This window comes from Pan paniscus, chromosome 23 (assembly GCF_029289425.2).
Source record: "Pan paniscus chromosome 23, NHGRI_mPanPan1-v2.0_pri, whole genome shotgun sequence".
NCBI classification, from domain to species: domain Eukaryota; kingdom Metazoa; phylum Chordata; class Mammalia; order Primates; family Hominidae; genus Pan; species Pan paniscus.
In genome coordinates this window covers 55,891,921-55,949,449 of record NC_085927.1, presented here as the reverse complement: position 1 = coordinate 55,949,449, position 57,529 = coordinate 55,891,921, and the positions used below count along the sequence as shown (strand labels likewise).

The 57,529-nt window shown below is 57.9% G+C and overlaps 1 protein-coding gene and 2 non-coding genes across 12 annotated transcripts; all 3 read right to left on the bottom strand.

Moving 5' to 3' along the window:
• Positions 1–4,741: 4,741 nt before the first annotated feature.
• Positions 4,742–45,552, bottom strand: LOC117978716 (uncharacterized). Of its 10 annotated transcripts, XR_010111768.1 has the most exons (7): positions 31,906–32,076; positions 20,726–20,810; positions 20,177–20,241; positions 15,460–15,517; positions 9,295–9,381; positions 8,736–8,880; positions 4,742–5,963 (listed from the first exon to the last, which is right to left on the bottom strand). XR_010111768.1 is itself a non-coding variant. In XM_063603202.1 (5 exons), the coding sequence occupies exons 1-5, from the start codon at positions 38,011–38,013 to the stop codon at positions 8,634–8,636; spliced, it is 1,098 nt and encodes a 365-aa protein (XP_063459272.1). In that variant the 3' UTR covers positions 4,742–8,633. The 10 variants fall into 10 exon arrangements, 1 of the variants encoding a protein (XP_063459272.1); XR_010111769.1 differs by lacking the exon at positions 31,906–32,076 and adding an exon at positions 45,415–45,552 and having other exon boundaries at positions 4,742–8,977; XR_010111764.1 differs by lacking the exon at positions 31,906–32,076 and adding an exon at positions 45,415–45,552 and having other exon boundaries at positions 4,742–8,880.
• On the bottom strand, positions 4,892–4,967 carry MIRLET7B (microRNA let-7b). Its single transcript, NR_163101.1, has one exon. It is a non-coding gene; the product is annotated as a microRNA let-7b (primary transcript).
• Positions 5,836–5,905, bottom strand: MIRLET7A-1 (microRNA let-7a-1). Its single transcript, NR_163128.1, has one exon. It is a non-coding gene; the product is annotated as a microRNA let-7a-1 (primary transcript).
• Positions 45,553–57,529: the final 11,977 nt, after the last annotated feature.

Genomic DNA, 57,529 nt, shown 5'->3' with positions numbered 1-57,529 from the left:
ACGCGGTGAGGCCTTCTTGAGGAAGGGCTGCTCTTCTCTGTTTTATTTCCGGGGACTGCAGGAGGGCCAGTATGTCTTGCTTGCCTGTCCAGGCAGTGCTGCCTGCCTGGGGCTTGGCTGGAGACAAAGCCTAGATGCCCAGGATTTGAGAGGGGTGAAAGTTGGCATCCGGGCCCACCAAGGACAGGCCCGCCATGTTTGAACCCAGGTCAAGTGCTGAGGGGGATTCCTTCTGGGGAGGCCGGACAGCGGTGTGCAGGTGGCTGCTTTTCTCCTGCATGAGGACCTTCAGGGACAAGGCTGGAAGCGAGGTACCTGGCAGGGCCCTGGGCCTGGCCCAGTTCCTTGGCCCCAGGGAAGGGACCCCAGAACACAACCTGTTGTCCCCTATGCCACCATTACTCTCCCAACCCCAGGCAGCCTGGAAGGCAAGACAGCCACAGATCATGGGGTGGACAGAGCTGGCCGCCCATTCCAGCTGTACCCGGCCTGCTGTGTGGCCTTGGGAAAGTCACTCCACCTCTCTGAGCCTCTGTCTCCACATTCATGAAATGGGCTGAGGATGGTGGCCCTCTGGGGACTGTCAGGAAGCAGATCAGGCCTTGGATGTCACCAATGCAGCACCAGAGGGGCCGACACACCAGCATTTACAGCAACTGTCTGGGTCCTGCTCCCATCCCTGGGGAAGCTGCTCCCAATCAGAGAAACCAAGCTACCCATATAGACTCACAGCAGCTCTCACACTGGGCAGCCCTGAAGGCTGTGGGAGCCTTGGAAGGGTGAGGGTGGTATAGGGCACTGGCTGGCATAAGTGTGGATGCTGAACTTGGGCCACCAGGCAGGACGCATGCAGGGAGGCCAACACAAGGCACCTGGCAGCACCAACTGCCCTCAGGCTCAGCAACAGCTGGGGCCGGGGTAGGAGCTGAGTCCCTTGAGCAAGCCAGACCTGAAAGCCTTCCCCTTCCTGGTCTACCTCAGCTCCCCAGTTGTCCAAGATCTGAGATGTGTGACCTGGCTGGTGCCACCTCCCTTCTTGTTCTAGAAAGAGGCTGAACTCAGAATGGGACAGTGACCAGCCATGTTCACCCAGCTGGCACAGGGATGCCCCCAGGCCTCATCAGACCTGACCCCTCAGACCCTGCCTGTTTCAGGAGGCAATGTCAGAGGAGCCCATTTCACTAAATGCCACTGTGTGGGTATGAGTCTGTGCCAGGGGCTTAGCCCTAGGGCCTGACCTCCCTCCTTGGCATCTGAGGCCCTTCATTGGGGCTCCAGCCTCCTCCCAGGCTCTGGGGAGGCTCAGCTCAGGGCTCAAACATGGCAGGCCTGTCCTTGGTGGGCCCAGATGCCAACTTTCAGGCTCAGCCACTCCGCCCACCTCCCATGTGTGGACCTTCACTGTGCCACCTCTTCTGCCTGGGGCCACCTGAACTCCCGGCCTTCAGATAACCCAGCTCCGGAGTCTTCCCAGGCTCAGGCTGGCCTCCCTTCCTGCTGGTGGCGGTGCCTGGAGACAGATGTGGCTCTCAACTCAGCGCTGTTGGGGACGGGGGTGCTCCCTCTGGCTCACCCCCAACAGTTTTGCCAGATGCCGTTGGGGGCAGTGATGCTGACAGCTCCTTGGTGGTGAGCGGGGCGTAGGTGGGCGGGAGTCCCGCGGCGGTGGCCGGCGGTCGCGGCATGTGGCTGTGATGGGCACAGAGGCCCCCACACCTCCCCTGCAAACACACACACGCCAGGAGAGCGGGAGGCGCCCTGGGGTCCCTCCCCAGGATTGTCCTCAAACCCGAGGCTTCCACAGCCCAGAAGGGGTCACCCTATTCACAGCTTTGGCCTCAGAGGTGGGGGGGGTGCAGGCGGGGCTGGCCTCGGAGGTGGGGGGGTGCAGGCAGGGCTGGCCTCGGAGGTGGGGGGGTGCAGGCGGGGCTGGCCTCGGAGGTTGGGGGGGTGCAGGCGGGGCTGGCCTCGGAGGTGGGGGGGGTGCAGGCGGGGCTGGCCTCGGAGGTGGGGGGGGTGCAGGCGGGGCTGGCCTCGGAGGTGGGGGCTGTTGCCACACGGTGTCGCTGTCGGGAAATGCACAGTCCGAAGGCGGGGGTGGCTGGCGGGCAGTGGTCCGGGCTGCCCAGGCGGGGCGGATGGTAGGGGAAGCAGGGCGGGGCGAGGGATCACAGGCATTGAAGGAGGCACTGACCTCCCGGGGCAGGGCTCTCTATGGCTTCCCTGGCAGGGCACGTGGCCCTCCTGGGCCCTCCCTCCACAATTCACAACAAAATCACAAACCACACCCATGACTGGGGTGGTAAGACACCCAGAACCCAGGCTGGGTTCGCGCTATATTCACCCCATCATCTACACCAGTCTATAATATACTCATTATACATTATATGTTCAGTATTGGAGGGGTCATTTTCCCTTCCCGTTTTAAAAGAAATGGAAACGAGACTCTTTCTGGGCTCTCAGCTCTGTGCCCCGTGCTGATGTGTGACCCAAGAAAGGCCCCCCGGCCGAGATGCTCCGTGTCTGCCACCTTGCTGGCCTTGTCCTAGCCCTGGCCCTGGATGGCGGCCCTGTCCCTCGGTGCTCAGGCTGCCGGGTTCAAGTGGTGGGCTGGCTTTGCATCCCTCCTAGGAAGGCCAAGGTCAGCGGTGGCCTACTTGAACCTTAGGGCCCAGGGGTCTCTCAAAGGGCCCACTCTGGACAGCCCAGGAGCCCCCTCGAGTCTCTCTGAGCCCTCATCTCTTCAGAGGACAGGGCCACGCCGACCTTTCTTCTGTAGGGTAAGGCTGTGCTCTGGCGGTACTGCCTGAGCTGGGAGGGGTCCGTGGCACGTGGCTCCCGCACAGCCCGGGAAGCTGGGGCCATCCTGAAGGTCCTTGGTCCCCGGCTTTCCTCCCTGGACTTTGTTCTCAAGGCAACTCATCCACATCCCTGGGCACTCTGATCTGGTATCAGCTCAAATCCTCATGGGTGCCCTGGGAGGTGGAAGCTACGGTGACCCCACTGCGAGATGGGAAACAGGTTTGGTGAGCAGAGTGACCAATCTAGGCCTGTCACCCCCAGAGCTTCCACAGGCTGCCCTCATCCTATATTTTGGGCGAGTTTTGGCAACCCCATCTCTAGGGACGGCCAGTCAGCAGGGAAGGTTTTGGTCAGCTGGAGGGTAGGGAGGGAAGTGGGGTGAGCCAGGCATCACCTCCTCCAGGAAGCCGCCCCTGACTGCAGGGCTGGGTCCAGGGATCCTTAGGGTTCCCCAGCCCTTGGGCTGCTCCACTGTGATGTTGACCCCAACACATGGCCACTGTGTGTCCCTGGCAGCTCCCCGACCAGGCCTTGAGCTCTGCAGGGCCAAACCCTGCTCCAACTACACAATATGGGGGCTGGGAGGAAAGGCTGGCTCCTCGGGATGTTCACAGTCTGTTCAGACACAGACAGGGGCTGCGGTGGCCAGAGATGGGTCTGAGCCGTGGACTGAGGGGTGGGGGAGTCGTGGTGAGCAGGAGAGTCCTGGTGGAGGTGAGCACAGGCATGAGGGAGGGGTGCTGGGAGGCAGTGCAGGCAAGGGTGTCAGCAGAGATCTGCTCCGGAGACAGAGGGGGCTGCTCTGAGACTCTGAGGCCTGGCAGTGGGAGTGGGGAGGGATGGAAATGGTGTTTAGAGGACAGAAGTGGCCAGATGTGGCTGCTGACTAATTATGGGGTGAAGAAGGGGATTTGGACAATGCCCATGTGTCACCCACTCTGGCCCCAGAGGATGATGGGAGAAGGGACCATGGGGCACGTCACTCATCTCCAGCTGCAAACTCCTATGCAGCTGTCAAGACCCAGCTCAGATGGTCCCTGCTTTAGGAAGCCCTCCTGCCCTTGGGCCCCTCCTCCACGCTCCCTTTGCCCTTGGCCCACAGTGTGGCAGCAGCTCCGGGAGGGTAGGCAGGCCTGGGCTCTGAGGTGTTTGCCGTGCAGGACTGGCACAGATGGGTGTCAGGGTAGGGGTGCCGGTCTGCCCAGACATGGCCATGCAGGGCTGGGGTTGCCTGCAGAACCAAGGCAGGCCAGGAGGGCACAGGGGGGAATCTGGGCCAAGATTGTGGCCTGGGTCAACAGGAGAGGCGAGGATGGGCACTTGGGTGGGGGAGGTGTGGGCCCAGCTGTGTCAGCCCCTCCCCACCAGAGGCTCTCGGTGCTGGGCCAGGCATGAACAAGCCCACCCCACATGCCCAGGGCGGGATCACTGGGCCCAGCCTACGGCAGCTGCTAGACGAGGGCCTGAGGCCTCCCAGGAGAATGGGTGCACTTTTGGGATGGCAGTCAGTCAGAGGAATTACGGGTGCCCTGGAAACTGTCCTGAGGGAGGACGGAAGGCCAGGCACGTCCAGACTTTGGTCAAGGCACTTAAGGCACGGAGGTGGCCTCAGGAGCCAGGACTTGGCAGTGCTCTGAGCTGCTGACCTGGGGCCTTGGTGGCTGCCCCGTGGGGACCTCTCCACCGGGCCTGGGTCCCGGTGTTCAGCCCGCCTGGCTCAAAGGCAGCACGAGAGGGCAGAGAACGGGCTGGGCCTGGGATCCTGAGCCCAGGGTACAGCACGGAGCCAACTGAGGACTCTGGAGGCACCAGGAGGCGTGAGCAGACAAGTCTCATGACCTGGAACAGCTTGTGGCCAGGGGCCTCCACACTGTCCCGCAGCAGACGCGCCCCAGAACCCAGTCCCTGGGCTTCCAGAATGAAAGGGGCCAGTTCCAAGTTCATGGTCAGAACAGCTTTATTGACTCTAGCTCCCAGCTTCGGCTCAGGCCCCCTGCAGGTCACTGAGGTCGGGGGCAGCCCTCCCGTGGGGTCGTGTCACTGAGGTAGGGGGCAGCCCTCCCATGGGGTCGTGTCACTGGGCTCCTCAGGGAAGGCAGTAGGTTGTATAGTTATCTTCTGAGGGGCAACATCACTGCCCTGAAACCACACAACCTACTACCTCACCCCGCCAGGCCCGGCCTTGCACTGCGGGAGGGCCCGCCGCCCCCCGCCCAGCACCAGCCCCTGCCTGGCAGTCCTCAGTCACCAGAGCAGGAGGGCTGGGCAGGCGCAGGGCAGGAGGGACAGGGGAGATGGCACCCCAGGAAGGGGCAGCTGCTGCTGGCTGGTCTCGGGAAGCCCCTGGCTCTCTGGGCCTCAGTTTCCCCAGGTACAGAGGAGCCACTGTCTGCCTTCAGATTGTGCCATGTGGGACCCAGTGTATGCAGAGCTGTTCCTCTCACTTCCTGCTCAGGAAAGGTGCCTTGGCTCCCTTCCTCCACAGGCAGAGGCCCTGCCACTGAGCTGGCCAGGCTGGGGCACGTGCTGGGAACCTGGGGTGATGGGCAACGCCAATACTCGCAGCCCTGTGACCTCCAAACGTCTCGGCCACCCCTGGCCCCATGGTGCCTTCTCCTGGTGCTCAGTGGAGGGTACGGCTCAGGGCCACCCATGAGCCTGGGCCTGATGGCGGGGGGAGTGTTGGGGAGTGTTGGGAGACAGAGGTCAGACAAACAGCTGCATGGATCGCCTCTCTCAGTGCGGCTGGGGCAGAGGGTGGGGTCGGCTCAGCTCTCCTCTGCCCTCGATGCTCCACACCGCATCTCCTTCCATCCTCATTTGCCTCCATTTTACAGAAGAGGAAACTGAGACCCAGAGAGATCAGGGGCCTGTCCAAGGTCACACAGCAACTGGCACCTAGGCCTGTCAGACTTCTTAGTGTAGGCGGCCCCTGCCCCCGACTGCTGCCAAGGCTGCCCCCAAACCTGCCCCTGCCCGCTCCCAGCCAGGGTTCCAGACGCTCTGTCCACCGCAGATATTACAGCCACTTCAGGAAAGACAGTAGATTGTATAGTTATCCCATAGCAGGGCAGAGCCCCAAACTATACAACCTACTACCTCACCCCAAAGGGCAGTCGGTCTTGGTGCCGATGGGACTCCATGGCTTCCAGAGGCACCTCCTGGGGCGAGGGAGGAAAGAGGGCTGAGGAGAACAGGGGCTTGAGGCTCGGCAGGCCACAGGCACCAAGGGCACAGGGATTCTGGCGGGCAGGCGCGGTGGGTGCAGGGGGCTGGGACGCTGAAACCCTGGGAGTGGGGACATTGTGGCCAGCACCAGCAGGGACGGGAGCCTGCAGGAAACCACCAACCAGAGAGGGACGAGGAAGAGAGAAAGGAGGAGGGAGGGAAAGCCCTAGCGGCATTTTGCGACGCTGTCACAGGCAGCCGGCTCCCTCTCATCTGGACAGGAGTGGCCATAATGTCCCCAAGGAACTCTGCACTGGAGACCCTAGGAGGAGGGCTGTCATCTGTCGAAGGCCAGCAAGACACAGGCATGCGAGTGCCCACCCTGCTCGGCCCCCTCCCTCCCTGCACAGCGCCACCAGAAGCAGCACTCGTGGCCCCCAGGCTGGCTGAGTAGCAGCTTCATGGGCGTGCTGTCTCCTCCCACTGGGCAGGCAGGCATCCCTCCCCAGGGGCCCCGGTTCTGGCCCTGCTGTGCAGGCTGGCCTGAGCTGAGTGTACTGCAGGAGGTGGCGGGAAGGTTCTTTCCTTCCTTGAGGGAAGTGGCCTCTAGGGGAGAGCAGCTGGGGGGGAGTCACAGACCCTCAGGTCCACCCAGGGTCCAGTGCCTGTCCCTGCGGGTGCTGGCACACTCAGTGCCCTAGCTTGGGACTCACAGGGCTGGGACAGAGTGTAGCATGAGGATGACACTGAGAGGGCCTCGGGGCTCCCCTAGCAGGGGAACGTGGCAAGAGACGGGCCTCCCTGAGCCCCGCCTATCCTGGGCCTGGTGCAGGGTCAGCCTCAACAAATGCTAATTGTGGCTACCACCTTCCTGGGGAAAAGCTGAGGGGGCAGGTACGACTGTCAACCCCTCTTAAACAGGTGAGGAGACCGAGGCCCAGAGAGGCAACGTGACCTGGATGTCACACAGCCAAGGGGGGCAGCAGAGTGAGGTCCAAATGTTCTGCTCCCTGCCAAGCTTTTTTTTTTTTTTGAGATGGAGTCTCACTCTGTTGCCCAGGCTGGAGTGCAGTGGCGCGATCTCGGCTCACTGCAAGCTCCGCCTCCTGGGTTCACGCCATTCTCCTGCCTCAGCCTCCTGAGTAGCTGGGACTACAGGCGCCCACCACTACGCCCGGCTGATTTTTTGTATTTTTAGTAGACAGGGGGTTTCACCGTGTTAGCCAGGATGGTCTTGATCTCCTGACCTCGTGATCCGCCCGCCTCAGCCTCCCAAAGTGCTGGGATTACAGGCATGAGCCACTGTGCCCGGCCTGCTTCCTGCCAAGTTAAACGGCATGCTAGCTCTCAGCTCCCCATGCCCAAGTGGACTTGAAATGTCTACCCCAGCCCTCCTTCCACAGCCCATCCTGAGCAGGCTGCCTACTCCAGGCAGGCCCCAGGCTGGGCTGGACCTTTTAATCCTCACAGCCCTGGTAAGGCTGAGATCACGGATCCCACTTCATAGTGGAGAAACTGAGGCTCAGGGGGTGCTGAATCTCTAGCTCTAGGTGTCTTTGCTCTCAGAAGTTGGTCAGGGAGGGGGTCTGCTTGCTCTCTGGGCACGTGTCCTACTCCCTCCCGAGGGGCACTGGAGCAAATCCCAGGTCCTTAGCCAGCAAGGAGACCACTGAGGCTCACACCTGGTGCCGCCCACCCAGAACTGGAGACTGAGATGCTGACTCACCCAGGAGTGGGGACCAGGAGGGCCCCAATGCAGCCCGACCCTCCTCTGTCCCAGCATCATCTCGCTTGGGGTCGCGAAGACCCCGTGTTCCCTCAAGGCCTCAGAACAAAAGCGGTATGAGTGGGTCTGGGGGTCCTGTTCCCCTGCTCCAATTCTGGGTCCCCTGGCTGGTGGGCAGGACCAAGATATCCCTAAGGACTGTCCGGGCAGAGCCAGCCAGGGTGGGGTGGGGGCTGAAGGGACAGTGGCTGAGGGTCTCCTTGGACCCTCCCAGCTGTGGTGAGTGGCCAGAGGGGGAAGATCAAGGCCATCCCAGCTCCTCTGAGCTCAGGCTGACTCAGGCTGTCACACACCTCATAATCAGCTCCCAGTCAGGTGGTCCACCCTGAGTGTCCCTGCGTCTGCCCCCATCTGCACCCCCGGGAGGTGCCTTGGGGGAGGCTGTGGGGTGGGTTGCACCCTAAGCACGCACTCTGGGCTCCTGACTTAATCTCTGAGACCCCCACCCCCTCGGGCTGGACTGGCCACCTGGGCTGGCTGGGTCCCCTCACACCTACTGGGTTCTGACTCATGGTCCCGGCAGGCTAAAAAGGGGGTGGGGCAGGACAGCCCAGTGGGCGGAGCTGTGAGAATCCAGGCCGGCCTCTGGGCTATGCTCTGGGCAGGTCTCATGCCCTCGTAAGCCGTGGTCTCCCCACTGAGGCAAAGGGTCAGCTGCCAGGGCCCCCGTCATCAGCCATCGGAGCTGGAGTGCAGGTGGGGACCACCATACTGATTCCAATGGCCCCAGCCTGGCCCCCACAGGTCCCCCAGGCCAGGACTTCAGCCTCCTAGAGCCTGCAGTGCGCTCACCATGGGGGGCCCCAGCCCACAGGTCGGGCTCTATAACGTGTGGCAGAGACAGAATGGGAGACAGGCCCCTAGTCCACCCTGGTCGTCACCACAAGTGCCCTCCCCCTGGGCCCCCAGCCCCACCTGGGAGAAGCAGATGTGACTCAGTTTCCCTCATTCGGCCTTTCTCGTTCTGGGCTAGACTTACCCAGGTGGCATCTTGAGTCATCCTGGGCGATGGCAGGTGGCCTCGGGGCATGAGGGCTGCACTCCAGAATGCCCGGTGGCTAGGTGACAGGAGAGGCCAGTGCAGGAGCTTCTGTCCCCAGGGAGTGCTCGAGGCAGGCTGGGCCCTGCAGACAGGCGGTGCACACAACAGAGCCCAGGGCCAGAGAGTGAGTCTTCAGGGTGTGGAGGTGAGGCTGAGCGTGCCTCTTCCACTCAGACGCCCTGCAATGAACCATGGCTCCTGCAGGCCCTGTCCAGCCTGAGGGGTGCACCACCAGGGTCAAAGATCACCATGCCCCAAGAGCACAGTGGGCAGATGAGGTGGGCCAATGGGGGGAGCTTGCTGGAAGAGTGGCGGGAAGACAAGAAGAGACATGGCTTCAGGGGAGGCCACAGCCTGGGCGAAGGTTTGGCTGTGAGACCATCAAGTCCCCATCTAAGGACCTCTGTGCCTGAGGGTGGGGCCTGGAGAGGACCGGGAGTGGCCTGGCTCTGAGACAGCCCTCCCTCCCTATCAGCCCTCCCACGGCTCCTCCTACCTCCAGAGCCAGGATGGCAGGAGGCCCAGCTCACTGTGAGGAAGGCCAGCCCCAGGCAGGGGCTCCAGGTCAGCGCCACTTCTTGACCTGTTGGGTTTTAAAAACAAAAGTGACAAGTGTCAGCTCTGGAAGAGACGTGGCCTTACCCAGCTCTGAACCCCTTTGTGACCTTGGGCCTTGCCCAGCCGTCCCGCACCAGAACCGACACTCCAGCCTGGCCCGTCTCTCGCCTAGTGGCTCACCCACCCCTGTAAGGGCCTGGATGGAATGGCCTCCGTGGCCAGCCCTGTGTTGGACAATGCCAGGTCAGAGGCGACCAAGACCCAAGCCTGTCCTTGAGTGGTCAGTGGTCATGTCCCCCAGCTGGGAAGCCTGTGCCCTGCCAGGCTGGTGCCTGGATGCTCTAGGGCTCAGAGGAGGGCGGGAGGATGCACAGGGGGGACAGCCTGGTGCTGCTTTCCCGGGTGCCTGGCCTGTCAGCAGGTGGCTGGACTATGGAGGGAGGGGTTAAGCCCCCATTGCACCGAGGAGGATGCTGAGGGTCCAGGGGGGCTGTGGCTTCCCCTGGGACCCAGGACAAGGAAGGCTTGGGGTTCTCCCACGAGTGGAAACCCCCGGGAGGGGCCCACAGGATCCAGTCTGGGGCTGCAGGGCTTCGGCAAGGGCTTGTCCAGTGAATCAAAATTTCACCTCACTCCAGCCCATTCTGGCAGGAGTGCCCTTGCAGGATGGGCACGGGGTGCAAAGGCCAGGGAGGTGCATCCAGGCAGGAAGGGATGTGGGTCCCCGGGGCTAAGCCCAAGACGCTGGATGGGAGCAGACATACCGTGGTTCCCTGCAGCCCTGTACCGTGTGACCTCGAGCAAGGGCAGCCCTGCTGGGGACCAGGAGAGTCACCCACCAGGCTATTGAGGGGCCTGTGGGGACACTGGGTGGCAGGTGCCCTTCCCTCCTCCTCCCTGAGCACCAGCCCTGCCCACGCTCCCAGCCAGCTAGGCCGTCTACCACTGCTGACACCCTCTCTACTGTCTCTGCCCCTCCCCAGCGTGCCCGCAGCCCGGGCTCCCCCTCCAGCCTCCCAGAGCAGCAAGTGTCCCGGGCAGGCCTCTGCTCCCAGCATTGCCCTGGCCTGTCCCTCTGCCAGGCACAACCACCCTGCTTTTTCCTGCTCCTTTCCCCTGAGGGCCCTGTGTTCCCTGGTGAGTCCCAGCTCTGCCCGCAAGGCTCTAGGACTCGCATCTGGACCACCCAGGCCTGCAGTGGTCAGGGAGCCTGAATGTGGCAGTGCCCGCTCCGGGGGACTCTGAGGAGGGTGTATGGACACATTTCCTGCACACCCAACCCTGCTGTGCTCCACAGGACCAGGACACAGAAGCTGTGACCTCAGCGGGCTCCACCCCCACCGCAGGAGGATCTGCACGCAATCAGGAGAACTCCAGCCCACAACCAGGGCTTTCTTGGGTGTGGGGTGGGGAAAGACTGATGTTTCGGCTTCGTGACCCACTCATGGAGCCATTTCTGAGCTGGTGGGGAGAAGGCCAGTTGCACGTGTTGTGGGGTGTGTGCGGGGGTGATCTCCAGGCCCACCTGCCTGGCAGCCCTGGAGGTGAGCATGGGGCTCAGGCCTGGGGAGACAGCAGGAATCTCCCCTTTCTCAGGAGGCTTCCTGAGACAGACCAGAGAAACCCTTCGCAGCCAGCCTGGATGAGGGCTGGGAGGGCCATGCAGCGTGAACGGTGCTCCTTGAGCAGAGCTGACGGGGAGTGAGCAGTCGGCAGGCGCTCTGCCATCTGCCAGCTGCCACCTCCCGGGCGCTGCCCCGGCCCCACGGTGTCTGCCCGTGGGCAGGGTGCCCGGCAGGCCCAGGCGGGGGAGGGGCCAGGCCAGCCAGGACAGGTGTGCGGAGGCCTCGGTGGGCAGGTGGCCATTTCAGGGCCGGGCGGATGTCTGGAGCAAGTGAGGCAGACAGACGGTGTCACCCCGAAGTCACCTCGGGCTTGGCTCAGGGCCACTGGGAGCCGGACCCCCCCAAGGAGCACACCCCCGCCACCCTGATTGGGTTTCTCCCCATAAAGCGGCCAGTGTCTCTGCTCAGCAAGCCGTGCCAACAATGGGTCTGGGAAAAAGACAGGGAGGGGTGGCGTCCGGGGGCTAGGACGGGAAGCGGGCCTCCTGCAAACACGGTCCAGAAAGCTAACGAGACACACACGGGGCAGCCTGCGGCTCTGGCTCGGCCGCAGCAGGGCAGGGACCAGGGCGAGGCGTGGGAGGCATGTTAAAAGGACCAAAAACCCAGCCATCAGCAGAAATATCTGATTGCAAAATTAAAAAAGAAAATCAATGCAGAAACGTCCATGATCTAAAAATATCAAACTTAAATCAAGATGGGACGGGTAAGGGTTACTGACCTCTCCTCTGGCCTCAGGCTGCAATACAGCTAGGCCGCCCACAGTCTCACGGTCCCCAACAGCATGCCATGGGGACGCCGCAGCAAAGCCACAACCGGAACTGCACTCCTCAGATCCAGGCTCCTCCCCCGGCCCTGCACACTGCATGCAGGTGGGAAGGGGGTGCCCCCAGGATGGAGCGTGGCCCGGACCCCAGGGCTGCCTTCCTTCCAGGGCTGCCTTCCTTCCAGGGCTGTCTGGGGTCCCAAGGTCCCCTCACTGGCCCTCCTGTTAGCACCCTCCCTGTCTGGCTTCCCCAAAACTGACACCCACGTGCTCCGGGTCAGGGTCTCCACCGTCGGGGGTCTGTGCCCTGTCTAGCTTCCTGCTTTCCTGTTCTCTCATAGCCACTAAATTCTCAGTGGGGGTGGGGGGCAGGCTCAGGGAATGTCCACTCCCTGGGGCAGGGGCCAGGCCTGCTGTGGCCACATGTCCTGCACCTAGAACAGGGCCAGAGGTCCAGCAGACACCAATGTTGTGGCCACAGGTGTGAGCGTGGAAGCTCACAAGAGTAACGCAGCACCCGAGACACCTGAGGGCTGGCACTGGCAGGGGAGGACCCTGCTCTGCAGACACACCTGCGTCCATGGGGCACAGGCCTGGGGGCTGCCAGGCCTGGTTCTGACCTGCTCTGTCTCCCTCAGTGATGGGCCTGGGATGGGGTAGGTTAACCCCTCTGGGCCTCAGCTGCCTCCTCCGTATGACGGGTCAGGACGCCAGCCCCCAGGGCTGTGGGGAGAATCCGGGGAAGCTGCTCTTTAATGCTCCTGGGTTACACAAACAGGCTTGCTTGGAGTCCAAAGGGGAAAAGCAGGAATGCGGAGCCCGCTCTTCTCCTGTGGGGATCTCTGTCTGGTGTTTAATCATTAGGCATACTTTTAACCTCAAAGGCGTGTACTTATCTGAAAACATTCTTAATTCAAGCCACAGTCTGGGTCACAAGGTGGGGAGGGCAGGAAAGAATCGGGGGTGGCGGGGGGCGGTGACCAGATGCAACCACATCATTAAAAATACCCCAGCCTGAACCCCGCCCTGTGGTCACCCCACCCAGCAGCAACTCCCCACCAGAGACCAGCCCTTCTGCGGTGGGGGGCTTTTCCTGCCGGGAAGCCTGGGGCTCCCGTGTGCCCCAGGAGGATGCGGGCCTGGCCTGGCATGTGGGGCGACTCTGGTCTGGGCGGGCAGGCGGGCAGCATTCCTCCTTCCCATGCCCGGCTGGGTTTTCCCAGGGTGAAGGCAGGGCCTGGGCAAACTTTGTTTCGTGGTGACGGAATGTTCTGTCCAGGAACCACAGGGAGAGGAGTCTGGGCGGGGTGTAGGGTGGCATCCAGAGACCTTCCCAGGCCTCAAGGGCTTGGCTGGGTGCCCGGCAGGTGTCTGGGGAAGGGTCTCCTCCAGCGAGGAACCGACCCACGGCCACGTGGAGAACACAGGCCACCGTGGGGTCCACCCGGCACCACCCCATGCTGCCCAGAGGACCTGCGTCGACCCCTAGAAAAAGCACACACTCATCAAACGCCATTCTCTGCTTCACGTGGTGATTTCTCCTGCCTTCTTCTAGGAGACACACTGCCCTCCAGGGGATCTTGTTGCAAGGATAGCAGGAACCGATGTGTGGCCAACCCCACAGGGCTCCCACAGGGTCCACCTGCCCCCTCCCCGCCTGGCCAGGCCAGGGACACAATTGTCCTCCACGGCCAACACCCAGCATCTCCCTGATGCTGCTCTGCAGCCACCCTGGCCCCTGGGGGTTCCTGGAGACCGTCCCTTCGGAAATGTGCCGCTTGGGATCCTCTGGGTGCTGGAAGGGCAGGTGCATGGGCCTGTGACGGGGCAGGAAGCAAGCTCAGAGGCTCAGGAGAGGCCGAGGGGCTCTGGTGAGGAGGGAGATGCTGTCTGGAATGGCTGAGGTTGCGGGGATGGGGCCTGCAGGAGAGTGGGGGCTGTGGAGAGGCCCAGGAGGGAACAGGTCCTCCACTCCTGTGTGTCAGAGACTTTGGCTGGCCCCAACACAGGGAAATCCTGGCCAGAGTGCGGCCCTGCCCTCTTCCTGAGGATGGCGGTGCCCCTCTCTAAGCCAGAAGTTGGGCTGGCCACTGAGAGACCCACTCCCGGCCGGGCCAGGCCAGGAGCGCGATAGGTGCAGCGGTCAAGGCCTGAAGGCGTCACCCCTGCAGAGGTGCCGGGACCCCAGGTGGGCCCCACACCTGCCTGAGCTGCCCTCGGCCCAGGGCTCCCCCGCCAGCGAGGCTGTACTAGCCCGGCCCTGGCTCAAGGCTTCTCTGTCTGCTCAGCAGGGCTGCCTCAGGGTGGCGAGGGGCCGGCAGGGCTGGGTGAGGGGCCAGGACTCTCGGGCTGCCTTGCCAAGGGCTGGCTGGTGCCAAGCCTGGGGCAGCCACGGCCAAGGCCAGACTGGGCGGGGGCCGGCGCTGGGCTCTGTCCAGGCCGCCAAGGGCAGGCAGGCAGGCCATGGCCGCCCTCCCTCCCAGGCCTCTCCAAGGCCACGGCCACCTCAGCTACAAAATGGCGGCAGGCCGGGCGGCCATTTTGCAGAGCGCTTGGAAGACAAAGGCCGCCGCGGGTGGGAGTGGTGATGGGGCCGGGAGGAGGAGGAGCCACCGGAAAAGCAGCACAGTGCCCGCCCCGCGCATGGCCCCAGAGACAGGCAGGTGGGCCCTTCTTCTGCCTAGGCTCCCAGCAGCCGGGGCTTCTAGAGGCCTTGTCGTCCCGTCTAAGGGTCTTGCAGTGGCCCTGGGGGACTGGGGGCTGCCTGGGGCACTGATGCCCTCCCATGTTGCAGCCCAGGTGGCCTAGCCTGAGGCATGACCTCTGGGGGAGGTGGCAAGGGCCTACTGAGCCTGGGCTTCCGGATTCAAAACCTTCCTTTGCCCCCAGACCCGGGGAGGGCCGCCCCTCATTTGCCTGAGGTTGGAGTGGTCCCCAGACAGGCGGCTCGAGGGCCTGGCCTGAACTCCGGGGACCACTGTGCCATGAAGTGGCTGCCACGGGAACGCTGGGGAACCTGCTCCAGGGATCGGAGGCTGCTCCCTGCCCCACCTTCCACAGCACCCACCCCACAGCGGGGACGCCGGGGACCTGCTCCAGGGATGGGAAGCTGCTCCCCCCTCCACCTTGCACAGCACCCACCCCACCGCGTGGAACTTTCGGGGCCCTGCCGACAAGGGTCGGGGGTGGGGCCCACTCGGCCCCTCCTGGAGCCCTGCCCCAGCCAAGCTCAGCACCAGCCACTTCCCAAACAAGCCCCGAGCCCCGTCCTGCTTATCTGCCTGGTGACCGTCTGTCCACTCCCCTCTTGTGTCCCCTTCTCCGGCCTCCTCTGGACAAAAGGCACGGGCCCCATTGCCCCCAACAAACACTCGCTGGATGCAGAGTAGAGCCTGGCAGTCAGCACTCCCAGATCCAACAGATGGGCGGCCCCAGGGTGCCACAGGGACGCCTTCCTGCCCCCGCCCAGCAGTGGTCTCCATGTGTCTTCACCAGATCTTATTGGGAACCCAAAGGTCCAGCAGCGAGGCTGCTCTTGGGCTAGGGGTGCAGCCACATGGCACTCCCTCCCGACCTGCACAGAGCAGAAGCCTGTGATCGTCACCAACCCCACTGCACAGACTGGGAGGCCAAGGCCCAGGGCGGCCGAGCTGTGGCTGGCAGAGGGGTGTTCGTGGGGACACCGGGTCAGGGGAAGATGGTACTCACACACCTGAGGACTCAGCCCGGGCCTCTGATGGGGACCGCCGATCCGGAGCCACGGGCAGGGCCTGCATCAAAAAACAAGAATGAAATTAGGGAAGCCTGCACACTGTTCACAGGGTGGGGGCTGCCTGGGTGACACGGCAGCATCAAGGGCAGGTGCCACTGTCCCCATCACCGTGTCACCAGTTGCCCTGACGACTCTCTGGGTGTGAACGGCACAGCCACCTTGCCTGTTCCCGGGGCCTCTCCCACGTGGCTGCTCCACGGTGAGGCTAGACCAGCTGCACACCGCAGGCTCCTGGGCACATGCTCCCAGCTGGGGACCTGGCCAGTGTGAATGCTTTGCCACTGTGACACACCAGGCACCCACCAAAGCCCCTCACACCTGGTGACTCACTCAGTCCTCGTGACAACCTGATCAAACGCAGGAATGGAGTGGCTGTTCCTTCCCCCACAGCCACAGCCAGCGCAGGAGCAACTGTGCTCCCCATGTTTCAGGGATGAGGGAACGGGGACCCAAAGAGGTTTACCTGCCGGCACACGGGCACTAGGAGGTCCTTCTGTGTTGGGTGAGCCCAGGAAGCCCCCATCAGGAGGCCCGTTTTCCTTTTTCAGGGACAGCCAAGGGCCTCTGACTCCCCAGTTCTCGAGGCCAGCGCGGCTGGGTGGGTGAGGTGTTTTTGGAGAAGGGCACGTCGTACCCGGGACAGCTGGAGCAGCAACACGAGGCTGCGGGATGAACTGGGAGCCTGCTCCTTCCCAGAGTTGGACGTGGCAGTGCTTTCAGCTCGCTACTGTGTGGGGAGCAAGGCCCCCAGCCTGGGCCATGCCTGAGGCCAGGTGCCCAACCAACCAGGCCAGGGAGGGAAGCCAGAGCTGAGGAGGCAGCAGCCTTGGGCACTGCCAGGAGCACTGGGGCTGGGGGCCTGGCCCACCCCGGCACCATCCCGGCTAGGGTCTGAGTGGCAGGGCCTGAACCCACTGCACAGCCAGACTTCGGAAGGCTCGGCCCAGACCCCAGACCTTCCCCGCCCCTGAGGGATCTGGTGGCCCCACGCCTTGGCGAGACAACGTTCATGGAACCCAGAGGTGTTTCTACTGTGGGGCAGCTTGGGGCCAGGGCCCTGCTCTGCTGTATGCCAGCCTGGTGGCCAGGGCAAGCCCCGTGGGCTCTGGGAGCCTCAGGGGAGGGGCACTCAGCAGGGCCATCAGGAAGAGGGACGACTCCACGTGACTGGCTCGGGGCTTGGCCCACAGGAACTCCTAACAAATCTGAACCGAATCAAGAAGGTGTTTCACCCAGGTGCTGTTGCAGGTGGCTGTCCTTGCACCCTGTCCCATCCCTCGTCACGGTGAGGGCTCAACTTCATGCTCACTAAAGTTTCTCCCAGCCAGAGAGTGCTGCTCAAAGCCAACAGGGAGGTGCCGTGTGAGGGCCATCACTCTGCATTTTGTCCATAAGGACAGCCCTGACTTACCAGGATCCAACTTAAGATTTCTCAACCCAAAGGGATATGAATTCAGTAGAAACCAACCACACTTCAGTACAGTGTTGAATAAATAACAGGAGATCTTCAACACTTTATCATGAATAGGCTTTGTGTTAGATGATTTTGCCCAACTAGAGGCTAACATAAGTGTTCTGAGCACGTTTCAGGGAGGCTGGGCTGAGATATGATGTTTGGTAGTTAGGTGTATTAAATGCTTTTTTGACTTACAATATTTTCAATTTACAGTGGGTTTCTCAGGACAAACCCCACTGCAAGTCAGGAAGCATCTGCATTTTCAGCAGGACTGAAAGATCAAATGCAGGGCCATTGTAAGGGCTTGCTTGCTTCTGTCTGGGTATAAAAAGGCATCGGGCTGGGCGCAGTGGCTCACACCTGTAATCCCAGCACTTTAGGCCAAGGCGGGCAGACCACCTGAGGTCAGGAGCTCAAGACCAGCCTGGCCAACATGGTGAAACTCCATCTCTACTAGAAATACAAAAATTAGCCTGGTGTGAGGCAGGCACCTGTAATCTCAGCTACTCTGGAGGCTAAGGCAGGAGAATCACTTGAACCCGGGAGGCAGAGGTTGCAGTGAGCCGAGATCGCACCACTGCACTCCAGCCTGGGAGACAGAGTGAGACTCCCATCTCCAAAAAAATAGAAAATAAAAACATTAAAATAATTTTAAAAGGCGTCTGGGTATTCGACATGAGAACAAACCTCTGTCCCCTCGACCTGCATGTGGAGGCCACCTGGGGCCGCTGCTGATGCCCTTCACCCTCTCGGGAGAAGAAAAAGTGCCACTCCACCATCTGCAGAGGCTGCTGAGGTCACACCGTGGTCCCCCGGGGCCCATTCTCAGGCCGTGGATGCCAGGTCCACTAGGCAGTCTTGGAGCTGGCCGATGTGGCTTCTCAGCGTGGTTCTGCCATGGGGTGCCAAGCCATCACCCGTCTCACGTCTGGGTTTCCCATGCACCCACATCTGCACCCACTCCTGAAGGACAGGGCGGCCTCTCCATCAGCCGGAACCCAGGGTACCCAGAACAGGAACGAGTCCCTTCAGAAAACCAGCCAGTGCCGGGTATCAAGGGGGCCACGCGGCCGCCGGCTCTGGTTGGGGCTGTGGCTCCTGTTATTGCCACCAAGTGTGGGTGAGGCACGGGGCTAATGCCACGGTGTGGCCAGCAGGATGCCACCTCCTGAGCGTGAGGCCCATGAGAGCCGGGCAAGGCCGAGGGACCTGCCCGGCTGAGGCTTCCCCATCCTGGGCCAAGGCCTCCAAGGGGAGCAGTTTTGAGTCAGCTAAAAAACAAATGCTGCTGAAGGAGTCCTGGTCCCCATGGACCTTCAATGGCTCCCCCAGTCCAAGCCAGCACCCCAGAGGCCCTCCACAGCCCCAGCAGCCCCCAAGGCTGCAGGCCAGAGTAGGGCCAGGCTCCTGATCCCCAGTCTCCGTCTCTGCAAGAACAGTGTGGGACGGTGGCCCTGCCTTGCTGGTGGTCCTAACGGAGGGTGTGTGACCCCTGTGGTGATTACGCCAGCATCTGGCATCTGATGAGCACTGAGTAAGCACCTTCTGTGTGCAACCAGCCTCATCTTCCATGGATCATGCATATTGGGGTGCTGGTCCCAGTCCTGGACTGTCCGCTCTCCCCTGCAGGCCTCTTCTCCTCCACTCCAGGCCCTTTCCCACACATCCTGAGCCTCAGCAGCTGCACACGGTGCCCCCTGCCCATGATCCAGGGGACACACCCTCGCAGCCTCCCTGGACATGTCAGTCCAGGCTTGGGAGTCAGAGACTCAGGGAGGGGCACATTCCATGCTCAGTCCTGTGTGAGGGACACGCCTGTGGGGTCTGTTTCATTTGGACCCTAGAGACCAACACTGCTGCCTGTGGGATGTCAGAGGGATTACATTAGATGGTGGCCAGCTGTGTATACAGGGAGGGCTGGGTACAGGTGGGATGAGGTCCCACGGGCAGGCCTGGGCTTATGGTGGGTGCCAGGAAAACCCCAGTTCCGTTGACCAGATCACCTTGGCCAAGACCCACTAGGTCCCTGTCAGATGCCTGGGGTTAGCTGCTCCCCCAGGCTGGTATCCCTGTGACAGCCCCACAGTTCCAAGGGCTGCCCTGCCCTGTCCTGCCTTGTGTCTCCTCTTCCCCAGTCCCTGCCCCTCTCCTGTCCCCACGCTGTTCTCCTTCCTCTGTTACCCTTCATCCCCTTTCTCTTCTGTCCTGCCCCTCCTCCCTGATTCCCCCAGGGGCCTCCCCCCACTCCCCACCTGTGTCCCTCCCCACTCTCTGCTCGGCTGGTGGCTCAGCCCTGCGTGCAGACACAAAGGCCCCGGGGCAGCGTCTGCAGAGTCTGGCGGGCAAGGCCGACCTGTAAACACGCCGGGCCCCAGATGGCAGAGGGGTCCGGGCCAGACACCGGCTGCTCTGCTCACATGCAGCAGCCTGGGGTCCTCTCCGCACAGCCTCGGGAGGTGGGCCCGCCCCTGGCCATGGCAACGGTGGGGAGGGGAGAATGCCAGTCCTGCCCAACCCACATGGCCGCACGGATGCCCCAGGAGGCAAGAATCATTGGCGACAGTCTGCACTCGGGGGCTGGCTCGCCAGGGCAAGGGGCCTCAGGCTGGCCACAGCCTCTGAGCAGTTCCCAACATGACAATCCCGCCCCCGGCCACGGCCACAAGACAGCCATGACAGACAGCAGCAGGCAGGGGACATCTTACCTGCTGAGCCCCCAGCAGGTACTGCAAATTGCCCTGTAGTCACTGGTCCCCTAGGCTGCCCCTGGCCTCCCCTCCCAGGGCCCTTGAGACAGCTGGATCCTTGCAAACAGGAGTGTCACCCAACTCAGGCAGAAGGGAGCCCAAAAAACAGGGCCAGACCTGGACCAAACCCAGCTGCTTGGAGCCCTGGTCCCTCAGTTGCAGAAAGAAAGAGGCTGGTGGCTGCAGAAAGAGGCTGGTAGGGGCAAGGAGCAGGAGGCCGGGCTAGATCCAGCTGAGCCCGTGCCAATGTGCAGCAAGCACCTGCCTGGCTCCTTGGCCCCCAGAGCTCTGGGGCTGGTGCATATACACGTGTGTGCTGTGCTGTGTGTGTGTGTGTGTGTGTGTGTGTGTGTGTGTGTGTGTCCAGTTTCAGGCAAGCCCGGCGGAGGGTGGAGCCAGAAGGGAGGGATGTGGGGAGCCCCAATTTTCATCAACATTCACAAACTGTACTGACCTGAGGGTGGACACAGTCCCTTGAGCTTCAGGCATCACCTGGGGAGGTGGCCAAGGGTGGAAGACCTGGAAGGAAAGAGAAACGCTGAGGAAGTCTTATGGTGGAACCCCCGGGTGTGTGGGGTGCTCTTCCCTCATCTGTTCCCTGTCAGCTCTCGCCCTGCCTGCCCTGAGACCGCCATGAGGCCTGGGCCCAGCTCAGGGGCTGCCCGAAGCCTTGGGCGCCCCCAGGCCACCTGGATGGTGAGGAGGCTGGGTGCGGGGGCGTCCCTGTCTCACTGGGCAGGGCGGCGGGTAGTGGTCACACAGTAGGCCAGGGACCCTTTGCTCTACTCGCTCACTTCTGGGCCTGGAGTGGGGTCTCTTCTACCTGTCAGGGTGAGGCTGAGCCCCTCGAGGACTCTGGGCAGGGCAGACCTGGCTGCAAGGTGGGGTCTGGGGCTGGGTTGGTGCTGGGGTTTCCCCTTCTCTGCCAAACCACCCATCTCCAGGCTGCTTGTGACTGGAGTGAGTCCTTCCCTGCCCAGGCGGGGAGTAAAGACGCAGCTACCTGGGCCGTTAGGTCCCGGAGGGTCTTCCCTAGCCCACGATGGGCTCCTGATGTCTCGGGTGGTGCTCTGGGACAGGGCCACGTTCTGCAAGACACAAGGAGACCAGGAAGTCAGCTCAGGAGGTCTGGTGGCTGAAGACTGGGGAGGGAGTGAAGGTGGCCTCTCCCTCCACCCCTCAGGGACCCCTCACAACTTCCTGCAGGTGGGCCCAACCTGGCGAGGCCTGAGGTTAAGAACTTTCCTGGGAGACAAAGGGCTGTGAGGACAGCCTCTGCCTTTGCCTCCACTCCTGCCTGACACGCACGCCCAAAAGCAAACCCCACCCGCTGGCTCCTGCACGCCAGCTGTGGACGTGGATGTCCTCTAGTGTCCACAGAGGAAGGGCCAGTGGGGCTTGGGGTGCTGGCTCACAGCAGAGCGCCATCTCTCCACCTCAGTGCTCAAAGAAGTCCCTGCCACCCTCGCTCAGCCCTGCCTTGGCACCCACTGTTCCCGAGGGCTGGAGTGTTCTCCCACGATCAAAGGCCCCATTCCTACCCATTATTTAGGCCACCTCCTCCAGGGAGCCCTCCTGAGTCAGGGATCTCCCTAGCTCTAGCAGTAAACTGGGGGTCTCTTGAAATCAGCTCACAGATACTTGCAATGCCCATCTCTTCCCAGGCCTGGTAGCTCCATGGCACGGATCATGTCTTATGTGGCTTTGTCCCTGGGCCCAGCACACAGTGCCTCGCACCCAGGATGCTGGGAAGTGCCCCACTCATCCCCCATCACTCCTGGAATGACATCCAATATCTGGGACTTACAAGGTACAAATGGGACTTTGGTTCTTTCCAAAGAGGTGACTCAAGTGGTCACTGTGAGCCACAGAGAGAGACACCCCAAGACTGACTGCAGGAGAACATCAAGGCCCAGGAGCCGGCATTCGCCCAGGGTGACCCAGAGGCCCGCTCCTTCCCCTCCCCATCCTGCCTCAAGTCAGGCTGGCAGGCGGGCACCGCTCGCTATTGGTGAGGATTCGAGGGCAAACCCAGGCCAAGTCTGATGCCACAGCTGGGGTTCTGCTGGGCCTTAGGCCAGACTCAGGTGGGATGCTGAGCCCTGAGTGGGGGTAGGAGGAAGGTAGGGTCCAGGTCCTGAAGCGGGAGGGCGCTGCACAGCCCTGCACGGCTGCACACCTCGGGCACTGAGGCCCCCGGAGACTGTTTTCTCTCCCACATCCCCTGGAACCCTCCCCAGGCCCAGGCTTCCCAGCTCCTATGGACCCCAGGTTGCAAGAATGCTTGGCCGGCTGGGTGGCCTAGTGTGGCCATCCCAAAACCCTGTCGCCTGAGGACCGGGGCCACTCTCCTCTTTGATAGCTGAGAGTGTGAGTGGTGCTGGGTCAGGGACGGGGGTAGGGCCAGGAGTCACCCCGGTCACTGCTAACTAGCTAGGGGGGCTCCTTCTCAGCAACACTCCTGGCCTCAAGTTGGTTTCATGAGGCTTCCGAGGCTGGGGGACCTGCTGGTGGCATCCCACAGATGTGCTTGGCCACACACTGGGCAAAGCCTACAGCCAGCACGCCCACCCCGACCCTCTTCCCATCCCACAGAGGCTGTGCCATAATCAGCCCATCTCTGAAAATGGGAACAGGTCCATGGTGACAATCTCCACGCCCACTGAGGGGTGGGAGGGGTCTGGGGTCCCACAGAAGCTGCAGGTGATAGATAGCAAGGGGAGGTCGGTGCAGGCCCGCTGCTCCTGCCTCTTGGACAGAGCCTGCAGGAAGCGCTGTGCTGCATGCTGTCCTGACCCTTAGGAGGCTGCGCTGAGGCCACAGAGCCTGTCATCGGGGTGGCTGGGGCGCCCTCTCCACCTCTCCCACCAGCAGCCTGGGCCAAAATAAAAGCCCCCACCCTGGGGCCCAGCGAGTCCTGATAGCCACTCTAATAACCCTGGGTCCCCCTGCCTGCCACCCACGGAGATGCCCCCCTGCAGGCTGGTTAGGAAATCCCATGTGGCCCACCCTCACCTGCCACACTGGGCTGGGACCACCCCAATGCCCTCACCTGCCGCCCTTGGGCTGGGACCACCCCAATGCCCTCACCTGCCGCCCTGGGCTGGCTGGGACCACCCCAATGCCCTCACCTGGAGCAGACAAGACAGGAGTTCTGGGGCCCCCCAGGAAAAGTACCACAGACTGGAGCTCCCCAGACAGCATGGGGACTGGCACGGTATGCCCCCGCTCAGGTTCACAGGGCTGCCACCAGGGCAGGCCCAGCCACGGAGGCCCACTTTTTTGTAGCTAGCCCAATTTAATGTATCTCGAACCCAGGTTAGCATCAGAAGTCTGACTTCCAGGTTACAGGAGCCAGGGGAGGGGAGGGGAGACGGGACAAGCCTGTTCCCCCAGTGGCAAGTGGAGAGAGACTGAGCAGCCCTTAGTGGGGCCTGAACCCCCCTGCACCAGGGCAGCTGCCGAGGGCCCAGCCCCACAGGCCACCTCCCGTCTGCCCTGGATGTACCAGAGATGTGGGATTTCTGCCCTCACAAGTGAGTGGGCACCAGCTTTGGGGCAGGTGTGGCCCTGGGAGCTTCAGCTCCCCGGCTTGGAGACACAGGAGCCCCATCAAGCAGCACCAGCTCCCGCAGCCTGCCTGCCACCACTCACCCAGTGACCTCCCCTCCTCTCTGCCTGGTTTTGGTGACTGGGTTCTTGAGTTGGACAAATGCTGCATTACCTGCCTACGGAGATTTTAAAAAATTGGAAAATGCTCTGCTCCCTGGGGCTGCCTGAGCCTCCCAAGGCTGTCCCCGCTCTGAGCCCACACCCCGAGGTGTGCTTCCTTGTAGGACCCCTTTGTGGCCCCCAGGACAGGGCCAGCTTAGGCCGTTTTCACAGATCGTGGCCCATTGAGGCTGGTGCTAAACCCATTAGAGTGAACATGGGGCTGGGAACAATGCCCCAGAGGCCGGTCCCCAGCCCCATCCTAGCCCCTTCCCTGCCCCTGCCCACAAGCACCCCTAGGTCCATCCACAGGGTCTGTTCCCATCTCAGCTCTGCCCCTGGTCATGCTGCACAAGCTCCTTTGCCTCTCTGGGACCCAGTCTCTCTGTCTGTAAGATGGGGACAATGACACCCAACTTCTTGGATTTGCACATAGGTCAGAGACGATGTTCCTTGCCTGGGCATGGTGGGACTCAGTGGACAGCAGCACCCATTGCTAATCCCCCAGGGGGCTTCGAGTACATGGGAGAAGTCACTCCAAGCTCCAGTGCCTGGAGAAATTCCTCCCCCACCTCTTTTCATACAACTGACCGCCAGCTCTAGCCTGGGCCTGTGGCAGGAGGGGCCTGGGAGGAGGCTGCAGGGGCTGGCTGGGAGATGTGGCAATAAATGTGGCCAGCAGGACCTGAGCAGACACTTTTGGGGGCAGCCCAGGAGGCTCTGAGTGCCCTGCAGGAACCCCGACGTTGGCCAAGCTGCAGGGCCTAGGCCCGGGGACCAGGACTAGCCAGGGATTCAGTCTCGTCTTATCTTCAGCAGTGAACTGGTCCCTCTCCAAGGTCACATGTAGGAGAAACATCCTCCATGCACAGGTCAGTTATACCAAGGGCCCCTCAATTTACGTGTGAAGATGCTGTGGAAAGGATTGAAATCCGGCCCTCAGTAATGCTGTCGGATGTCCAAGGCCTCAAAAGAACCCCAAGTAGGCCGGGTAAAGTGGTTCATGCCTGTAATCCCAGCACTTTGGGAGGCCACGGCGGGCGTATCACCTGAGGTCGGGAGTTTCGAGACCAGCGTGGCCAACACAGTGAAACCCCATCTCTACTAAAAATATAAAAATTAGCCGGGCGTGGTGGTGCACGTCTGTAATCCCAACTATTCAGGACGCCAAGGCAGGAGAATTGCTTGAACCTGGGAGGCGGCAGTATCAGTGAGCCAAGATCACGCCACCACATTCCAGCCTGGGCGACAGGGTGAGACTCTGTCTCCAAAAAAAAAAGAAACCCAAGCAGTTGGGAGAGGTCAAAACACACGGCAAAGCTGCAGGAGGTCACGTCCCCGAGTTTCCCTGAGTTTGCACAAACCAGGGCCGTATCCCCATCTCAGCCACTTCTCTTGGGCCAAAATGGCTCCAGTAGGGACGTCTGACGGCTACCACAGCAGCTGGTGTGTTCAGAGCACAGGGGGAGTTCAAGTCTCCAAGGACACGGCATCTAGTGGGGGAGCTGTCACCCCTGGGAGAAGCACAGGCTCTTGAGCCACACAAAGGTTGCACAGAATCTTCTAGGCTCTTCAGTCTTCAAGAAGCTGGCCTCTCCTCTCCAAGCCCCAGCTTCACATCCTAAAGGCAACTATTTACACCTACTCCGTGATCTGACGCCACAGTGAAGAGAAAATGAACAGACATGAAATTCCCAGCGGCTTGCCTGGCACACAGTAGGTGCTCACACGAGGCAGCTGGCAACGACTGCTAACCACCAAGTTGGTTCTGGAAAAGCAAGCCACGGCCAGACACGTGGCCATTCACACACCCACCGGGAGCTTCTGTTCCATTAGGGTCTGTCACAAACACTGCTGGTATCTGTAACGGCAAAACGACGGGCCACCGGTTCTAGATGAGAGAACTGAGTCCTGCTTTCTTTATAGTATTGTTTCCAGACATCACACTCCCAGCATTCTAACCATGTGCCCGAGGCTATACAAGGATGGATTCTGCCCCAAAAGCAGCAGCAAAGTTGCTCTCATCAGCCACGCCAGATGTGGGGGAAGCTGGCCTTGTAGCACCCCTGCGCACCCCAATCTCCAGAACACCCCTTCCTTCCCCTTCAATCGGCTCTGCTCCTTTTAAATGGAGGAAATAAAATGTGCCTGGCAGATGGGTGCGGCCGCCCCATGACCTCCTGAGCATTTTGCAAATGTCTCTCTTTTGGGGGAGAACATGTTGAGATAATTTAGCCAGGCTAGGGTCACTCTGGCCAGATGATAAGTTCTGTAACTTAAACATTTTCTGCCCGTTGCACAAGGAATGGGTGCTCATTCAACAAAGTTCTGGAAAACTGAGAGAGAGAGAACGTGGCAGCAAATACTGACAACCCTGTGCCAGGCCTGGCTCGCAGGGGCTCCCGTGTGCGTGTGGACGTGGGCCGCCTCCACCAGCCCACAGAGGCTTCTCCCATTGTGAACGGCCACATGAGAGTCCGGCAGGTCATGTTATCACAGCTCCTCAATTCAAACGCCCAACCCCAGGAGCACGGCTGGTGCGTCGAGCTTTCCACATTTAAAGAGGCACTGCATGAACATCTCTGCAATAAATCTCTCCTCTGTCCTCCAGGTGGGATCCCAGGTTGAAGCCCAGGAATGTTTTCATGCCTGAGGCAGCCAATTCCACACCTGAACCCTCAGAACCCTCTAGAGATCCACCACATGTCAGAAGTGGGGGTCAGAGAGACTGTGGGAAGCTGAGGCTCAGAGCTGGGGAGGGGCTGGCCCAAGATCACACGGCCGAGTGGGACCCAGGCCCTGCTCACTGGTCAGCCATGAGCTTCCCAAGACGCACTTGAAAGGCCTTCCCCGAGCTGCCTCGGGCCCTCTGGACAAAGATGCCAGGCCCCAGGAGGATGTGTGGCATCTACACACTTGTTCATTGCACCCAAGAATGTGGAACGTGGAAAGACGAGGCCATAGTAGCTTCGACGGTTCCTTCCGGAGGGACCAGATGGGCCAAGGACCCAGCTGCCAAGAGGCGGCCGGAGAGAGGGCCCAGCAGCGTGAGGGCTTCCTGGAGGAAGAGGGCCCAGCAGTATATGAGGGCTTCTTGGAGGAAGAGGGCCCAGTAGCGTGTGAAGGCTTCCTGGAAGAAGAGGGCCCAGCAGTGTGTGAGGGCTTCCTGGAGGAAGAGGGCCCAGCAGCGTGAGGGCTTCCTGGAGGAAGAGGGCCCAGCAGCGTGTGAGGGCTTCCTGGAGGAAGAGGATGTTCATGAGCTACGATGCACAGGAGGGACTGTGCAGGAAATTTGTAAACTGAACCTAAATTCTCTGACCTAAATTAACAGAATGCGCCACCACCCACCGGTGACGCCTGACGGGTCAATGGGTCCCTGCCCTCCATACCCAGCAGTCTGAGAAGAAAAGGCTCCATGACCCTTCTGGGCCACCTCTGTTTGTTAATATTCCCCAGTGAAACCCCCAAGCAGTAGCCTTGGCTTCCCTGTAGCCTGGCGCACACAGCCGTCCTTACCCCACAGCGGGCACGATGGTCCCCCACCACGGGCTGCACCAGCCTGCCTGCTGAGTGCAAAGATGCCGTTTTTGATGAAGTGTGGCTTCACAACCTCTCGGATGAGTCCTGAAGGGGAACTTACTTAGTGGAGGTGGAAAAATAAACTTGCCGGAGCAATGCCACAGCTTGGTGGCTTCTGACGTGGCACTGAGCACAGGCAGGCAGGTCATGGCTTTCTCTTCTGATACATTCACTCATAAAATATTTCCCAGAGGAACACTTCCCTGTCCCCAGACAGGCTACTACCAGGCCCCAGGCCCCACAGCAGGGCAATGGGTGAGTGGAGAGCAAGGAGGGCTTCCAGGAGGAGGTGACACTAGGCCATAGTCTACAGAGGTCGAAGATGGGGCCATGGAGGGGGTCAGGGCTGGCTGTTGAGGGTCTCAAGAGTCCCCTGAAGGGGAGACTGGAATTCAGCCAAGAGAAGGACAGGCACCCTGAAAGGCAGGAGACAGGGCAGGATGGGCAGAGGCCTGCTTCGCGACCACAGCCACCGCCATTCCACCCGCATCCCTTGTTCTAAGGAGGGACAAGGGCCTCCCCAGCCCTTCCCACCAGAGGCCACTGAACCTGGCCGTGGTAGAGAGAAAGGCCTAGGGTTTGGGCCAGTGGCCAGGCTGGCTCAGACTCCACCGTTTAGAGGGCCACGTGAGGCTCGACCTTCCAGACCTGGGCTTCCTGGCCTGTAAGACAGGGCCGGTGATCCGTCAGGGTTCTGTGAGGTGGCCCCGATGACAGATGTCAGTGCCCAGCACATGGAGGAGCTGTGTCCCGTGCTGTGCCACCTGCCCAGGGACTGCTGAGGGCCTAGACCCAGGAGATAAGGCGGAGCTCGGGTGCTGGGCCCACCTGGTGGCCTCTGTCTTCCCCATGGCGGCTCTCCAGGGTGCAGGGCACTGGGAGGGAGGGGGCAGGGAGCCGCCAGGAGCCGCCTGCCCGGCCGTAAATCACCAGCCACGCTTAATAATCATGTGGGCACTTAAGCTCCTCTGTCTTCTCTTCCCCTTTCCCTGGGGAAATTTCCTTCATTTCCTACCTTATCCCAGGCTCCCCGAATATCTAAATCAAGCCCCGGCCAGGACCGCGGCGGCCGCTCTGTGCCGACGCCCTCGGCCTACTTTCATCGGGAGGGTGGGGTGGGGGGCGCAAAGGCAGGGGGTGCAAAGGCCGTGGCCACCCAGATGCGGTCACTCGAACCAAGGTTTCATTCCTTCCCAGGACAGAAAACTGAAAATGCCACCAAGCCCGCCCTTTGAGCCACAGTGACAATGTCCCCTATCACTGGGACCAGTCAGCAAAGCCAGGTGGCCTCGGGCAGGAGGCAGGGGCAGAAGCTGAGTGGGGAATTGACTCGGCCTCTTCACTGAGTTGGAGGAAGAGGAAACGCCAACTCTCAGGCTACCTGGGCCACCAGGGCAGGGTGGCTGTCACCCAAGAGCCTGCCAGCAGCCCCTCCAGGTGGGCCTGACCACAGTCAGCCTGGCCCTGCTCTCCCATCATGGAGCTGGGCTCTCTGGGACATGTGGTCTGCCTTGATCATGACAAGGATGCGGGGTGGGCGCAGTTCTGGTGCCGTCTCCTGCCATTTATCCAGCTTTGATCCCGCCTCTCGTCTCGTCTAACTCTCACCCTGACCAGGAGATCAAGGTTACTAGCCGCATTTTACAGATGAGGATACCGAGGCTGGGGGAGGCTAAGCAAGCTGCCCACCCCACTGGGCCATTCACTCCCTGCTGCCAAGAAGGTCTGCCACCTCCCGGGCTCTGTTCATCTGTGAGCTGGAAACGTGTTCCCAGGCCATCACCAGCACCCACAGGGCCCAGGGGAGGCCAACGCGCACCACCACCCCAGGCAGCAGGAGCTGGGAGGTCCCACGGGGAGAGCCACGCTGGCCACTGGCAGGCCAGGCAAAAGGCCCCAGTACCATCACCACCTCCCCGCTGAAGCCTCCCAACTCCCAAGAGCTGGAGGAGGAAGGCACCACCAGGATGTAGTCTGGGCTGGGGCCACCTTGCTGCCGACCCTAACAGCCCGGCACCCCCAGGTCCAGCCCGGCGAGCTCTTCTTGTAACTCAGCCACGTGGTGGTGGAGGCACCTTCCCAGGCCTCCCTAGGCTCCCGGGGGATGAGTCGGCCAGGTTTTTAAAAGCTGGATCTCATTTTCTGCCCACATTTCTGACCTCCGGAAACCTCTTGGGGAGTTTTCCAGAGCCCTCCGGATTCCGGCGCAGGCACACTTCCTGCCTCCGCTCACTGTGTTCACAGCCAGGTCACTGGGTGCCAAGCAGATGCCAAGGCGGACCGGCGGGTATCGCTGCCCAGGCTTCTGGCTATGCCTTCCATGCTGCATGTCTGTGGGCTCTGGCTGGCTCTTGGCCCCTCAAACAATCATCTCTGGTCAAATTCCATGACTCTTTCCCTAAAAAAAAAAAAACCCTCTTTGAAAGCAAACAAAAATCCCAGTTCTGAGAACCCGGCAGCAACAGCGTACTGTGGCTTCATTTTCTCTTTGTCTTTCTTTCTCGGCATTGCAAGGAACTCAAGAAATAGATGGAGCTTCTCATTTTACAGATGGGTAAACTGAGACCTGGAGAGAGGAAGGGGCTTATTCAAGTGCCCACCAGTGATTCTACGGCCCAGCCAGGATGGGAGCCCAGTGCCCTGACTCAGATCCAGGGCTGAGTCCACGACACCAGGACCCAGCAGCAGCTGGCCTTCGATAAGAAAGGACAGGGGAGCAGCCACGGTGCCGGGCATCAGGCACCGCCGGTGGGTGTTGGCCAGGGCGGGCGGGGCCCAGACCGCTGGGTTCCCTGGCACGGAACGGCTGGTGCTCGGTAAATGTGGGAAGAAACCCCCAGGGGAAGCCTTGAACTGCAGGGGCAGAGCTCAGGGAAAGCAGGCCGGCTCTAATGGAAACCAGTCAGCGGGCCAAATGCAGGAGGAGCCCCCCCCGCCACCGTAGTTTCCATGGGGACGGAGCCCGGGAGGCGGAGCTCTGGCATGGCTGCTGCAGCAGATGTGGCCTGTACAGGGCCGGCACGGGGCGGTGCCTGGCAGTGGGGCCCTGGGACGTGGCAGGTCCGAGGGCTGGACGCAGGGGCCCTGCAGCTGCAGCCCTGGAGGTCAGCTGTGGGAAGGAGCGGGGGCTGCGGGGCTGCCACCTCTGGAAGGCTTCCTGGCATCCTAGGATGCTCCGGCTAACTTCTCAGCCCCGCCTGGTACTGGCCTCTGTCTGGTCTCCGTCTGGTGCCCGTGTTTGCTGAGGACATGCAGCCTGCCTCTCAGTGAGGCCGCCATGCCTGTGGGCCAGGCGCAGGCAGTGCAGGGCTTAGACCTTGGGTCTAGGGCTCCAGCCCCTCTGGCCAAGGCCCCGGTGCTCCACCAGGTCTGCTGGATCCCGTCACTCGACGGCATTCTCAGGCCTCTTCCCGTGGCCGTCCTGGGGCCTGGCACATGATGAGTTCCATAACCTCTCTGAGCCAGTGCTCTGCAGAATGAAGTGGGCTCAGAACTGCTCTGAAACACGAGAAAACCCGTGGACTCAGGGCCATGAGCGCCACAGCGCTCAGAGATGATTGGTCATCCATGAACGTGAACCATGCCGACAGATGGGGTGGGGTCTCCAGAGGGTTCTTGTGCCCCGTGACCTGATGTGGTCCCCGTCTGCCCATGCAGGGCTGGTGTCTTGTGAGCCCATCCTGGTCTGGCACATGGCATCTGGGTGTACAGTCTCATACGTTCCCACCTCTGGGCCGTAGGAACACCAAGAACGAGGATGACCACAGCTCCCTCCTTGTCACCGCCTGCTGCCACACTGCGTGCAGTCTCACACCTGCCAGCACACCAGCCTGGGCACAGAGCCCGAGAGTGGCAGGGTGCCCTGGAGCCCCATACAGCCCAAACCAGCATGCTCTGAATGCTGGCCACTCAGCCAGAGAGGACCCAGGGCCTCAGAGCCAGAGTGACCCATGACCCCAGGACAATTCCGGCTCTCCCCGGGGCAGAAGAACTCCAAGCCGACGGAATGGTCCTTCCTAGTGCTGGGTGTCTGGAGAGAACCAGACAAGGCCAGCATCCAAGAGAGGCTGAAGATCTGAAGATAAACAGGGATCCTGTGTGGTTCTGTGCAGGCACAGTCGTGGGGAGGACCTGGGTTAGGGAGAAGGCTCTGGTACCTGCTGGCCCCGTGACTCTGGGGAGATCCCTCGGCCTCTCTGAACCTTGGCCTCCTCATATAGAAAACCGTTAGCACCCACACGTCACTAGACTGGAACTTCCACCCAGACAGGGATGCTGTCTGTCCTGCTTACTCCACATTCTGGCCTGAGAACAGCACTGCTACATGCTGGCTCCAAATGGATGTGGCAGGGAAATGGAACTGGCAGATTAAATTTAAAAATGGATGTTTATCAAAATGGATGGAAAGCACCTGGCCTGGGGTCTGGCACTTAGTATGTGCTCAACAAAGCTCAACACCCCTTGCCATGTGGGACTGAGTCTAACATCCAACATGCACCGGCACTGCCCTGGGGGTGCCAAATGCGGCCCCCAGCTCTCTCCCCTGGACCAAGGCAGGGGATCTCCACCACCCAGGGTTCCCCGCTGCTCCTGCCCTGCTGGCCCCCGTCGCCCTGGCAGATGGAAACGCTGCAGCGGCCTCATCTTTCCCTCCACGGCTCCTGGCCGAGGCTGTGGCCGCCGTGGGCCGGCGTGGCCCCAGAGAGCCCATTTGCAAGCTGCTTCCATAGCGCAGATGCCTCGGGCAGAGCCCAGTGGGTTTGAGTCATTTGAGTCCATCACAGGAGAGACCTCACCCCTGCTGCTGGAGACCCAGTATGGAGGCCCGAGCCCCCTGCGGCTCACCCACCAGGTGCTGGGAGTCTCCACAGGTACAGGCATTGGGCAACTTACTATCTCAAGCTGAAGGCGCCGTCTCCACGCCGCCCAGGCTTCCAAACGCGGCCACGCGGACTTTGAAGGGCGTCCGCTGCAGGGTCGCAGGCGCCAGTGTCTGCTCGTCTGGACCTCGAAGCACCAGGCCCAGGAGGAGTCCTCCTCTCATCGAGTTGAAAGAAGCCGCACAGGCGGGAGGCCTGGCAGGGTGGGATCCCTCCACCCACGTCTGGGCCGGAAGCGTGGGCACACCCGCTCCAGGAATCCTAGGGCGGGGTCAGGCTCCCAGGAAATGGGGCCAGAGGTTCCCTTGCAGGCACTGGCGCAACCCGGCTGCCTTCCCGGTCCCCACCTCCTGTGGATTCCTTCTGGGGTTTTGCCGGAATGGCTGGCCCAGCCCACACGCTGAATCCAGCCCTCCTTGAAGCTCGGAAACCCAGAGACTCATACCAGCCGATGCCAGGACCCTTCTCCAGGACCACCCGAAACTGCCACTCACCCGGTGCCACCCTGGCATCTGGGTGAGTGCTGGGTAATGCCATCCTGTTAAGGTCATGGGAAGGCAGTGGGTAGGGTTTGAAATGGGCTGAGACAGGCCCACCATAGAGCCTGGGCCTCCCGTCCCCTCTTACTAGGCCAAGGCAAGGGAAACACCAACGAACCAGGGGCTCCCCAGACCAGGATCTCATGTAGTGCCTCCAACCATCTACTGAGGCGGAGGCTGGAAGCCCCATTTTAAAGACAGAAGCTGGGACCTTGTAGTAAGAACTGTTTTTATCATGGTCTCTTTTGTCTGAAGGTGTGCTGGGCGTTACTCCGTCTCATCAGACCCCAGGCCCTGCTATGTTCCCTATTAGGAAATAAGGCCACTAAACCTCCCCGTGCCCTGGCACGCAGGTGCACGTGTGTGCATGTGGGCAGACAAACAGACGTGCCCGGGAAGGCCTGGCCAGCTGGCCGCTTCTTGGAGAAAGGCCGCTAGTACGCTGACCGGCCGACAGAGGCCTTCTGGGCCACTCCCTCCCTCGGCCCGCCTTCCCGGTCCTGTTCTGGGCCTGCCCACGCCGCCATTTCCTCTCCGGGGCCCGCAGGCCTCACTTCCACTCCTCCCAGTCTGCAAATGGCCGGCGCCCAGAACCGCCTGTCCACATAAGGAGGCAGCAGCGCGTCTGGCCAAGGCCCAGCATGCAGGCCACTCAGCCAGAGCCTCCCTCGGCAGTGCTGAGCACCTACGAGAAGCCCACGCCTGGATGCCCAGTCCACCTGCTGCCAGCTTTGGCTAGCCCTGGACTGGGGAAAACCACCCTTCTTCCCACGGGTATCCCTGGGGTGGTGGAGAGCCCATGGCACAGTCATCCCCAGGTGTGGTCTGAGGACTGTGTGGCCCACTCCGACAAATGCACCTCCAAACACCAGCTCACCTCTTTGGAAACTGCCGACCTACCAGGAACCTCACGCAATGGAGAAATAAGAGGACACCTATGCACGCGTGCAAACATTACACGCACACACCTCTGCACCTCTGCATACCAACATGCTGTCCACACCCGGGGCACCACGCACACGCGTGCCGCAAGACGCGTCGGTGAATGCTATGGCAGCACATGGGCTTTGAAGGATGGCAGGGCTGGGTTCAAGCCCTGGCCCAACACTTATCAGATGATTGAATCTTGGGGAACCCACTTAGCCTCTCAGAGGTTTGCTGCTTCCCCTGGTGGAATGGAGGTAATGAAAATGCCCCCTTGCAGGCATAGTCTGAGCCTTAGAAATGCTAATGCAAGGAAGCAATAGCATTTATGGGGTGCTCACCATGAACCCAGCTTTCCATGTGTTCAGAAAGTTGACACTTACTGCCTCCATTTTACAGATAAGGAAATGAGGCCGGAGAGGTGAAATGACTTGCCCTTGATCAACACGGCCTGGAAACAAAGACGACTCCATCTGAACCGAGACCTTGGGTCCCAGAGCCGGTGCTTTTCTGAAAGCAGGAGCCCCGGCACACAGCGGACACCTGTGAACAGCAGCAGAGAGTGCTGTTGCTACTATTACCACCATCACCATGCCCACCGCTGCTTAGAGGCTCTGCGGCCCAAAGGCTGGGGCCTTTTCACTTTGCCTCATCTTTCAGAGCGCCCAGACCAGGGCCATATTCCTCTTGCTAAGGAGGCGGGAGTCAATAGGCTAAAAGACCAGAACTGGAAGGGATGACGTCGTTAAAACCACCAGACGGCAGAGCTGGCTCCCAAGCGGCTCTGGCGAATTTCATCAACTTTTTACTTTCCTTATGATTTGCTAACATCTCCACCAACAGGTACATCCCTTAAAATAAACAAGCCACAACAAAGTACTTCTACAAACAAATGGATGTGGCGGCTGGAGCTCGCAGGAGGCAACACAGGGGGCGCGCCCTTCCCTCCTCCCGGCCACTGCCACTGAGGCAGGAACGTGGGAACGTGGTCTCAGCCGGTGAGAAACTGCAGAGCCTGAATCCAGAATTTAGAAACACAGAGGCAAACACTTACACATATGGGAAAAGAAAGAAGCCTCCTCTGATGGCATCATAATATGAGCATATTTGCAAAATAAACAGTTATCATCATTTGCAAATTATTGTGGCTGTAAAAACTGCTCTGCCCTCAAGGAGGTTGATACAAACCAATAAATTCTGCACTTTGTTATCTTGGTGAGATAATTTTTTTTTAAGTTTATGGCTACTCTATGTATTTTACCTGCTGAGTTTTTTTGTGGGTGGTGTTTGGATTTAAATGTATCTTTAGACCATCCTAAATATGAATCATCTGATTTTTCATAAAGGCCTCAAAATAATATGCAACTCGACACCGAACAGAGGTTTCACACCTCCCCTATAGAGATTAGTAAGATACTAAAATTATTAAGATGTTAAAATTAAAGTCAAAAGATATGAAAAACCACACCCACGAGTTTGAATTTAAATCTTGTGTTCCACTGCTAATGCTGCAGCATAAGAGAAAAATTGGTAATTAATTAAAACATTGATGGGCCTTTGACACAGGGCACGTGGGGTCTTAAAAGATGAAGACCAAAATTAAATTCAAGTTTAATGAAGGTGATGATCGTTCCTCTGCCGAATTTTCCAGGGGATGAGAAGATCATTGAATAAGTCTGTTTCTATACACAAATGCAACTTGTTTATTTTGACCCCAGTTCTTCGAAATTGTCGACTCCACAATTGAAATATGCTGTGTGTTCCAACAAGTACCCAGCAGCCGTAATGACAGACCAGCCCATCTGTGCTGCGAGAATGTATAATTTCAGTCTATAGTGGAATTTATATAGAAGCGATGATGTGAAAAGTGCTTTGCGTGGTACTTTCTTCAAAAAAAAAAAAAAAAAAAACCGCCGAGAAGCACTGGGAGCCATGGAGAATGCTGAGATTTTGGCCTGATTTTTTTAAAAAGCAGAATCCACAGCATTTTACTGATTTTGAGGTGGGGGGGAGGGGTCAAGTGTTAACCAAGCTAAAAAACTAAGATGATAGTTGATCACAGATAACGGTCCCAGGTATCCAAGGTGTACACAGGAAAGTGTGTTATCCATACATGTTAAAAATACTAGATAAATTTAATTGCAGTGGCAATATTAATTTAGAATGAAAATGTTCCTTTACGTGAATTAATTGATTTTTCTGCTACTTGCCCCTACCCTGTACAAAAAACAAAAATGATAAATTAATAATCAGGAAATTTTACCATCTCTCATTCCAGGATTTAGAATTAAGGGTCTATTTGCCTACATTAATTATACCAAAAAAAAATATGAGTGGCCAGCTATTAAACATGTGAATTCTTTTAAAATGCTGAACTCTCCCCACTTTTCCCCCGACCCATTCCCTATCCATCCCCTTGACTCTTTTGCCTTTGAAATGTATTACGCTCTGTTTTTTTTTTCTATTACTTTTATTTTGCCACCAGTGTTTTATTTGATGCTTGCTAAATATTTGGGTGGCATGAATCCTCCAGCTTGCAGCAGCAGAATGTGGCTGTCATAATCATGAAATGTTTTAATTATCTCTGCTATATATGCCTGTTTCTGCAGCCCCAGACCCTCCAGTATCGACTGCTGGCTCATCTACGAACAAAAGCAGCCGCCGAGAGTCCTCGTGTGAGCTTAGCTCCGTTTACAGATTTGGTGCTGTCTGCCGAGGCCGGCCGCTCAGACCGAGGCCCGCGCACGCAGGGCCCACGCGCCTCCGAACTGGGAAAACAAAGATGGATTTCCATGGGAGTTTTCCTCTCAGTGCCGTTTAGAACTTTCCGGGTCTGATTCTTCCATTTTCTATATATCAAGACCCTGGCTCCCCTCAAGGGTGGGGAACCAGGCCGCATCCGAGGACGCTTTTGTCAGCCTGCCACAGCGTGGAGGTGGACATGGGGCGGTGCTCTGCAAAGCCCACCTCTGAATCAAAAGGATCAGCACTTTTGGATGGCCAGGGACCAACAGGGACACCCGGGCAGCCACTGAGCCCAGCTCCTGGACAGAGGTGGCAAGGCGGGGGGACTCAAAGGTCTTTGAGGGACTCCCGGCCCTGCCGGCCACGTTTCAGGCCCTGGACGACCTGGGTGTCTCCCCCAACAGCTCTGCAGGTGAGGAACTGGGGTGGGATCCAGGACACGGGCAGGCCATGAGGCCACTCAGGGCTTCCCCAGGGGTCTGTGTAGTCAACGGTGCCCACGCGCACGCCACACACAGTCTGCGGGCAGGGCGGTGACAAGACAGGCCCAGCACTTTCAGGCGGAACCCCCAAGTTGAAATAAGTGCTCAAAAACAAAGCCCAAAACAACCGAAAATATTTTTCCCCACACTGAGCTGAGGGCCAAAAGGAGCTTTCTTTCTTTTTCCTTTTTCTTTTTCTTTTTTTTCCAAAAAATAAAACGAAAGGGAGAAAGAACTAGATCCCTAAACTGTGGACATGGTAGCATTAAAGATGCCGGACAAAATAAAAGGGCCTCTGTTTCTAGATGCAAAGTCCTCCCTCCCGGGTGCCAGCCTGGCCCTGCCTGCCGATGAGTTTGCTGGGAGGAGCCGTGGATGGTCCTGGTGGTTTTCCCTTTGCCACTCCTGGCGCCGCCAAAAATTAAGACAATAATAATAATAATAATAATAATAATAATAATGAGACCCCCACACAAACTGCCACAACCAGGAAGGCAGGAGTAGGCCATGGCTATTAATACTCCCAAAGCATTTGTTCCCATTGTAATGGAAGGCGCAGCTACTGTGAAATAATAAACATTCATTTTTATTGTGATTTCTAAAGCCTGTAGCTTTGGATCTTGAAAGTAAATGGGCTTGGCTTCTGCATTTTCCCTGCAGTTTTTGGCAGGGCTTCCTGCACGGAAGATGGAGGGCTCTGAAATAGAATTCTGAGTTTGGAGAACCAATTAGAGGGAGGACACGTAACAGGCACCGGGGCACAAGATGGCAGCACCCTCGGCTCGTCTTCACGACAGAAGGAAAGAAGGTGACTTACCCGAGGTGCCGGAGGATGGAGGCGCCTTCTCCAAAGCCAGGAAGTGAAAATGACGTCCCTGGGCCCAGCCGGTCACCCGGGTGGGGGAGGAGGGCAGGTCCCGCCGGCCAGCAGGCTGCCCGGTGCCAGCCCCAGCTATGGGCCCACGGGCCCCCTAGTCTCTGGCCGCCGCCGTCCCTCGGTCCAGTGGGCCCGGCCGGGCCTCGGCCACCCCGGCACAGGGGGCAGGGCTGCCAGGAGCCATGTGGTGCTGGGGGAAGGCCCCGCTGCCAGCCCCGGAGTACGAGGAAAATGCTACTTTTGTCTCCTGCTCTCATCTGGCACTGGCTGCCCGGGGAGGGGGGGCAGAGGCGGCCGCTGCAGCTCAGCCCCGCCCACCGGGAATTTTTGAAAGATGCTCGTGGGTGCGGGAGGATGGCAGACGTGGCAGTGGCGGGTGGGCTGGGCCCCCAAACCCACCACCAAAAAAGGAGGAGGCTGGCTGGGCGGGAGAGGGAGGAGGAAGCCGGTGTCTGGCCACTCAGTGGCCGGCCAGGGAGGACACGGGGAGCGGCTGCCTGGGCCTGGCCAAGGCGCCCGCACCCCGTGGACGGACAGCGCGGCCCGGGCGCCATGCTGTGGGCGCCTGCCTGGCCAGGCTGCTCTGAAGGGCTGGGCGTCCAGGCGGCCTGGCTCGCTCCAGGGATAGAGGCCACATTGTTCCCACGCCAGGCTCAGCAGGAGGCAGCCAGCGCCCCGGCCGTTTCCCCAGGGTGAGGCCAGAGACCCCACCCTGAAAGCTGCCCTGGCTGGGGCCCTTGCAGTGAGTCCCCTTCTAATGCCTGTGGAGGCTGGCTCTGTTGTAGCCGGGAGCCCAGGCTGCAGGTTTCAATCTGGCCCTGTGTCCGACTGGCCACTTCACCATGGGCAAGCCTGCCTCAGTTTCCCCATCTATAGAAAGAAGGGGGATAATGGCTCCTCCCACTCAGGGCTACTGGAGTGGCAGAATTAACATGTACAGAGCCCCAAGCCCCAGGCAGGCACCCAGTCAGCGCTCGACGCCGAGGGGTCCGAGAGTGGCCAGCCAGCCGCGGTAGACAGGGCGCCAGGGGTGGAGTCTAGGCCAGTCACCCTCCCCTCTCAGATCCTCACAAATCCTTCGTTTTCACCAAACCAAACCTTGCCACCGCCTCAGGGAAACATCCCTGTTCTCTGGCCCTACAACTGGGGTTGGCAGGCCTGGGGTTTCACTGTGGCTCTTTCATTTGGAGACAAAATATCAGACCCTGTTGCTCTCTCCTGCGGGCATCAGGCTGGGTCTGCTGGGTCACCTGTTTGTCCAGCTCTCCCCTCTCACCCTCTATGTGACCGGGAGCTGCAGCAGTGACCACTGGGGTGTCCTTGTGTGGGTGAGAAACAAGGCTAGAAGTGTGGGAAGGGGTTCCCCAGGAAGCAGTGCCACCCACCCCACGGCCGTCTGGGGGCAGGCAGAGCCAGCTCTACACCAGAGGGAATGGCGTGGAGTGACCACTGCCCAGCTCTGGGCCTAACTCCTGAGTGTATGGGACATATCAGGGCCTTTCTGTGCATAAGGACTCGAGGTAAAGGGTGGTCTGGTTGGACCGCGAGAGCCCGGTGGACTGTGAGAGCCTGCCGCCGTGGACATGAGCTCCCTGCTGCCCGGATTCAGTTTTAACACTGTTTTACGCCTGCTCAGAGCCAGTCCTGCTGAAAGCCAAAAAAAGGGGGTGGGGGTGAGTGAGCGAGGAGGAAGCGCCCGGGAGGAGCCCTCAGTCCTGGGCTCTGGTCTCACGCACACGGCCACGTGACTGGTTCACCAGCTGATGCCAGAGACAAAGCAGGTAGGATTCCGATGCCATGCGCCCCACCAGGAACGCCGGGAATTCCATTCCAGCAGCGGCTTGGCCTGGCTGCCAAAAGCCTGGCCCTGGGAGGGGAAGGGTCCCTCATGCTCCATGGCACGGGGCCTGCCCTGCCAGCAGGCAACATCGGGAAGCCACTGAGGACGAGATGGCAACGATGGGACCCACAGGGGCATGGCAGGGGAGGCAGGGCCTGGGTTACGGTTGCAGGAGGCGATGCTCGCCCCTCACCCACAGAACTGCCTCGACCAGAAGTGGCCACTGCTGTGCCCGGCTGGCCGCCGAGGAGATAATGGCCTCCAAACCAGGCCTGCAGGCCACTGTGGGGCTCAGGACATGAGGGCAGTGGGCCTGGACCCCAGCCCATATCAGGCCCTTCTCAGATGGAGCTGCAGGCGGTGAGGCTGGGCAACCATCGCACTGTGTGGGGCCAGAATCCCCGTCAGGCCCTTCTCCTGGCAGTGCGGGGAGGGCCCCACAGGTAACACCCATGTAGCTGCCATGCTCAGGACACATGTGTGCCCGGGCAGGCCAGAACCCACATGGTGGGCAGCGGGGACTCTGGGTGATGGGTAGCCCCCATTCAATTCACGGCAGCTTCTCTTACAGTTAAAGTACACGGAAAACTGGAGCGCCGGCACCATCATTTTATTATAATTTAAAATGTAATTATAAAAGGCTGATTTGAATGTAAATCTCTCTCTTAAACACATGAAAGGGGATTCTAAATTTAAGAACCCCAAATCAGCAGGTAAATATTTCAGCTAAATGCTCTTCCTGCCATCTGAAATGCCAGAATGAAGGAAAGGGCGTTCCACGGGGCGGGGGGGAAAACCGCCCTGGTTTTAGAAAGCCAGAAGCATCAGGGACGATTCCTTCTAAATCTGGAGGGAAAATTCTATCACTGCTTAAAAAATTGTTTGGCCTTTTTACCATGTAGATCTCATGCACACATTTAGCATCCACAACCACCAGTCTTATTTTACAACACTAACCGGTGACCCTGCGGTAACATCTCTACTCGGAAACCCTCTCGGCGCTGGCTGGACAGTGGCCCAGCCACTCTCTCCACACAGGTTCCTGGGTGGTCAGAAAGATGAGACTCCCCAGTCCAGACCCCACCAAGAAGCTTCCCATCCCTGATTTTCGTTTTACTTTCAAACTGCCTCCCACCACGCACAAAAAAGTGACTAGAAACCCGGTTTTGGGGTTTTTCTGCCCATTGTCACAAAATTTCATTCTTTTTCATGACTTCCATTATACCAATTCTACCTATAGTGTCAGAGGCTCCTGGATACCCTGAAAGAGAGCTCTCTTCTGAGTGGGCTAACGTACAGGGCTACAGGGGCCAAGCTGAGAAGCTCTGGCATTGAAAGAAAAATAAAACGTGACAGCCGATTGACGAAAAAATAAAACCTCATTTCTGAAGCCAGATATTATAACTGGCCAAGAAAGCTGCTTGGGTGACCCTGGTCCCCCACCTGATCAGGGCCACTCCCTCATCTGTCCTCCTTCAAGGCATCGCTGGGGTGTCCAGACAGGTCCCCGTAATGTGCCGGGTGTCCCCAGCTGATGGGCCACCTCAGCCTTCCCAACGCTCCCCGAGCACCACAGATCGCTTCACTACGGCCCCAGCACGGCCCACTCCTCCCACATCTGCTAACGGGAGCCTGGACTCTGGCCTGGCTTCCCCGGGGCAGCTCTTCCAGCACCTCAGAGAAGGGACCAGGGGATGGCTCATGTGTAGGCCTCTTCATTCTGTCGATTCAGAAAATATTCACGGAGCCATAACTCTGGGCCACATTTGTCAGAGTTACAAAAGCACCCTCTCCAGCCTGGAAGGGTGTTTGCTTGTGTGTGGCTTCACCAAGTCAGGCCAGACTCTCCCACAACCTACGGGCCACTCCCAAGTTCATCTGAGAATGGAATTTGGGGAGGAGCAGACACTGGGAAACCACAAATACTGGCCCAAATCGCCCTCTCGATGGCCTCTCCCTTAGCCCTTTGGGGACAGACCCTTCCTCTTCTGGGCTCTATTTTCCCTCACACTTCCATTTTGTGACCCAGCCGGCTAAGGCCAACCGGGCCTGGCCGACGGAGGCCCCATCCGGCCCACGATCCCAAACGTGGCCGTCTTTCTAGCACTCGCCAAGTGCAGCCCTGCGGCTTTCAAAAAAAAAATCACGGAAGAAAACAAAATTAACTGGTGCAAGCTTAGCCTCCACTCGACAAAGAAAGCCAGACGTGCCCAATGAAATTGTTCAAGAACCACGGGTCAGGAGACTTTCTTTTTTCTTCTCTAAATCTCTGTCCCCAACTACATGTTTGGGGCTTGCCGTTCCCGGATGCTCGAGCTCCACGGACCGACCCAGCCCAGGGAACACTGGGCAGCCCTGAAAATAAATATTTCGTATGAAAGATCCATTGTCTCTGCTTGGAGACAATTGTTGCTTTTTCTTCCTACTCAGTTCTATAACATCAGAAAGCATGACCCATGCCATTTAGAGCTCTCTCTTATTCTGACAAGATGTTTTCAGCAAGGATGATCTTGCTGGGTCTTCCTGAATGACCAGCTAGGAGGGAAAATTCTCCAAAGCAAGCATTTTGGTTAACGTACCAGGCCAAAGAACAATTAGCTCGTCAGAGTGGTGAAACCCTCCCAACAAATCACCATCTGCATTTCCAGCGAGGACGCTGGTGGCTGGTGTGGCTGCTCTGGGCCCCTGCATCAGGACGTCCTGCCCCCTTCTTTCCTGCCCCTGAAGTTGGGGGCGGGCAAAGGTCAGATCCAGAGCCAGCACCCAGGCATGCTTTCTGTCCTGTCCCTGGGAAGGAGTGCCTCCTCTGTCAGCACTTCCCGGGTCCCCAAGGAGACCCTGGTCTCATCTTGTGTACCCAATGTGAGGTGCAAGATGCATCTGGAAGCCACATTCACACCAAGTCCCTGTGGTGAGAAAAGTGCTGGCTCTGCAACCTCCTGCCAGTCTACCTGGGAGGTATCATCAAGGTCCACTTTTGCTCCCACCTGTGGGGCCGGGAGAGTAAACTTCTTGGTTCATTTTCTGATGAGACCGAAGTTGGGTTATCTGTTACTTAGAATATAACATCATACAATATATAAAATAATAGTAGTGGCAAGTAAAATAAATAAAAAACAACAACAGTGATTATTGTTGACAACAATAAGTGACAACAGCAGTAGCCATTTATGTCCCGCCCCTCCCCGACAACGTGCCTGGAATGGTGCTTTATGGAAATAATGTTTGAAGTCTCTGAGGTGGGTTAACACTCTTCCCGCTTTACAGCTCAGAATCCAGGCTGAGGGAGGAGCTCAGATGTGCCAGGGTCACCCAGGGAGGGGCAGGGGCAGACTGAAGCTCAGGGTGCAAAGACTCCAGCTTGCTGCGATTTCGGCAAGAGCATTCTCCTCTCTCCCCAAACATGCAAAGAACCCTCAAAACCCAGCGACAACACCCCAAGGAAGCATGGTGGCTTTATGGTGTTTCCTGCCCGGCCTGGAAGGACCCCTCCCTTCCCAGAGGCCGCCCTTCAGCACAGGCATGCATCTACACTGCACGAGAGGTTCCCCTGGACACGAGGCAGCACCTGCCCAGGCAGGGTGCCCATCTAGGTGGGCAGAGCTTTTCCCAGTTCCTCCTGGGCCACACGGTCTGCCTTCCAGTCACACCCCATCCATGCTAGGTAGGAAAGGCCCCACTGCCCTTTAGGGGGTCGGAGGGAGTGAGACAGGTTCACACGGACAGCCTGACCCAGCCAGGTGCAAACCACATAACAAGAGGTAACCCTGCTGCAAAGCACCACGCTGTTGCTGCGGAGCAAGGCAAACTGCTGGCCTGCACCTGCTCAGGCAGTGTGCACGAGACCTCACCATGGCAGAGGGGCACTGCCCAAGTGGAGCCCAGCTCGTCCCCATCAGCACCCTGGAGACCCTTCTCACCCAGGAGGGTCTGGGGCCTGGTGAGGCCCCAGCACAGGCAACGGACTATCCTGGGGTAGGCCCTGGTTTAAAACAAAACCAGAAAAACCGGGGCCCATCCTTCCACCAGCCCACACCATAGTCCTTGTGGCCCTGGGCCACTGCTTTCCACATTCTTGATGTTAAATCCAGAGGTGACTAAAAAAACAGACAAGTGTCAGTTTCATTTTCAGAGCCTTCTCTTTTGTGTGTGTGCCCTCAAAAATGAACTGTGCCGGGATGGGAGACTCCAATACCACTGGGAAGCCCCTGGTGGGACCCTGAGACTCTGTCAGGCTGAGCTGGCTCTAAGGAACATGGACAAAGGCAGGACAGGGCCTCGTCAGGGCTTCTGTGCCCAGCGCTGGCCCCGACTGTTGGCTGCAGAATCTTGACCTCATCCCATTTCATGGGCCAGGGCCACACTGTGTGGCAGGAGACAGGGCTCTGGAGCTTTGAGGAATAGCAGCCCTCACTTGGCGGCCCTGGAGACTGCCTCCTCCGGCGTTCAGGCCTTTCCCTGGCTAGCCCCGGGTCTGACCTGTGGGAGCAGGAGAGCTGGATACCGCTTGTTTCGGAATCTCTTTTAACCCAGAGGGACTCCCCGCAGCCTCAGTAGAGTGCCACACCATGCCTGCCCTCCGTGCCATGTTCCCAGTCTGCTGTGGCCTCTGGGTAAACGTCTCCAGCATTTTACAGGCAAGGCCCCGGTGGAACTTGAGCTTCTTCTAATTACCAACCTCGTCACTGCCAACGCCATGCCAAGTAGAAGCTCCCGGCTATCACGGCATGCCTTCTGCAGCTGCGCCCCGATTCTGAGATTGCCCCCGAATGTCCCACCCCAGGTTTCATGTCTGGTAACTGCCTCTGATAAAGTCATAAATAAAAACCCAAAATGGAGCGAGGGGGCAATGGGAGAGGCAGCCCAGCAAAAAAGACGGCCAAGGTTAGTTCTTCCAGCACGGAGGCAAACTTTCCACCTCCGGCCGCGGCTGGCTGGACCCGACTGAAATGGTCCCCTCAGTCCTTGGGGTTTTTGGGGAGGGCACTAGGCAGCCGAGGGGGAGGGAGGCATGAGGCAAGCCTGGACTACCCAGGCCTCTGTCCCTGTTCCCAGAAACACAGCCTCCAAGAGCCAGCTTATGGCCCTGGGGTGTTATGGAAACAGGCCCCCCATTATTTTGTGGTGAAAGCACCCAGCAAGATTATCCAAACCACCTCAGTAAGGTGGGGAGGGCAGGGGGGACATTGCACCTGTGACACAATCATACTAAAAAGCAGGCTCAATCCCCCACAGTTTGGGGTTTCATTTTAACCCTAGCTCCGTACACACACGGACAAACACGTATTTTAAAACCCCAAAGAGCTAGAGCCAATGAACTCCAATAAAATGAAGCTATTGCTGGCCTGCAGGCTGCCTTGGCTTTTGAAACCCACCTTTGAAAAAAATTAATCTCCACGTTACCTTGAAACCCTATAATCATTGCAAGCAAGCATTCCTTCACCCCTTTCTTGCTCCTCACAAACTCCCCAGGGCCACTGGCTGGGCCTGTGTGAGGCACCTATAAAGGGGCATTTACCACAAAAAGTTACGAATTGTTTTTCGTTTTACACCACAGTAAACAGCAGCTTTCACACAAGGGCCTTTCACTGAACCAGCCCAAATGCCGCCAACGCCGAACCGAGGATCCCCCCTCAAATCAGCTGTCCCCAGGTGTCCGACCAGGGGGAAAAAAATCAGCAGCGTGGGTTTAGGAAGTAAATGAAATATTTCAATCTTCCAAGAAAGAGTTGTAGCTTCCCAATAACCTTTCCAAACACATCTCACCAAAAAAAAAAAAAAAAAAAAAAAAAAAAAATTCTAAAAACAGATGTTTTCTCTTTTCTTCCCATTGTGTTTAAGATGTCTGCTAACGCTTATTTTATGTGTTCAACAAGATTCTCTCTGGCAAATAGCCTGCACACCTGAGATTAGAAGCTGTGCTTCACAAATTCCAAAATCCAGATTAATGCCGAGTGGAATTCTTGCAAGCTGGTGCGGCTTCAGGTTCAAGAGCAACCTCCTCGGTGCGTTCCCTGGTCTGTGGAAGGCCTGCCCTACGGAAGGGTCCCTCTTAGAGATCCCTTCATTAATATTTAAATACTCACTAAGCAGCGAAAGTGAGAAATGCACTTACCGTCCTCAGGAGTCGCCGTGAACCCGATCGTGACCCGGGACGCACAGGTCGACAGCCCTGCCCTTGCAGGAGGACCGTGCCTGGCCGCCGCCGGCGCCGCGCTCGCGTGCCCAGAGGTGCACAGGCCCTCAGCTAGCGGTCTGAGTCCTGGGTTCCAAACGCTCACCCTCTTCCCGCGTCGAAGCGGCGGACGGCAGAGCGGTGCCAGTTCCCGCAACTCTTCGCAGGGTGGGACGGCTCTGGACTGCCGCTGGCGAAGCGCAGGTCCCAGGCCCCACTTCCCCGGCCCCGCGCCGCGTCTCTCCTTGCCTTCGGGCTCCGGCTTCCCTGCGCTTAGCGACCCGACTGCGCCACAGAGTGGCCCGCAGGACCCGGTCACGGCGTCCGCGCGCCGCAAGGGACCTTTGTCCCAGACGAAAACGAAAGCGCGCCGGCCCCGGGACGCCCACGCCCTGCCGCGGAGAGCCCGGCCGGCGCGCCCCGCGACTTTCTCCAAGTTCACGTGCATTCCGGGGCGGGCGTCGCGAGCCAGGACTTGCAGGGCCGGGCCGTCGGGCGGGCGGTGGGTTGCAGGCGGGCTTGGGGACAGCCCGGCGGGGCGGGCCGGGGCACAATGGGCGCCGCCGGACGGGCGGGCGCGGGGACAGCGTGGGCCCGGCCGCCGCGCGGCCGCTCGTCTGGCGCTGCCCGGGCGCCGAATGCGGCGGCGGCTTGGCACAGACGCGCCGCGCGCCCGGTGCATGCTAATGGCCGGCGGCCGCGCCATGAATTATTCAGCAGCGGCGCGGAGAGGGCGAGCGCGGCGCGGAGGGCGACCCGGGCCGCGCGTCCCCCGCCGCTGCGAAGCCGCTGCGGCGACTTCCCAAACTTTCCCGGGTCGGCACCGAGGATGCGGCCCCCGCGGCGCCGCCGTCCCCGCCCGAGCGCGCCGGCCGCGCTTCCCCCGTTGCCGCCTATTTTATGTCTTTTGTCTCGGAGTTGGCACCTGTCCCAGAGAGCGCGTTTCCCTGCCCACCCCTTCGCCGCCGGATCGGAGCGGGGGAGGGAGTACGGGGAACCCAGGGAGGAGGGGACGGGGAAAGCAAGGCGCCTGCGGGCCCCGCAGCCCGCGGAGACCGCCCGAGCGCGGCGGCGGTGCCCGCGCGCCCGGGCACCCCTGTTCTGCGGGGAGGTCGCGGATGCAACCGCGCCCGGAATACCAACGAGGCCCCCCGCGGCCCCCGTCGTGCCCGCTGCGGGTGAAGACCGGGCGCCGCCCCTCCTGGGTTCCCCCTTCCACCGCCCCCCACCCCGGGACGGCGCGCGCGGGCGGGGCGGACGGTGCGAGCAGCGGATTCGCCGCCCGGGCCCCGCGCCTCGCCCCGCAGCCCCGCGTGCGCGTCCCCGCGGGCACGCCGCCCCGGGCGCTCCCCTCCAGCGCGCCCCCGCCCCGCGGCCCCTCCCGCCGCCCGCCCCGGGCAGGGGCACCGCGCCGCGGAGACCCTGCGGCCTTCCGTTTCGCGCCCCGGGGCCCGCGCGGCCGAGGCGGGCGGGCGGGCGCGAGCTCCCGGCCCGGCCCGCCCCCGCCGCCCTGGCACCGAGGCGGCTGCTGGGGCGCGCTCGGCGGCTGCGCTCCAAGGCGCCGGCTGCCATGATTGCGGGCAGCGGGACGCGCGCGCACGCTCGGGCCCGGCTCTGGGACCCCTGGCTGACCGACGGTCCCTGCAATCCCCGCAGCCTGGTGCCCGCAGCCCCGAGCGCGCCGCGGACAGCGGTCAGGCTCTCCAGGCTCGTCCCCGCGGGGAACGGTGTGCGCTGCGGAGCTCTCGACGCGGCCCCGGGACAGCGCTCGGGGCCGACGGTGGCAGCGGGCTTCCCCCAGGGCGGAGCGCGCGCACGGGCAACCCCGCGGCGGCTTCCAAGACACCGCCGGCCCCGCGGAGCGAGGGGTGCCCAGAGGGGTGGGAGTCCGGACTCGGCACACGGGAGCCGGCCGGCGGAGGCAGGGGTCAGCGCACAGTGCCGGGAGATGTAAGAGGGGCGCGCAAGGTGCCTGGAGGAGTTGGGTTGGGGGGTGGTTCACGGTGCCCGGGGAGGCGTGGGATGGGCAGGGGCGCGGTGCCTGGAGCCGCTGCCCAGCTCCGAGCGCGCTCTCTTCCTTCCCGGTGGCAACAACTTCCTGCTTCCCCGACTCAGGGCACAGGAGCTTCGGGGAGAAGTTCAAGGCCACAGCTTTGCTCTCTCGGAGCCCGATGGCGACACTGCTGGCCCCGGGCCACACGGTTCCTTCCCAGGCCCTCCCGGTGGTTGAGACCGGCCGGCCTCTAGGGTCCGGACACGGGTTAGAGTGCCAAGGAGGCCGCGGCGTCTTTTCCCGCCCGCTCCACAGAGGCGCCTGAGTGGTTCCCAAACCGCAGAGGGGCCGGCCTGGGCCTCCGGCTCTCGGGGACGCACGCGGACACAGAGTCACTATTCGCAGACCCCGTCCCCCTGCCCGAGCATGCCCTGGCCCAGAGCCGCATGGAGCTGACTGTCCCCAGACGCCTGCGACGGCCCTTTGGCGGCCAGGGCCCGAGAGAAACAAGGCCTCCCGGGTCCCATCCCAATGTCTGTCTGTGCCTGTCTCCCCCCAACCCCCCGCCGCCGGCCTTGGCATTCTAACCAGTGTCCCTTGACGTCACATCTCGCCATTTCTGCCAACCAATTGAAACTTGCCCGCTGTCATAAAAATATATATACTTTTTATGCCATTGGTAAATTCAAAAGTTCCTCGTGTGCCCTGCTTCCCAGGAAACTTCATTTCACGTTGGATTAGACTGCCCAGGAGGGCAACGCTGGGCTGGGGCAGCCGGGCAACTCTGCCGGGGCCTCGCTGCCCACTGAGCTGCCTTCCACAGCTCGCTAGACCCCCATGATTGTGGCTGTGAATTGTGCCAGCCACCCTGATAAACACACCACTGCCTCCACCCCATGACACACGGAATTTGGGGGGAGGGAAGGAAGAACTCAGGGTATGTTAAGAAACCTTCCCAATTGCTTTCCTGGGAGTTGGGGCGGTCGGGACTGGAATCTTACTATAGCATCTTCTTTTTAGAAGCTGAAAGAATTTTAGGGATAGCTTTATTATTTTTTTTTTTCTATGGGAAAACTCAGTTTTAGAAAATGGAGTAGAAATGTTTTCCAATTAATCTTTTCATTGGAATCCGGACCAACTTTCACTTTCCATAGCTGCCTGGTGGCTTCACTATCGAGTGGGGTGCCCTCTTTTCCTGAGGAAGGTCCTGTGTCTCCCCCTCACCCCCCAGCTCCAAGGGCTGTGGGGCCCAGGGCTGGAAGCTCAGGAGCTCTGTGCTTCCCCAGAAAAGGGCACGGCTCTCTCGGCAGCCTGAGACGCAGACATGCCGTGTCTACCTTCTAGCAATACAGCAGGGGAAATCAATCCTGTCTAGCACAGTGCTTTATCATTTTCTTTCTTCACTATTAAAATTTTCAGCCCCAAATAGGAAGTGTGGGGTGAGAGCACACATTCCCACAGGATGAGTCTGTGCCCAGCAGTGCCCAAAGCCCCACATATGCCCCTGTAGCCCCTCCTAACCCAGCCACACTACGGCAGAACTCAACCGCTAACTGCTCTATAAACTCCTCCTGTACCCCATCGTTGCTGTATGGTTCAACTACTTTAAAAAACATACTACAGATATTTTGTGGTTTAGCAAGTTTAGGGACTCCAGAAGAACAAAAATGCTTTAGAAACTGAGATGAATGCAGAGATCTAAACATCATAAGCACCAGGCCTTTTAATATGGAATCTTGTTTTTCCAAAATAATGAACACAGCCGGTAACGACCAAATGGGGATTCTGAACATAAATATATGGTTACTATTCTCAATAAAACTGTTCTCAAGGGCAATCTCTAGAAATGATGCATACCTCGGAGATACACGTTCAAGCGAAAAAAGGAAAAAAAAAGGCTGCACCCAACAACCACACGGTATTTATAATCACGTTCCTAAACACTATAAATATTATAACTAATGTGATATATGTTTTGTGATTAAATGGGTGGATTAAAACATTGAATTTAAAAAGCCACAAAGAAAAAGAGATTATCTTCTATTATGCCACTTACAAGTTTTGTTCCATTGGCACAAATACAAATTTGACAACTGTATCATTACTGAACGCAGTGACTAAATGCCAGGATATTAGCTTTGTAATTTTCACCTGAAATCATTGTATAATCATACTGGCTTGCTAACCTTCTTTTTATTAAATGATTTTTTTTTCTTGCTCTCACTGTAATAAGTTAATTTAATGCCTTTTTCCCACTTCCAATTTTTATTTGGTAAAGCAGGAAATCAGATAAGTCAGAACAATATTCAAGAACACACACTCTTTTTAAAAAAATTTCCCCTGTACTTGGCAAGGATTTACATATAATTTGGTTGCAAATTCAGAAATCAAATGCCGCTTTATTCAGCAAAAATAAGAGCACTCAGGTAATTCCACTGGATATTATTCAGGTTAGATTGTTTTTGTCTATTTGCTATCATATTATTCAAAGTAAATAATAATATTTTTTACAGTATGCTCAAATTATCAACAAGAAAACCCGGAAAATTTACATTGTTGATGAGCACTGTGATGGATAAGTTTCCAGGAAGAAAAACTTGGTTTTCGCCTGTGGGCCACAGCCATGCCTGAGGTCAGATGTTTGAAAATATGGTCTAGGAAGGCTGTTGCTGTACTGGGATGTTTACAGTGTCAGCCTTATACAGTTATTTTTTTCCTGATTTCTCCCCAGATCCGCCTAATGGGAATGGAGCCGGCAACTTCCTGCTGCCTTGCTTTCTCCGCCAGCCCCTGGCCCACAGTCCAGCCTCAGAAGGCTGAGGGGGGTGCTTCGGTTTCGTTTCTTTTTTCTCAACGGGTCGACATTTTAAATTTCTCAGTATCCAAGGCATTATGAGGACTTAGGAAACAGATGCATTTAATCTAATTAAAGCAAGGACGGCGAGTGAGTGAAAAATTACATTTTCACTTGGGTTCTGAACATTCAGTGGCACATCCAAGAATAATGATGTTTTTAAAGCCAGCCCAATAAACTTGAGATTGCAAGTTTTCGGTGGCTCCTGGATAAGATGCCACTTCGATCATCCTAGACAATGTGCCTTTTGAGGAGCTGCTCAGCAGCTTTGGGGACTCTGGATAAAGGCAAACCAGGCTTATGATTTTTTTTCTTTTGCCTTTGTTTCAAAGTAGTTTGCAGGTTTGAGAGTCCATTTTCATAGGCCTGTTTCATGACAACATACGCTCCTCCTGCATGATGGGTTTATTTTCACTCTCAGTTATTTATACGCAACCTCTAAGCATCAATCCACCTTGGACGAACATACACGTTTATAATTTTCATAGAAATAAAACAGCAAAAGATAATTCAAAGTCAATAGGGTCTCAGGCTGGGCAAGGAAATGTGGGCAGGCACCCGTGAAAAGGGTTCTTTCCTTCTGACATGATGAAGCATTTTTCAAAATCTTTTGCTTTATTTCACTGTTTTTTGTCAAACTTGGCATTTGTTTACCAGCAACAATAATGAAACTCTGACCGGGGAACAAGCCAGTTTGAGGACAAAAGCGTACACCGGACACTGCACTAGCACACCCCACCCAAAACAGCAAACAAAAAAAGCCCAGCGTGCTGGCACCATTTTTCCTATCTTCTTTCCTTTCTTTTTCAATGTAAAGAACATACTTAAGTGTGCCTGCCTCTATGAGTGATGCACGTCGTGCTTTCATGGTGCCAGCTCCACACGCGTGCAATCACATGTCTGGTTCTAAACCTGTGTAAGCAGCGCTTTGTCACCTTTAACATGCTTTGGAAGTCTACACATTCATGTTTCATGTTGCGGTGCCTGCGTATGTATCTCAAAAAGAAGTCTAACAACCCTGAAAGCATTCTTAAGGGGTTAATTATTACTTTTCAATCAAAAGGAGCGCATAAAACAACTAGAAGTCTACGACAGGCGTGTGTTCAATCATATATGAATATATTGTACATAATATTAATAAACAACATGCTAGTATGAAAAATTTCCCCTTAGGAATGAGGAATTACGATTAATGTTTTCCATTCCAAAGTAGTAACAACACAAATCTGAAAATATGTATTAAGGATGACGGGCCGGTATCTCTGATTATATATGCATCTATCAAATGCCAAAGCTAGATTTCTGACTTTAAATGAGGAATGAGAAAGGGCACCAAACTAAATTTTTAAAAAATAAAAATTACCATTCCAGAAGTGGGTGCTGAATTAATTTTAGTCGATCACTTCTACAATTTCTTAAATGGAATAATCAGAAATTGGGAAATTAACATTTTTCTAAAAAGTTTATGTGCTACTTATAATATTTTATTGTACAGGTCTTCAGCGGGCTAGGTAAATTCCTCTAGAATAAAGAAAAAAAAGAAAGGAGAAAAAACTGATTTTGAACTCAAATGGTTTGTTGTTAAGTTGCAAGGGACTGCAGGAACTTTTTACTAAAATCAAGATTTCACAGATTACTTCTTTAAAATTACTACAACAAACTTAAGCTGCCCGCAAATGGAACTCATGCTGAAATTGGGATTTGGTTTTGGGGGATTGTCAATTACAAGTTGTTTGGCATTTGACCACACTGGTCTTATTTATTGAGAGACTCCCATTTTATTTTTAAAAAATCAAATGTGACTTCACACAACACAGGTGACTAATTTATATATAAAACCAGTTTCATTTTCCTGACTATGTCCCAGTATCCTAGCTTTTAGATCTGGTTAACTTCAAGGTTAAGGTCAGATTTTTCATAGGCACCCTTTCTACAGAAATACGAGAAGTGTTTGAACTGAACTTATCACTACAAGACAATATTTAGTTGCTGTCCAAAAAATGCTAAAGAAGAAAACTGATGCTTTTTTGTTTCTTGCTATTTCATAGGCAACTTTTGGTATAATTCCTAATTTCAAAAGAACATGAAGTTCATTTTTTTAACTCCCCAAAAAAGTGGTACTGTAAGCAACCAGACAAGAAGGGACACTGACCTTGAAAATGAAAGTCTACATAATATTTACATGATAAACATATTTTTAAAATCGATTTCAAAGTAATCAGAGACGTGGATAGGTATTTTCACTATTTTCACTCCTTTTTCGCTTGGTTTTCAATGATGCACAGAGGCAGGGGTTTTTGAATATCATCAAAGGTATGTACCTTTGCTAATATCTTATCCGTCAATTTTTCAAGTCTGCATTCTAAATATACTGCAAGATGCTGCCCGTTGACTTTCTGTCTGAGAGGGGGCAGCGGACTCAGAACCGCACGCTCCTTCCCTCACTCTCTCGACTTCTCCAAAACTGGAAGTCTCTCACACGTAGAATGCCAGAAATTTATAGAAGGACTCCAAGGCTCCCTGAGAAACTTCTCGAGTTGGGAAAAACGTTGTCAACGCACACCTGGACCTACAGATTCGGAAAAAGTAACCGGCTGTAGCCAAAAACCAAACACTCAACCACCCGAACACAGTCTGCAAGAAACACAGGGTTCTTTGACGTGACAAGAAGAATTATAAATAAAATAGCTCCAAGGCAGACAGGCTGAATGAGCCTTTTAAGACAGCCTGTTGGTGCCTCAAACTTTAATACTTAGAATATCAAATGTTAGCTCCACGAGGATAGCATCCTGGGATATGTGTGTGTGTGTACGCATATGTATATGTGTGCATAAGTGTGTATATGTAGGTTTGTGTGTAGCGATAAATGTTTTATTGCCATTATGGCCTGGGGGCTGATCGAGGGCCTGGTGGAACGCCCCTAGCCCAGAGAAAGGAGCAGGCCCTACCTGCGTTCTCCCTGGGTTACTCCCTTCCTCATTACACGTAGGCAAACACCAAAAGCCAGGGAAAGCATAACTGCTGTAGATAACAAGGGCAGATCTCAGATAGAGAAAAGCTTTCTCTGCAATAAAGAATTATTTTGTGAATGGTAAGCTAGGCTGACCTCATTCATCATCATCAGGACAAAGCATAAGCAAGCCGGTGTTGGGAGCGCGGCGCGGTGCGGCACCAGGGCGCCGAGAAGGTGTGCCCTCTGCCAGGCAGCTCTGGAGGCCGCACAATCCGGTCCCCCAGGAGAGATGGCCCAAGTGTGTGGACCGGGCTGGGGTTTGGGCCCAGCAGACGCTTACGCAGTCCAAGCTAGGCAGGGCAATGAAGGGCTGCAGACGACAGGCTTGGACCCCGGGACAAACACTTAGGGCTCTCAGGCGTATGTCCCAGGGGGATCTCCAAACCGTCCACTCCAATCCCCCAAAGTGGGGGCCAACTCGTTGTCATGTTCGAAGGCCTTCAGAGGCCTGGGATGCTCTCTGTTTCGACTCCATTTCTCACCGTGTTCAGCCCACCTCTTTCTTACAGCCAATGCAGAGGATTTTGACACCACGGTTCAAGTCAACAAAATCATCCTGATCACTTAGTAAGTGCCCGGCACCATGTCAATCACTAACCATTTGAATCCTAAAACAACGGCCTCAGAGTAGAGGGTTTTTCCCTAAGGTAGTAAAGACAGCACCTCACGTGTGCAGAGCAAACACTTCATCATTTACACAACGTGTTCTCACCTCGCCTCACGTGACTCTCCTGGCCCGTGCAGCAGACAGAACGAGAACTCTCTTAGCTCTTTAAAGACTGGGGAAACTGAGGCCCAGGTGAGTGGTGTCGTGACTAGGCCTGATACCACACAGACTTGGGACCCCGACTGCTGTGTACACACATGCACTTTGTTATTTTTGTTTTTTTAAGGAAAACATCACCATCCATCCCTTCATACTCATACACACATAGGCTTATTTTATTTTACGAACAGTTTCCAGGCAAAACAGAGCCCCATTGAAATTTAGGTCCCACAAATGCCTTACACCGGTCTGGCTTTGGGAGCTCTCCCCCCATCTTCCCTGCAGTGGCTTCCATCGTCCGAGGTGCCCACTGTCCCTGCCAGGTGCATCCTGATCAGCCCCTAGAATTAGACTGGGGCAAATAGACCTTGGGTATAAAATCACAGACACAATCGCCCCACGAGAGTCCTTGTCACAAAGCTGCTTTGCCTGAGCTGAAAGAGCACAATAACCCCGTCCTCTATCCTCGTCTGCCGGGCTGCCAGTCCCTGCAACCAGAGCCTCCCTGGCCAGGCACCCGGGGTGGTTCCAAGCCCCACCTAAGCCTCATCCCTGCTTACAGCCCTCTGTGAACCTGGCAGGCACCTGCCCCATGGTCTCAATATCAAAGGCCGATCAGTGTTGAGGACAGCCTTTGAGAACCCTCACCATCTCATGTCTGCAAGCACTGCTGAGAGAGGGGTGGCGGGGTCCCCAGCCTGGGCATCAGCATTCCACGGAGGCAAACTTACACTGATCAGATTGGATTATTGCTCCTCAGAAAGGAGAAAGGCTACATAGAAGTGGTGGCCTCGGGAGGGATGCACAGAAACGAGGCAGGCGAGTAAAGAGGCACCGGGCTATTTGGCAGTCATTCTATGAAAGGCAAGAATCACAAGGCATGTCTCCCAAGGGCTTTCCTTCCCAGGTGGAGATTTGCACCGCACACCCAGAAGGTGACGGCCACACCTGCCTACCCCCACTCATGGCCCACGGCAGGACCCCTACCCAGCTCCATCCTCACAACAGCAGGGCATATCCGACAACTCCTGAACACCAAGTCTTCCCAAAGCCAAATTCCACGTTAGAATATTCCACCGTGCAATCAACAAGCTCAAAAACAAACTCAACATAAAAAAAAAAAAAGTCTTCCTGGAAAAGCCTAGCAGTATTTACAGCTGGTGAACAAAACTGAAATAAGTGAGAATCAGGTAGAGGGCCTTGCCTGGCGGGGCCAGGAACTGGAAGCCATTCCGCTCATCTTTGGAGGCAAAGGCTTTCAAGAAGAATCCTTTCTGTGCTTTCCTTTTTGCACCTAATTACAAAAGAAAGTACCTTTTTAAAAATCAAACAGAACCCTTACGAAAATTACAAGTGCTAAGTCTCAAAAGCTTCTGGGGATAAACATTATAACCTTGTCCAACATTTGAGGAAAAAACGAAGAACAGAAAGACGTGAAATGGTCAAGGCCTGAATTTCGTGTCAACGGATGCATTCATGGCCTCAGCATCCTCTGGCCTAGAACCGTTCCCAGGTGCTGGAAAGGTTGTGATGTGGAGGAAAAAGAGGTTGTCGGGGAGGGAGCCCACGTGCAGAGGGTCTGAAGGGTTCCGGCTTCCCTCACCAGGGGAGTGGGGTTCGCATAGATGGAGCGTCTTTTCTTTCCCGTGTGACAGGCTTCCAAGCAGAAATAAAGAGCAGAAAAAGAAAAACAAGAACTAATACACGTCTCTGCATCCCGGCTGTCTGAAATCCTTACGGGGCCTGCACAGGGACCCCGGGAGCAGCGTTTCTGCGGCCTCCCCCAACCCCGCTCCAGGGCACAGGCACCCACGTGGCCGCGGGAGTGCGTGGGGACCTTGCGCGGACCAGGAGCACCCGGCCCCGGGGCGGGAGGTGCGGGCCAGTTTCAGCCGGCCAGCTCCGGACCTGGGGGGGCACAGGGCCCAGGCCCGCAGCGGCTCTGAAGGCAGGGAGGCCTCGGTGCGCCTCCTCCAGGCAGCCCCAGGGCGGGCACGCGAGGCAGGGCCGAGTCCGGCACCAGGCCTGAGGCTCGGGGTCCGCGGCGGGCGGGGAGTCCGGTCTGCAGCGGGGCGGGGCGGGTCCCCAGGGTTCGAACCGAGGCCTGGAGTCGGAGCCTGGGCCCGGAGCCGCTGCAGAGGGTCCGGGCCGGGGCCGGGGTCCGCCTGGGCAGGGACGAGGGTTCGAGCCGGGGTCCCAGGCCGGGGTCGGGTCGGAGTTGGCGGGCGGGTCCGGGGCCTGCGTCCGAGGGCGCGTCCCAGGCAGAGTCCAGGGTGCGGTCCGGGCAGAGGCGGCGGCACGCGCCCCAATTAGCCGCAGGCCGGGCGGCGGGGCTGCCCCATTGAGGGCGAACAAAGGGCGCGACCCCGGGGTCAGGAGTCGCGGGCTGCGGCCGCCGCTTTGTTCGGCGCCTGTTTACTTTGCCCAAGCGGAGCTCACAATATATTGACTAAAGCGGATTAGGGGGTCGCGCCCCGGAGGCCCAGGCGGGCTGCGGGAGGCTCCAGGGCCCGCGGGACCTCCCAGCCGGGCGCGCCTGGCCGAGTCGGCCCCTTCCCCGCCGCCCGAGCGTCCCCAGCCTCGCCTCCGCCCCGCTCTGCCGGGGAAACTGAGGCTCCGGCCGGGCGGGCCCGGGAGAGGGGGCTCTGCGGCCGGCGGGCAGCCCGGGACCGCCCGGAGCCAGCCGGGAAGTGATGGGGTTGCCCGGGGCCCTGCATTTTAAAGAATTCTACCCGTCCCGATACCGCAGGTCCTGGGAATCCATTTTACAGTGAAGCAAGTCGCACTTGCCTGAAGGCTAGGAAATATTAGTTGGAAACACGGACAGATTTTTCCGTATAACAAAATCCTGGCACATTATGGTTAAGAAAGAAACTTCTAGTCTCTTAACGCAAGCGATGCCCTCCTGGCGTGAATAGGCAGGTGACCTAAGAGTGCAGAGAAATATTTTAAGGGCAATACAAGCTTACGAAAATAAATGTTTTCTTTCTTTTTTTTAAAAAAAGAATAAGACAACTGATGAGTCTAAATAAACCACTAGGATTCCCACTCAAAGACCACAATTTATTAATCTGATACTATGAATCCAGGATCTACGGACTTCTCCAGTAATTAACTTGCAGAATCTTTTACGTTGTCCCTAGAAAACCAAACAGGGGAAGCAGAAAGCCCCAACTGAAAATCAGGCACCATGTCTCACCACCGGAGGGTTGTCATCCAACCAAGGATCCAAGAAGAAGACGGGCCTTTTTCCACCCTTCTTAAGGCTATTGTTTAGGGAACAAAAACACTTCCCGAGTCCACACAAAATCTTAATTGAGATTTTTCTGTCCTGGTGTACAAGTATATGTGTTTGGTTAGAAAACTCACATAGTATTGGATTAATAAGCTACCAACATATAAATCTTTTATTAAAGAAAGAACAATATT

Coding starts and splice junctions, on each gene's coding strand:
- LOC117978716 (XM_063603202.1), bottom strand. CDS start 38,013: ATGGCGCCCGGGCCGCGCTGTCCGTCCACGGGGTGCGGGCGCCTTGGC. Junction 20,242..20,725: donor TCCGGGACCTAACGGCCCAG/GTAGCTGCGTCT, acceptor CTTTCCTTCCAG/GTCTTCCACCCTTGGCCACC. Junction 9,382..20,176: donor GGGACTGTGTCCACCCTCAG/GTCAGTACAGTT, acceptor AAAACCCAACAG/GTCAAGAAGTGGCGCTGACC.